Below are 72,089 nucleotides of genomic sequence, written 5' to 3' on the forward strand. Positions count from 1 at the left end.
AAGTGTAATTTTAAATCGAACTACATCTTTATCCGGTTCAATTTATAATAATTTTATTGCAACAAATAAGTTTGAATATTTATTATCAACCAGACTGTTTTTGCTGATAGCTATTGCGATTTTTGTTTTATTAAAAAATGTTAATTCCATCTTTTGCTATTTTATATTGGAATGGAGAAATTATTATAGATAACGAAGGCTATGAATATTTTGAATAGCATTTTTGTTCCGACTCACCCCTTCTCCATAATTACTCTACATTCCAACCCATTTCAATATTTTTGTTGTCACCGTACCTTTGTATGGTCATTTCCCCATTTATTTTCATGTTTTCCCGCGTTTTTTTTTGTCAAATATAGAGCAAAGGAGAGTTTTCTCTTCTGCCCAGCCGCAATAATTGGGTTGTAAAACGTTTATGCTGGTTCTCATTTCTTGCATGTACTGCATTCCTTTGCAACTATGGGCATCAACAAAACTTCATGGTGGTTCACAATTTTTGTTCTCTTTATGTGTTTCTCTCTTAGGTCTCATCGCTCCCTTGGAGCTGATAGAATCTCTGCAAATCATTCTCTCTGTGGTAACCAAACCATTGTCTCTGCTGGAGGGGCTTATGAATTGGGTTTCTTCAAGCAAGGTAAAACTCCAGATTACTATGTTGGCATATGGTACAATAAAGTGTCTACACAGACCATAGTCTGGGTGGCAAACAGAGAGAAACCAGTAACTGATAAATATTCTTCAGAATTGAGAATATCATTCGGTAATCTAGTCCTCTTTGATGGGTCCAAAAGCGCTGTTTGGTCAACAAATTTGAGCTCTTCTAACTCAAGTTCTATAGAAGCAGTAATTCTAGATGAAGGAAATCTTGTCTTGAGAGATGGGTCTAGCTTGTCAGAGCCATTATGGCAGAGTTTTTATCATCCAACCGATACATGGCTCCCAGGAGCCAAGCTTGGATTGAACAAAGTTACTGGAGAGAACACACGTCTCATATCGTGGAAGAACAAATAAGATCCTGCACAAGGCCTCTTCTCTTATGAACTAGACCTAAATGAAATCAGTCAATATGTAGCCCTTTTCAATATGTCTAAAAAGTATTGGAAGAGTGGGCGCTGGAATGGACAAAATTTCGACCTAGTTCCTGAAATGAGAAGAGATTTTATATTTAACTACTCTTTTGTTGACAACAGCAAAGAGAGCTATTTCACCTATTCTTTATATAATTCTTCTCTCGTGTCTCGATTTGTGATGGATGTTCGAGGGCAAATTCAGCAATATTCATGGTTAGAGTCTGCCCAGGAATGGTATTTGTTTTGGTCTCATCCAATATTGCAATGTGACGTGTATGCTGTGTGTGGGACGTTTGGTAGCTGCACAATGAAATCCCAGCCTTTCTGTCATTGTTTGGTAGGTTTTGTTCCCAAGTTTGTAGATGACTGGAATTCAGGGGTTTATTCTGGCGGGTGCGTTAGGAAAACAAGTCTACAGTGTGGAAATTCTAGTCTTATAATTGGGGAAAGTGATAAATTTTTGGCAAGTTACAACATGGTACTGCCTGAAAATCCTGAAACAGTGGCTGTTGTAAGCTCGCAAGAATGTGAATCAAACTGCTTGAGTAACTGCGCCTGTACTGCTTATGCTTATGACAACAATCAATGTTCAATTTGGATTGGAGATCTCTTGAATCTGCGATTTGCAGATGATGTAACTGGTGGAATTACTCTACATGTCAGGCTTGCGGCTTCCGAGCTTTCAAAATCTAAAAATAACAAAGGAATAGTTTTTGGTGGTGTTGCCGGCTCAGGAGTGACAGTGTTGGCTCTCATTGGTGTTGTTATGTTTGTTTTTTCAGGAGAAACAGAGCCATCAAAGCAGGGAATGAAGCAAGGGGCTTATTGAAGGCTTTTGGGTACAGATATTTACAAAATGCAACAAAGAATTTCTCAGAGAAACTTGGGGAAGGAGGTTTCGGTTCTGTTTTCAAAGGAATGTTGCCTGATTCCAGTATGGTAGCAGTGAAGAAGCTCGAAAGCATCAGCCAAGGAGACAAGCAATTCCGCATGGAAGTTAGTACAATTGGAACAATTCAACACATCAATCTTGTTCGCCTTCGTGGCTTTTGCTCTGAGGGTACCAGAAAGTTGTTGGTCTACGAGTACATGCCAAATGGTTCTCTCGACTCCTTTCTTTTCAGGAAAAAGGGTTCAAACATTTTAAACTGGAAAACAAGATATAATGTAGCATTGGGAACAGCCAGTGGTTTGGCTTATCTCCATGAGAAATGCAGAGATTGCATTGTACACTGTGATGTAAAGCCAGAAAACATCCTTTTAGACATTGAATTTTTTCCAAAATTGGCAGATTTTGGCATGGCAAAGCTTTTTGGACGAGATTTTAGCAAGGTTCTAACAAGCCTTAGAGGGACAATAGGTTATCTTGCCCCAGAGTGGATTTCAGGGGAAGCCATAACAGCCAAGGTAGACGTTTATAGCTATGGGATGATGCTTATGGAGCTTGTATCAGGAAGGAGAAACTCTGAGCAATCTAAAGATGGGAAAATGGAATACTTCCCAATTCGAGTGGCTAGGTTAGTGAACAAAGATGGCGATGTGCTTAGCCTATTAGACCCATTTTTAGAGGGAAATGCTAATGTGGAGGAGCTGACAAGAATTTGTAAAGTTGCTTGTTGGTGTATCCAAGATGATAAAACATTACGGCCATCAATGAGTGATGTAGTTTATATTCTTGAAGGTTCCTTGGGCGTCAACCTGCCCCCAATTCCAAAGTTGCTTGAGAAGTTTAGCTGGAAGCCTGGAGAGCTAAGCCCATGATTACTCTTTACAATGCATAGTTCAAATAGAATAACCTCACTTTACATCTCCGGCTAGTTATGTTTTGAAAGATGATCAAATAAGGTTTTTGTACTACTTACCAGGCTATTATATTTTTGTCTCTTGCTTTAGAATGTTGGTATAATGCTTTTTCTTCTTCTTATCCTTCTTTTTGTATCATTTCTAAGCAATAATATGCCATAATTAGAACTCAAATACTATAACCTAACACTACATACCAAGCTTATATATAATGAAAATGTCTAATCGGGCATACAAACTTGATTAGTCTTTAACTATCTTTCAATAGACGTTCTTTGTTGCATTCATTAACTTCTCAATATATTCTTTTAAAAAAAATCTTGACATAAGAAGAATCTCTCTTACTCAAAAGTCTAAAATCAATAAACAAATTCTTAAAATATTGTTCTCAATAAAGTCACAGAACATAAGTATGAAACCAAATCAATCTAATGTTTACAACTTAATTACTTTGTTACTAATAAAATCTAAAATTTAGTACTCTTGAAGGGTAGTAATTCTAGAATGAAGGAAATCTTGTCTTGAGAGATGGGTCTAGTTCGTCGGAACCATTAAGGCAGAGTTTTGATCATCCAAATCCCCCGTGCCAAGATTGGAAACACATATCTCATATCGTGGAAAGACAATGAAAATCCTGCACGAATCCTCTTCTCTTTTGAACTAGACCTAAATGAAACCAGTCGATATGCACGCATTCCTTTTCAATATGTCTAAATGGGCAACTAAGAGAATCCATACAAGACATGCGAGTGACGCAATTGAGGCTGTTAGAATGCATAGTGTTAAAAAGTCAACTTAAAATGAGCAAGCAATCAAAATCAGTGAAATTTAGAAAGCCAACAAATTTTCACTCTAGAAATGAATAATTAAAAATATCATTGTTCACGTGAATAAGGAAAAATCAATAATAATAAAAAAAAAAATTTCTTTCCTCATCGTGTGAAAATGTGATTTTTTTTTCTTCTTTAAATTCTGCCTGCAGGGTGTCATGGTTGCGCACCTTTGATTTTAAATTGGAAAAATAAGTTTTTACTGTTTTTTTTCCTAGACTTTTTTATGCGAGTCTTTAGTGGGCATCCGGACAAAAATCAACTTTTGTTAGTAAATTGTGCATGAGATTTAGTGAAATCCATAGTTTAATCTTTATATATTTAAAACCATATATTAAGTCTCCAACATTTTATTAAACTTATCAACTAATTCTTGTCATTAAAATCACTATTTATTCCCATTAATTTTAATAAAATTGATCGAAATGCCTTTTACTATATTTCAATCTAAACAGTTAAATTCCTAAGGTTAGTGAAATATATAATTTAGTCCACCCTTACATTTTTACAAATTGATATTCAATTATTATAATTATTTATAAATAAACTCTTATATTTTCTAAATTGATCTTTAAATATTATAATTATTTATAGAGAACCCTCTATATTTTTATAAATTGATCCCTAAATATTATAATTATTTACAAATAAGTTCTTATATTTTTACAAATTGGTTCTTATATTTTTACAAATTGATCCCTAAAATATTTTAATTATTTACGAATAATCCCTATATTTTATAAATTGATATCTAAATATTATAATTATCTATGAATAATCCCCTATATTTTTACAAATTATCTCTAAATATCATTATTATTTACAAAAAAAAGACTTATATTTTACAAATTGATCCTAAATATTCATCCCATATCGAGTCTTTTAGTCCCTTGATTAAATGTGTACAAATTATAATTATTAAATATTTTATTTATCTGTATTCAAATAATAATTATTAAATATTTTATTTATCATATATAAATATAATATAATATTTAATGCAAGTGTCAGTTTCTCCTTCAATCCCCCCTTCCTTAAATTCTTTCGACTCTCAATCGACGATGCCACATCGACACCATAGCCACATCAACTCTTAGTTCCTTTTCTCGATTTCTCCTTCATCTTCGTATTCACCTTCCCTACAACTTACATCGATGCCATAGCTACAAAGCCCCACCGTCATCTTCATCCTCACTCTCACAATCTCTCGCTGCCTCTCTAGTCGCCATCTTGTTTCTCTTCTCATTTTGATGTTCTAATTTAGAACCAACCTTTTAAGAGAAGCTATCAAGTCTCAATCATCCCCGTCTTCCTCACATAGGTGAAACCACAATCTCATCTCTTGCTAGAACAAGAGCAATTAGTGCATGTTCATGTAATGTTCAGAGCTTTTCATCTTTGGCATACTCCGTGGGATCTATTCGATGTAAAAGCTATTTGTTTGATTATTGATTCTGCTTGTATTGTGCATGCATGAGAAAATTTGTTATTAATTCTAAGAAATTTGTTGAAAATTTGTACAACCTATGATTGATTTTATTGATTATTGATTGGGTTTATTTGATTTTTTTATTATTGTTTCTTTGAGGACGCATTTTATTGATTGGGTATGAATGTTTTCATGAATGCTTTCTAAAAAAACATAACAAACTCATCTGCAGCCGAAACTAAGGAGTGAATCTCAACTGAATTCTGGACGAGGAGAATAAAACCTAAACTGAACCCAAGCACAGAAAAAACCACACACACACACACACATAAAAAATAAAAAATAATAAAAAAAAAGCCTTGATGAAGTTGTGAACAAGAGGCAAAAGCAGCAAAAGCTAATAAATAAAAAGTAGGCACTGGCTAGAGATTCACAATAAAACGCGGCAGACTTCCTCGGGGAAAGATTTGCAAGACAGGAGTGGGCTCAAGCATGAAGCTAAATCGATACTCAGTTCGAAGGACAACACTAAAACCCATAGTAGAAACCACCAAACCCATCTCAAATAGCTAAGGCAAAAACCTGGCAAGACAAGGATGATGTCGCTTAATTACTTTGTTACTAATAAAATCTAAAATTTAGTACTCTTGAAGGGTAGTAATTCTAGAATGAAGGAAATCTTGTCTTGAGAGATGGGTCTAGTTCATCGGAGCCATTATGGCAGAGTTTTGATCATCCAACTCCCTCGTGCCAAGATTGGAAACGCATATCTCATACCGTGGAAAGACAATGAAAATCCTGCACGAATCCTCTTCTGACAAATTTTCACTCTAGAAATGAAAAATTAAAAAAAAAAATTATTATTTAGTCCCTGTATTTTAATGAAAGTATTTACTCAGTTTTTTTTTTTGAAATATACTATTTAATCTCTATAAAAATTTCTTTAAAACTATTTAGTCATTTTATCAAATTTTCTGTTACCCATACTATTCATACTACTATTTAATCTTTATATTTTAAGAAAACTAATTAGTTAATCCCTGTATTTTGAAAAATGTTACTATTTAATTTTTTTATATATTTTAGTGAAATTAATTAGTTAGTTTATATATTTTGAAAAATATATTTTAGATAAAAATAGAAATTTTACTATATCGAGATTAAATCTTAATTTACATTTTTTATAAATTTTCAATTCTTTGGATATTACTTTTATGTTTTCTCTACTTAGAAATAATTTCTTTAATTATTTAAAAATTTAAAGAAACTTATTAACTTTTTTCGTGTAGACAGCTTATAACATTTTTATTGACAAATGAAAACAAAAAGAGAATAAGGAGGAAAAAAGTATGGGTGTAGAGGAAAAAAAAGCATGGAGAGAGAAATATAAAAGGATAAGAAAGAAATAAGGGAAAGAGAATTAGGATAGTTTAAGTATAAAAAATAATTATAAAACTAAATAGTTAATAGAGTCAAATTATAAGAATTAATTAATTTTTTTTTTCAAAATATACAGACTAACTAAATAATTTCACTAAAATAGAGGGATTAAATAATAGATTGATCAATATTGACTAATAGAAAATTTAACGGTAGAACTAAATAGTTTAATAAAAATTTTAAAATATAAGAATTAAATAATTAATTTCATTAAAATATATGAACTAAATAATAATCTTCCCTTAAAAATATCATTGTTGAGTGAATAAGAAAAAATCAATAATAAAAAAAAATTTCTTTCATCATGTGTGACAATGCCAATTTTTTTTCTTTAAATCCTCCCTGCAGGGTGTCATTATTGCGCCACTTTGACTTTAAATTGGAAAAATAAGTTTTTATTATTTTTTTCCTAGATTTTTTTATGTGAGTCCATAGTAAGCATTCAGACAAAAATCTACTGTTTTTTAGCCCTAAAATTTATTAAAATCTATAGTTTATCCTATATATTTTTAAAACACACATATTGATTTGATTCTATGACACTTTAATAAATTCATAAATTAATTTATGTCATCAAATTTACCATTTATTTCCGTTAATTTTAACAAAAGACCAAAATGTTACTATATTTTCAATTTGAACAACTAAGTCCCAAAGATTTAGTGAAATCTATAATTTAGTCCAACTTTATATTTTTACAAATTGATCTTCAATTATTATTATTATTTATAAATAAACTCTTATATTTTTCAAATTGATCTCTAAAATTATAATTATTTACAAAGAAGTACCTATAGTTTTATAAATTGATCCCCAAATATTATAATTATTTAAAAATAAGTCCTTATATTTTTTAAAAATTGATCTCTAAATATTATTATCATTTACAAAAAAAACTCTTATATTTTACAAATTGATCCCTATATATTCATCCCATATCGAGTCTTTAAGTCCCTTGATTAAATATATTCAAATTATAATTATTAAATATTTATTTATCATGTATAATATAATATAATATAATATTTAATGCAAGTTCCGGTTTCTACTTCAAATCCCCCCTTCCTTAATTCCTTTCGGCTCTCAATCGATGATGCCATATCGACACCATAGCCACATAACTCTCAGTTCCTCTTCTCGATTTCTCCTTCATCTTCATATTCACCTTCCCTACAACTCACATCGATGCCATAGCCACAAAGCCCCACCTTCATCTTCATCCTCTTACTCTCAATCTCTCATTGCCTCTCTAGTCACCATCTCGCTTCTCTTCTCATTTTGATGTTCTAATTTATAACCAAGCTTTTCATGAGAGGCTCTCAAATCTCAATCATCCTTGTCTTCCTCACATAGGTGAAACCACAGCCTCATCTCTCGCCACAACAAGAGTAATTAACATATATTCAAGTAATGTTTAGAGCATTTCATCTTTGGTGAACTCTGTGGGATCTATTCGGTGTAAAGGCTATTTGTTTGATTATTGATTTTTATTGGAAAGGCAGCTGTTAGCTGCCACTTATTTTGCATTTATTTAGGGCATTTGTTTAGGAATTTTTGTGTACATATCTGTTCTTACCTTTTGTTGTATGATTCTGATACAATTTTGGTAGTTTAGCTTAATTAGAAACCTATTTGTTAGCTGTAATTTTTTTATATATATCTTTGATTTCTGGGGCAATAAAGATCAGAATTCTTATTCCAAAATTCCTTAGTTCTTTTACATGGTATCAGAGCCATGGCTGATGAAAAGAAAAATGAGAGTTCTGGATTAGGGAAGAAAACTTCTAGTTCTTACACACTGAATTCGAATAACAACCCAGGTAACTTGATTACCCAAGTTCAGTTGAAGGGCGAGAATTACAAAGAATGGGCGTGAGCTATGCGGACTACATTGTGGGCCAAAAAGAAATATGATTTTATTGATGGATCTATCAAGCAACCAGCAGATGACTCACTAGAACTCAAAGATTGGTGGACGGTTAACTCTATGCTGGTTTCTTGGGTGTTTAACACCATTGAACCGACGCTTTGCTCGACCATCTCTCACATGGAGAACATAAAGGATCTGTGGGAGGATATTAAATAGAGGTTCTCGATTGGGAATGGTCCACAAATGCAGCAACTAAGATCGGATCTGGCGAATTATAGATAGGAAGGTCAACCGATTGTGTCCTATTTTGGAAGACTCAACACGTTATGGGATGAAATAAACAACTATGATAAGATACCAATGTGTATCTGTGCAGGCTGCAGATGCAATCTTACCGTTGAATTGGAAAGAAAGCGTGAAGAAGAGAGAGTTCATCAGTTTTTGATGGGCTTGGATGAAGAAGGATACGGAACAGTGCGCTCTAATATTTTGAGCATTGAACCCTTGCCCAATTTGAATCGTGCCTATGCTATGGTTGTTCAGCAAGAGCGGGTGCAAACTATGACACAAACCAAGGAAGAAAGAGGCAATCCTATGAGTTTTGCAATTCGAGCAGGTAGTCGAAATTCAGGGGGGGATAAAGACAAATCCTCAATTTGTTCTAATTGCAACCGAGAGGGACATGATGTTGAAAGTTGTTTCCAGCTGATAGGTTATCCAGAATGGTGGGGTAATAGTCAAAAGCGTGGCAATGGAGCAGGACGTAGTAAGGGAGGAGTTGCTCATGCCAATGCCACACAAGCAACTGGAGTTGATGGTGGGCGTGGAATTGTGACAGATTCAGATCGAAAGGGTCTTAGTGGATTAAATGAAGAGCAGTGGGCTGCTTTGCTGGGCATGTTGAATTCTTGTCAGAATGGTGGCAATGAGAGGCTGATAGGTACGCAGAGAATATTTCCTTGGATTATTGACACAGGAGCTTCCCATCATATGACAGGAATGTTGGCATTTTTGAGTGAATTGCGTGATATTGTGCCATGCTCAGTCAGGTTACCTAATGGAGAAAAGACCTTGGCGGTGAAAGAAGGAACTGTGTTGCTTGGAGGAGACTTGAAATTGCAACGAGTCCTTTATGTGCCAAATTTGAATTGCAATCTGATCTCTGTATCATAACTACTTAATGATTCAAATTTGGTTATTCAACTCACTAACAAAATTTGAGCTATACAGTACCTAAATTCGAGGAACCTGATTGGAGCAGGTGAGCAAAGCGAGGGGCTGTACTTTCTCAAGGGAGTGACATCGGTACATGCTTACAAGGTAACTGATGTGGGGTCTTTTGAGCTTTGGCATAAGAGAATGGGTCATCCTTCTTATAAGGTGGTAGAGTTAATTCCAGAAGCTGGTAGCATTGGTAGGAAAACTAATAAAACTTGTGAAGTTTGTTTTAGAGCAAAGCAAACAAGAGAGATTTTCTTTTCTAGTGACAATAAAGCTGATGGTTGTTTTGAATTGATACATTGTGATTTGTGGGGACCTTATAGAGTCCTAACTTCTTGTGGAGCAATTTACTTCTTAATAATTGTTGATGATTACTCTCGTGCTATTTGGATATATTTGCTGAATGGAAAACCAGAAGTAACTTGTGTTCTTAAGAAATTTGTTGTGATGGTTAAACGCCAATTTGAAAAAAATGTGAAAATTGTCAGAAGTGATAACGGAAGTGAATTTATGTGCTTGAAAGAATATTTTGATGAATAAGGGATGTTGCATCAGACTTCCTGTGTAGGAACACCTCAACAAAATGGCCGAGTGGAAAGAAAATACCGCTATATTCTTAATGTGGCAAGAGCTTTGCGTTTCCAAGCAAATTTACCCATAGAATTTTGGGGAGAATGTGTACTTGCAGCCGAGTATTTGATTAATAGGACTCCATCTATGTTATTAAATGGTAAAACCCCATATGAGATGCTCTTTGGGAAAGTACCTTCTTACAAACACATTCGGGTTTTCGATTGTTTGTGCTATGTGCATAATCTGAATTGGGATAAAGATAAATTTGGTAATAGAAGTCGTAGGTGTGTTTTTGTTGGGTATCCATTTGAAAAGAAGGGATGGAGATTGTATGATTTGGAAACTAAAGAATACTTTGTATCAAGAGACATGGTATTCGCTGAAACAGAATTTCCATATGCAAATGAGAAAACAATGGGTGATGAACTCATTAAAAATGGAGTTGAGGAGTTGGGTGATGAAGTTGATGGTTTAGAGAACAACTTGGGAAAGGAGCACGATGAAAGTGTGGGTAGAGAAAGTGAGGTGAATCCTGAAATGGAAGAATTGATCCATGAAAACAGTGAGGGAGTGGATAGAGGTGAAGTTATTGAAGAGCAACTAGGTAGGGAACAAAGGGCCAAGCAACCTAGTGTTCGTTTGAAGGATTATGTGACAAACGCTATCAAAACAAGGCCCTCGGTATGCTCACCTTCCCAATCTGATTCCTCAGGTACGCCTTACTCTATAGCACATTATGTGGGTTATGATAAATTCTCTACACAACACCGATGTTTTTTGGCAGCCATTACTACAGGACATGAACCAAGCTCTTATGCAGAAGCAGTTAAGGATGAACGGTGGAGAGCGACTATGAGAAAAGAAACATAGGCTTTGGAGGATAATGGTACATGGGCAGTTGAAAATCTGCCATTTGGGAAGAAAGTAATAGGAAGCAAGTGGGTATACAAAATTAAATACAATTCTGATGGAAGTGTTGAACGATACAAGGCGCGGTTAGTGATATTGGGAAATAATCAAGTTGAAGGCATAGATTATCAGGAGACTTTTGCTCCTCTGACAAAAATGGTTCTTGTCGCACCTTTACGGCCGTTCTTCTTTGCAAAGAATTGGGAACTCCATCAGATGGATGTCCAAAATACTTTCTTACATGGTGATATGGAGGAAGAGGTTTACATGAAGATGCCACCTGGATTTGCTTCTCAATCACCAGGGAAGGTTTGTAAACTCCAGAAATCTCTATACAGTTTGCGGTAAGCACCTAGATGTTGGTTTGCAAAATTGGCTGCATCTCTGAAAGCTTATGGATTTTAGCAATCATATTCAAATTACTTTTTGTTCACTTTTCAAGCTGGGACTGCTCAATTGAATGTGCTTATTTATGTGGATGACCTTATTATCTCCAGAAATGATGTTTCCGCTGTACAAAAATTCAAGAACTATTTGAGTCATTGCTTTCATATGAAAGACTTGGGGAAGCTGAAATTTTTCTTAAAGATTGAAGTAGCCAGAAACTCGAATGGTATTTTCTTGTGTCAACGTAAGTATGCGTTGGATGTAATTTCAGAAGTTGGATTACTGGGTTGCAAGCTGGCTAAAACTCCTATTGAACAAAATCACAAGCTGGCCCTTACGGAGAGTGATGATGTGGATGACCCTGCTTAGTATAGGTGTCTGGTGGGACGGCTTATTTATCTAACAATAACTTGGCCCGAGTTGTCTTATTGTGTGCATATTCTTGCTCAGTTCATGCAACAACCGAAGAAAGCTCATTGGGAGGCAGCTGTTAGAGTTGTGCATTATTTGAAAGGAAATCCAGGTCAGGGTATACTACTGCATGCCAATTGTGATCTCAAATTGTCTACTTATTGTGATTCTGATTGGGCTAGCTGTCCTTTGACGAGACGGTCTTTGACCGGTTATTTTGTTCTTTTGGGTGAATCCCCTATCTCATGGAAGACTAAAAAGCAACAAACAGTGTCTCACTCATCCGCTGAAGTTGAATATCGGTTTATGAGTACTATAACTTGTGAACTTAAATGGTTGAAAGGATTATTGAATTCTCTTGGTGTGGCAAATACTGAACCTATGAATTTGTATTGTGATAGTCAGGTAGCTCTGCATATAGCTACTAATCCTGTCTATCATGAACGTACCAAGCATATTGAAGTGGACTGTCATTTTATCTGTGATGAGATATTGAATGGTAATATTCGAATAGATTACGTACGTAGTTCAATGCAACCTGCAGATATCTTCACAAAGGCGTTGGGAAAGGATCAATTTAACTTTCTTCTTCGCAAGTTGGGCATTCGAGATCTCCATGCTCCAACTTAAGGGGGGGTATTGGAAAGGCAGCTATTAGCTGCCACTTATTTTGGATTTATTTAGGGCATTTGTTTAGGAATTTTTGTGTGCATATCTGTTCTTACCTTTTGTTGTATGATTCTAATACAATTTTGGTAGTTTAGTTTGATTACGAACCTATTTGTTAGCTGTAATTTTTTTATATATATCTTTGATTTCTGGGGCAATAAAGATCAAAATTCTTATTCCAAAATTCCTTAGTTCGTTTACAATTTTGCTTGTATTATGTATGCATGAGAAAATTTGTTATTAATTCTAAGAAAGTTGTTGAAAATTTGTACAACCTATGATTGATTTTATTTATTATTAACTGGGTTTATTTGATTTTTATTATTGTTTCTTTGAGGACACATATTTTATTGATTGGGTATGAATGTTTTCTTGAATACTCTCTAAGATCACTTATCATAAACTGAGATTTGAGAACACGGATTACTGTAACTTGAAACAACTAATTGACTTAACTGCAACTTTAATTTTGAGGATTCGAGTTGATTTATCCAGATTTTATGAGTATTGTGAGGTTTTATCAATTTCTTGTGTGCCTAATAACATGCTTAGTGTAGAATCCCATTAAGTATTATTCTTAATCCTTGGTTGAAGCACCCAAAGGAGAAATCCCAGTGATAGATAATAAAAAAATTAGACTTAATTAACTTAGATCTAGAAATAAACTAAGGATTAAGAAGATTAATAGATTGATTAAGGAACCTAATGGGTCTTAATTAATTTTAACCCCACAAAAGTAGGATTAAGTTAATTAAGGCACTCTTTGTCTCACTCGAAAGAGTATTCAAAGGATTTAAGAATTAATCTCCTTAAAACCCTTGATTTCCATGTGATTGGATAATCAATTTAAAATCTCAAAATAGCTTGAACATGAAACCCAAAACTCCTGAATTACCCCTTTTATCATTGTTAATTGTTAATTTTTATTGATCATTACTTTAATTTTCGCCCTATTTCATTTGTTGAATCTATTTCCTATAATTTTAGTTAAAATTTTCCATATAGATCATTTCTTAGTTGAATTTGCAAATATACCCTTTAGTTCCTAATCTCTTCATTTAATTACTTTTTAGTTTAGATTTAGTTAAAACTAGTTTATTTCTATATCGAAAATTCAATCATTAACACAACTTTTTGAGGAAACGATATCTTATCTATACTACTTGTGCGACCCATGCACTTGCGGTTGGACCACATCAAGTTTTTGGTGCCATTGTCAGGGAATTGTTTGTTTAAGATTAAATTCTTGATTATTTTAGTTGTTTATAGCTTTTATCTTCATTATCTTTTTATTTTGGGTTTGTTTGTTCTTTTTAAGTATCTTTTTTATCTTTTATGAGAAGAGCCAAAACCACAAGTGACACATCTCTATTATTTAATCCTAAAATTGAGAAGTTTTGTAAAGCCAATAAGAAAGAAACTAGAAGAAGAAAAGAAGCTTTGAGAGCAGCTGAAATTGAACCATAAATGGTTGAAGAAAGAGTTAGAATTGGTGGTGGTAATGGCGAAAATAATCGAAACAATGAGAATGAAGCTCGTGGGGAAGAAGTTATCAATGCTAATGTGCCTAGGGGAAGTATGATGGATTATGCATTCCCTGTTTTGATGACTTGAGAGAGAGCATTGCAAGACCAAGGATTGATGCAAACAGCCACAAGATGGATTTTGGGGTACTACAGATGATTTAGAATTCTCAATTTGGAGGTCATCCTTCAGAAAATCCTCATACTCATCTTAAGAAGTTTGCTATGATTTGTGATATGCAAAAGCAACCTAGAGTATCTGATGATGCAGTAAGGTTGAAGTTATTTACATTCTCTTTGAAGGATAGGGCGCTGGATTGGCTTGATTCTCTATCGCACAATTCAATTACAAATTGGGAGTAGTTCACTGATGCATTTCTTGCATAATACTTTCCATTTGGAAAAACACAAGAATTAAGGAATCAAATGATAACTTTTAGACTAAGAGAAGATGAAACTCTCTATGAATCATGGATGAGATGGAAAGAGTTGGAGAGACAATGTCTACATCATACCATTCCTAAATGGATGATAAATTAGAATTTTTATACAAATGTCACTTATGCTATCAGAGGAATCATTGATGCTCAAACTAGAGGAGAGTTCATTTTGAAGCATGAAGATAAAGCTTATGAGTTATTAGAGAAAATTGTAAAGAACACTCATCTTTAGATTAGTCTAAGAGTGCTAGCTCCAACATAAAAGAGACAAGCTACTGGGATGTATGATATTGATCCATTCAATATGATCAATGCCAAATTTGATGCACTTACAAATGTCTTGGCAAAGAAAATGGAAGATTTAAGTATGCTGGTTACTTCATTATCCTTGAGAAATTCTCAACAAGTTACTTATGCAGAAGGAAATACCAGTTGTGGAGCAAATTTCAGTGAACAAGCTACCTATGTGGGGAATTATAGAAACAAGCAGATGGGCAATCCCTATTCTCAAACATACAATTTAACTTAGAGGAATCATCCCAATTTTTCATGGGAAAATCAGCAAAATCAAGCACCAAATCAGAATTTTCAACCACAGCAGCAAGGAAATCCCTATCAACAGAATATGCAACCATTAACTAATTTTCAGCAAAGGAATACACATCTTGCACCTCCACCCAAACAGCAAAAGCAAGGTTCTACCACAGAAGCTTTGTTACAATAAATTCTTACCAATCAAACTAAGCAAGATGAAGATATGAGAGAAATGAAAGTGAGATTAGAGCAGCTGTAGACACATGACAGAATGTTAAAAAACCAGATTGCACAGCAAGCATCCTTTTCAGGTACCAAGTCTATGGGAAAGCTTCCAAGTCAGCCAGAAAACCCAAGAGAACAATGTCAAGCCATTACATTAAGGAGTGGGAAGGTAGTAAACAAATGGGAAGAATGAAAAGAGAGAAAAAGATAAAGATATTGAGGGAGATGGAAAACAAGATAGTGAATAAAAAGAAAGTTCAAGGAAGAGAAATGAGGAAGTTAAAGAGAAAGAAGAGAAGTATATACCTCTAGAGCCTTACAAACCACAACTTCCTTTTCCACAAAGATTTCAAAAAGCCAAACTTGACAAGCAATTTGGGAAGTTTTTAGAGGTCTTAAAGAAACTATACATAAATGTGCTTTTCATTTATGCTCTTTCAAAAATACCCTCTTATGTAAAATTTTTGAAGGAAATACTCGCAAATAAGAGAATACTTGAAGATCATGAGACTATAGCTTTGATAAAAGAGTTTAGTGCCATACTTCAAAGGAAGCTCCCTCCTAAGCTTAAAGATTCAGGAAGTTTTTCAATTCCATGCCACATTGGGGAATCATGTTCTACAAAAGCTCTATGTGATTTAGGGGCTAGTGTTAGCCTTATGCCCCTCTCTATTTATGAAAAGCTCAACATGGGAGATCTTAAACCAACCCACATTTGTCTTTAGCTAGCTAACTGATCAATTAAATATCTGGAAGAGATTTTAGAAAATGTGCCTTTGAAGGTTGGAAAGTTCTACATACCAGTTGATTTTGTTATCTTGGACATGGAAGAAGATGCTAATATTCCAAATATTCTAGGGAGGCCCTTCTTAGCTACAGCAGGAGCATTAATTGATGTCAAAGGTGAGAAATTAACTCTTAAAGTTAGGGATGATCAACTAGTGTTCAACATTAATAACATGATAAAGAAACATCATTCCAAAGCTGATTCTTGTTTGAGAATTGATATCATTGATGAGCTTGTTAAGGAGCATTTCAGAAAGAGATATCCGATAGATCCACTTGAAAATTGCTTAGTTCATGGAGGAAACATAGATCATGATAATCTTCATGTGGCTGCATTTGCTCAACACTTGGAGAGCAATCCACCATTTATCTCAGCTTCAGTTTTAAAGCCTACATAAAAGGAAAAAGTTGAGATTAAGCAACCATCATTCCAGGAGGAAGATGCACTTATGGTAGAACTTAAACAACTTCCTTCTCAACTCAGGTATGCATTTCTTGGCCCCAATGAAACTTATCCAGTAATTGTTAATGCAAATTTGAGCACTTTAGAGGTTGATAAGTTGTTAAGAGTTTTGAGGCAATATAGAAAGGTTTTAGGATACACAATAAATGACAATAAGGGAATAAGCCCTAAATTGCACATGCATAGAATTATTTTAGAGGACAATTGTGAACCATCTATTAAACATCAGAGAAGGTTGAACCCAAATATGAAAAAAGAGGTTAAAAAGGAAATTCTAAAATTGCTTGATGCAGGAATAATATATCCTATCTCAGACAGTATATGGGTGAGTCTAGTGCATGTGGTCCCTAGTTGGCGAATGTGCATAGATTACAGAAAATTGAATAATGCCACTAGAAAATATCATTTTCCACTTCCCTTCTTTAATCAAATGTTAGAAAGACTGGCTAGACATTCTCATTTTTGCTATTTAGATGGATATTCGGGTTTTTTCCAAATCCCTAACCATCCAAAAGATTAAGACAAAACTACTTTCACTTGCCCATATGGAACCTTTGCCTATAGAAGAATGCCATTTGTGCTATGTAATGCACCAACCACTTTTCAAAGGTGCATGATGGCAGTATTCTCAGATCTCATTGAAGATATAATGGAGGTTTTAATGGATGACTTTTCTGTTTATGGATCTTCATTTGATAATTGCTTGGCTAATCTTTCTATAGTTTTGCAGCATTATGCAGACATTAACTTAGTTTTAAACTAGGAAAAGTGTCATTTCATGGTTCAGGAAGGGATAGTGCTTGGACATTTGGTGTCTAGTAGGGGAATAGAGGTCAATAAAACTAAGGTTGAAGTCGTAGAAAAGATGCCCCCTCCAACCAATGTCAAGAGAGTTTGAAGCTTTTTAGGACATGCTGGGTTCTACATGTAACACCCCTCACCCGTCTACAATGTACCTGAGCAAGGTGTGCTACATTCGGTGCTGGAGCACCCTATTTTATCTTACTTTATTCCTTTAAAAATTTTAATTCATACTCAATTTATGTATCAAAATTCTCAAACTTCATAATTTACATGATTTACAAGCTAATTTCATAAATTCATAATTTACATGATGTACAAATTAATTACAATACCATAATTTACATTACAATTAATAACTAATTATAAATATATAAAATAACTTTTGTGAGCCCTATCTGTATGCATTGTTGAGGAGGTAACAACTTGAACACTTCTGACACTTCTATAGATCCGGACTCCAAAATCCCAGTCTAATATCCACTGGACTTTATCTTCAGTACCTTTGCGAAGGAAACAAATCCATCGCACTAAGTATTCCTGCTTAGTGGTGCAATAATATAATAAGAAAATAATATATAGAAATAAGAAAAACTGAAGTATAATTCTAAGGTATAATTTAGATCATCGGGTATCAATTAAATTTGGTATGATATTTCTAATGTCAACTATCTTATATTCTATTTTGTCCCTCTTTGGAAGTGCCGAGTTTATACAGTAATAATATTTGATATACAGATTAATTCTAGGAGTATTGTATTTTTTGTTCCTACAATTCTGAAAATTTCATTTGTACTACTTGATTCAGTTATGTTTTCATTGCTAATCTTTTTCCTCATTTCATTCAATACTTTCTAATGTTTTTAATTACTAATGTTTTTAAATAATTTCAATAATCTACACTACCCAAGTAACCTATGACAGGCTGACTAAACTAGATAACGGGTCATTAGCACTGGACACCGCGATGCCTCGGGCCGTCATACCATGGGACGTAGAACGTCCATCACGTATGTAGTCAGTATGGCTAAAAAGCCATGATAACATATAATCGGGCATAAAAGCCATGAGTGTGGGCATAAAGCCATGAGTGCGGGCATAAAGCCTTATGTTGTACTGCTAAAATAATACCTTATTGGCATGCCAATCTATCCAATCTAACACACGTGTCTAGGCAATACATGGGTACATAGTACAATTAAATGTTAATATATTATTTTTTTTATGACTTCATTATTTCATGACAAATTCTAATTATAATTTATAACATTTCAATTCTATTCCTAGCAGAAGTATAAATTTTTAAAATACATTTCTACATAAATTTTACCTTCATCATAATTCATATATTTATTCATTATATCATTTGTGTTGATCACATTTCACAACAATGGTTCTCATAGACTATTGTACTCAAAATATTTTTCCTTTCTACAATAATGAGAACTAATGTCTCATTCATACATTAACATAATTCATTTATTCATTACACTATTTATATATAAATTATCAAGTAATCCATGAATATTTCATGGATACTCTATATTTATCATTTAGCTAATTTATTACACAAATTTACAGGTGCCTAGGTTCAAGCATTTTTCATTTATATGTACCTAGATTCAAGTATTTTCATTTGTATTCATAAAAGAAACCTAAGTCTCAAATATTATTTGTACATCCTTTATACCTTTAATATTTCATTTATAGTCATTTATAAATCACATTTCAAATTAAATTAACAATATCCCCTAAGTTCTACTTGTGATGAAAATACAACCCTCATCTACACATTTACATAATTTAAATATTCATTAAATCATTCAAGTGGGGCACCTTTCATTCTATTAATTTTGGTTGTTACTATTCACTTGGCCATTCGTACACAAAAGGACTTTTTAATTCATAATAGATTTGTTAAGCCTAAGTTCACTAAGATATCACATTTAGCATTTTATTTTTGTTGGCATTGATTTCCAATACCATTTCAAAGTTTATTTTATATTATTCAAAATTTTCAGATTTCATACCTTAAGTTTACTATTCTATTAGTGGAAATTTGACAAAATTCTATTCATAAAAGTTGTTCCTTTATGTGTCTTCTTTAATTTACTTTTTTAATCACTCCATTTGGAGTTTTGTAGTTCAAGTTATGGTCAATTTACCATAATTGGCCGGATTGGTCCTTACCCAGATTTTCTGGGCAAATTTGGTTCTGCCAGATTTGGTGTCCTAACTTGGACTAGCAATTTGAATTGGTTAGGTTCAGAATTTGAGCTTCTGTTCTTCATGAAAGTTGTTCTAAATTGTCTTATCTTTCCATTGATATAAAATTCAGGTCATTTTGGATATTTCTACACTGAGTTATTGCTAAATGAACAAACACTATTTATTTGGTCAATTTCTAGGACCAGCAGGTTGGTTACCCAGATTTGGTCAATTTTTAGGATATTCTAAGTTTGTTTTCTGGGCAGGGTTTCTTCATCAAAGTTGTACTATTATGTGTCTAGTTTCATGTTAAATTGGCCTTGTACCAATTGCACCTACAACACTCAAGTTAAAGCTGCCCAAACTTGCTAGACTCATATCCAGCCCTGCAGGTCCTATGAGGCAGCATACCCAACCTCAAATTCAAAGCCATAATTCACTTCAATTCCTCATCAAACACAGCCAAATGGTCACTAATTGACCATTAGGACTTCTATTCACCAACACATGAGCAAAACCCTAACTTCATGCCTCAAACCCTAATTCTTAAATATCCATTCATGCACATACATCAATTCAACATACTTAATGATGTTATAAGTCTCATATTCATATTCAAAGCCACCCATAAACAATTTTAACTCATTCAAAACTCATCAAACACTTTAATCATCAAGGCTGCCAAAAATTGAAGTTGGTCCATACATGATTATTTTCTTTCAATTCCTTAAATTTCCAACTCAATTCATGCTCCCAACATGAAATCTAAAGAGAAAGTAAAGAGAAATAGCACTAACCTCTTTGAAAGCTAACCCCAAGCTTGATAAACTTCTTGGCTTCCCTTCCTTTTTACTGCCTAGGGGTTGTTCAAGGTGCTAGGATTAATTTTTATGAAGACAAATAGTAGGTTTGGGGTGAGATAAGGAAGGAAATAAAGCTCAAAAATTCATCAATGGTGCAAGGCTCATGGAAGTGTCTCGGCAAGCTGAAGAAGAAGAAGAAGGAAAATCTGATTTTTCTTCTTTGATTTTTATCTCTTTTAATTCTTTTAAGAAAGCTTATTGCAATGTGATTGGTGGAGGCATGTTAAATGACATCATCTTATGTCATAATTCTAATTTTTATTCATTTTCTTTTCTTTTCTTTCCTACTCATTTTCAATTTAATTTTTAGCAATATTTATTTATATTTTATGTCATATAATTCACTTACTTAAATGGACAAGTTGGTCAAAAATCGTGTCTGAAGGCTAAATGACCAAAATGCCCTTCGTTTGACTTAAGGAGCCAAAATTGCCTGTACAGATTAATAAAATTCTCCTAACCTTTTCTTGGCATTCTAATGCTACCTAGGGCTCCATAAATCTTCTCTGGTATCCCAAAAATTATTTCACGGGATTCCCCTCGAGTTTAGGGTTACTAGCTGTCTTCATCGCTACTTTCCATTGGGGTCACCCATCACCGGGGCACCGGCTCATTTAACTTTGTTGTATTTTATTTCTAAAATTTTTTCTTAATTTTTCTTACACTTATTTGAATTATTTATGACTCCTTACTCTAGTATAAATATAGTTCCAAACATTCTAGCTCTCCGGACTGACACTGATCACCGGAATAGTAAAATGTACGGACTTGCTAAAGTGAGGGTGTTACACTACAGGTGCTTTATTAAAGATTTTTGAAAAATAGCTAAACCTTTGTCTAATTTGTTAAGTCATGATACACCATTTGTATTTGACCAAGAGTGTTTGAATGCCTTTTGCAGGTTAAAGGAAGCTTTTATTACTGTACCAATCATGTAATCACCTGATTGGAGCCTTCCTTTTGAAATTATGTGTGATACTAGAGCTTATGCAATTGGAGTTGTTCTTGGTCAAAGAAGAGACAAAAAGGTTTATGCTATTTATTATGCTAGCAAGACACTGGATGAGGCTCAGAACAATTATACAACTACTGAAAAGGAATTCCTAATAGTTGTTTTTGCATTGAAAAAATTCAGACCTTACATTATTGATTCAAAGGTGGTTGTATTTTCAGATCATGCAGCCATTAGGAATTTACTCCATAAGAAGGAGGCCAAACCTAGGCTCATGAGGTGGATTCTGCTACTACAAGAGTTTGATTTGAAAATTAGAGATAAGAAGGGAGCTAAAAAAGTAGTTGCAGACAATCTAAGCCAGTTGAAGGTGGATAATGAAGAAATGGATGCAATTCCTATTGATGAGTTTTTCTTAGATGAGCAACTTTTCTCTCTTATTATTAAATTACGATGGTATGCAGACTTGGTGAATTATCTATCTTACGGAGTGCTACCTCTAGAAATGAAATGGCAGCAGAAGAGGAGGTTCTATAGGAAGCAAAATTTTACACTTGGGATGAGCCCTTGTTGTTCTATAGATGTGGGGATGGATTGATCAGAAGATGTATTCCTGAGGAAGAAATTAATAATGTCATGCATAAGATTATGGAGGGCACTTTGGAGTTTCAAAAACTGCTAGTAAAATTTTATAAGCTAGTTTCTTTTGGCCAAATTTTTTCAAGGATGTTAAAGAATTTGTGTCAAAATGTGATAAGTGTCAAAGGAGTGGAAATCTATCGAAGAGAGATGAAATGCTCCTACATGGCATCTTGGAGATTGAGCTATTTGATGTATAGGGGATAGATTTTATGGGCCTATTTCCACCTTCTTATGGCAACAGATACATTCTAGTGGGAGTTAACTATATATCAAAATGGGTGGAAGCCATCGCAACTCCTACTAATGATGCTAAGGTGGTAATCAAGTTCCTAAAAAAGTTTATTCTAAATAGATTTGGAGCTCCAAGAGCAATTATTAGTAATGGTGGCACTCACTTTTGTAATAGGCAATTTGAAAGATTAATGAGGAAATATAGTGTAGTAGTACATAAGATTGCTACTCCATATCATCCCCAAACTTCTGGTCAAGTTGAAATTTCTAATAGAGAGCTCAAACACATCTTGGAGAAAATAGTAAATAGTTCTAGGAAAGATTGGTCCATCAAATTAGATGATGCTTTGTGGCCATACAGAATGACTTATAAGACCCCCATTGGCACTACTCCTTTTAGGTTAGTGTATGGCAAGTCTTATCATTTGCTCATAGAGCTAGAGCTTAAAGTATATTGGGCTATTCAGACCTTGAACTTTGATATTAAACAAGCTGGTGAGAGAAGATTATTGTAACTCAATGAGCTTAAGGAGTTAAGAAGAGATGCCTATGAAAATGCTTGCATATATAAGGAAAGAACCAAGGCTTAGCATGATAGGCATATTAGGAAGAAGGAGTTCAAAGAAGGTGACCTTGTTTTATTGTTCAATTCTAGATTGAAAATATTCCCAGGGAAACTCAAGTCTAGATGGACTGGCCCATACATAGTTGTTAGGATTTTTCTTCATGGAGCAGTTGAACTTTGGAGTGAGTGATCAAGGAATTTTAAGGTTAATGGTCATAGGTTAAAAAATTACATCACTGGAGAGCCACTTAAAAAAACAGGTTGTTGCAAGCTTTCTGATCCTAAAACCCCATTTTAGTAACAGTGAATCAAGGGTCAAGCTAAGGACCGTAAATTAGTTCTCTTGGGAGGCACCCCAAGTTCTTTTATTTTGTTTTTGTAGAGTTTATTTTAGTTGTATTGTTTTTATTTTGTTTTAGATCCCCCTCAAATTCAATTTTGATATTGTTTATTTTGTCTTTTGTGGATTCTTTTACTGAAGAAAAGAGATACTGTTATGATGAAAAGTGCTCTTTCCTTGACTTCTAAGTCCCTATTTGGTCTAAATTGATTCTTTAATTTTGTTTCTTATGTGTAGATTTCTGCTATTATTGCATAACCTATGCATTAGCTTTTCAGCTTTTGAACAAAAACTTATGGAGGACTTACTGTCACCACTTACATCATCTAAAAAATGGTCGAGGTTTGATGTTCCAACTCATAAATTGCTTTTTTGAAGTGAATTTTTGTGGTGATTGTTAATTTTTGAGGTTTGGGAGTTGATTTAGTTTGAAAATTTTAAATTTGTTGTGTTAAGGTTTGTTGAGATTTGATGACAGTAATTTGGTGTTCTTGGATGTGATTTGGTGTAATTTTGAGTTCTAGTATGTTTAATTTTTGGTAATGGTGCATAAGGGCAAGTTTTCTAACTTTGGAGTGTAGAAATGCAAAATTCTGCAGATTGCTTGCTGATTTCACTATTCACATGAGTTGCTTACATTGCCTATTATTTTTAATCTAGTGAATTTGTGTTGTGATGCATTTTCTTGCAATTTTGGTGTTAATTTGAATGTGTTTGGATCAGTTCAATTGATATTTTCAAAGAAAATATGTAATTTTGCAATTAAAAATTATTTTTGGACTGAGTTACAGGCATTGCAGCTTTGTTTTTTAGTGTTTCTTTGATTTTGAAAGGTGCATAATCTACTGCATAAGCCATGCAAGAATCTGTGTTGTTCATTTTTCTTTTATTCATATCTGCCAAAAATGCATGCCCTATTGCATAGCCTATGCACTTTCACGCTGGGAATTTCAGTTTTTCCAATATTTTTGTTGAAACATGCATGGCCTATTGCATAAGCTATGCAACTTCACGCTTGGCCTTCATCCGCTTCATTTTTCATTGCTAAAATTTGCATAACGTCCTGCATAAGCTATGTAGTTTCACGCCATACTTATGCATCTTCATGCATAACCTATGCACCTTTAAAAAACTGCCCTAACCCACTATGCTCTCCATTTTTCGCGCTATCACTTCCCCTCTCTTCCATCCTTCCTCATTTCTCGCCATTTTCTTTCCCTTCTTCTATATTTTTGCCAAAACTACATTCCAAAACCTCATTTTCCTCTATTTTTCCCTTCTCCACTCATTTTTTATTCTATTTCCATGGCTTCCTCTCCTCCACCTTCACCCCAAGGATCACCATTACACATTGAACCTCTTGCTGTTCAATTCTCTGACCCACAATCACCCCTACCACAAACTTTACCTCCCTCAACCTACAAAAGGAGGCGCTCTAAAAGCACAAAGCCTACCTCTGCCTCTCCACCACCTGAAAAGCACAGAGAGCAAACCCAGGAAACCCCAATTTCGACATCATCACCCACAAATATAAAAAAAGCCTCCACTGTAAAATCTAAGGCTATAAGTGTGCAACGAGCATAGCTCGCAGTTCAATCTCCACCCTCCAACAAGCAAAAAGCCTCTACTTCTCATTCTGCTCCTCCTCAGCTATCATCCATTTTACCTTGGCCCTTGGTTAGCAATGAGCATAAGGTAGCATTTAGGAGATTGAAAGATAGAGAAATCACTGCTACCAGGTATATTGCAGAGGATGTTTTACAGTCTATTGGGCTTTATGATGATGTATTTGCTTATTTGGAAGGGTTGGGGGGGGGGGGTAGATTTTGTAAGAAAGTAGGAAGCAGTTTATCCAGCTTTAGTTTTGGAATTTATATCTTCATTCTTTGCTGAACTTAAGTTTTATGAAAGGACATTTAAGCCTGTCATGAAATTCAGATGCTTAGGATAGAACATGGAGTTAACTCTTGATACATTTCATGAAATATTTGGGTTTGATATGAATGGGCTATTTAGGGTGCCTTACAAGAACACCACTGCATTAAATACTAGTATTTGGGATGACATTCAGTTTTGGAAAGAAATTTCTAATGATTATCACAGATTTTCCTCCGGTAGGTCCAAGGACTCTTAAATTAAGGACCTAGCCCTTAAGTATATTCATAAATTGATAGCACATACTATCCTAGGAAGAGGATCTAACACTGGTACTCTTAGTAAGTTAAATATTTTCATTTTGTGGTGTGCTAAAAATAAATTTAAGGTTGCTCCAGGATATTTCTTTTGTGAGCACATCCTGCATATAGCTAGTAAACCAACAGGTGCCATAGTTCTTGGTGGGCTAATTAGTACAATAGTGAAGCATTTTGGCTTTGACCCTGCAATTCATAACATTCCCTTTATCCAAGATACATTCTCTTTTGATGCTGCCTTTTTATATAAAAATGGCATTGGAGCACCTATGCCCCATCCTCTGTATCTCCTACTGCAGCACCAGTCTAGCAACAGCAGTCATTTGCTTAGCTAGCATAAACAGAAGCAACAGAACCTACATAGACAACCTCTACAGCTGGACCTTCTTCCACTAACCCTCCACCATTCAACAGCAAGGCCTTGTTCACTTACTTGGAAAGGCTTAGTGATGATATCTATGCTGTGGATATGAGACTAGATTCTAGAATTGATAACTTAAAGGATCATAATGAGTAGTTTTTTTTATCTGATCATGGAAACCAGAGAAAAATAGAACAAATTGGAACATATGATGTAGTAGCTTATGTCCTTCTTAGACATGCCTCCTCCACCTCCCTCACCTCCATCCCAGCATCACCAACTATGCTCAATTTCTGCAGTTGACCCTTCTGATAAGGGCAAGACTACATAATTAGATTGATTTCTATTTTTATCTGGCATAATTCATAGCAGTTCTTTCTTTCTTTTTATACACTGTTTTAAACTCTTGCAATTACTGGAACAATCTTAATTTCATTTGCTTAAATGTTTACTGTTTGGAAATACATTTCTATGGATATTGCTTCTATGTTTTTCAATGTTTACATATATGATTTCCATTCTAATTGTGCATACTTGTATCTATATCTCCTCGAAATGTAGTTATTTTTTTTTAGTTGTTCCTACATTCAATAGCATTGCTGTAGGTTCTGGATAATTGCATAAGTTATACAGTTGCTTATGCAACTGTTTATACCAACACACCATTTTTGCATAGCTTATGCAATTCACTTATGCAACATAAATTCTGAATTCTTAAGCATAATCTTAGTTGCTCCAGGCATATTTTCCTCATTTCTTTTCAACTCTTACCCGTCCACCACTATGTTTTTAACTTTTTGAGATTCATGGTGCACTACCTTAGACATTGAGGACAATGTCCAATTTTGAGTTTAGGGGTATGCATTAATACATTGCAAAAGGTTTTTCACATTTTAGTATAGGTACATTTCATTTTATTTCATTTGCATACTTACATTGTAAATATATTGCACATATGCACACATTACATTTCATTTAGAAATCATACCAGATAGATATTATATATATATATAGATACTAGACTATCATATTTAGTTAATGCATTGCTCATTTTTAAGAACCATGCATTCATGAAATAAATTTTTGCATAAAATTTTTGCCAAGTCCTTTGAGTAATGAAAGTTACTTAGCAGAGTAATTCAGTTTACCTTTAGTTGGGTTTGAGGATTGAAAGTTTCCTTGGGGATGCAAAGTTTTGAAGTGTTTGCCCTTTCCTATATCTTCTTAGCCAAAAAGCCACCCAACTAGTCATTTAGAGATGGGATTATTTAGAGAGAGCTATAGAATAAAAGGTAGTCAAGTGATGTCTCACCAATCTTAGAATAAATTTTCGAAACCTTTCGATGTGAAATACCAGCTTGTACTTGAAAAGAGAAATGATTAGACATTCTTTGATTTAAACCTTCTCATTTAAACCTTTGGCCTTTACTCCTAATTAAAATTAACCCTTTGTAAACCCCTTTGAGCTTACATTATTCCTAATTTTTCTTGGAACCCTTATTTCTACCTAGCCAATAGACTAAACACTACCTACCCTTTCATGAGAATAATTGTCGCAAGGTATTTTGCGGTCGCCCGGACGAAAGCTCTTCACTGAAGTAGGAAAAATGAGGAGTCGCCACTTTAATTTTGAGGGAAATTAAAGAAAATCATTTATGAAAATAAATTTAAATGAAACCACTTCAAAAACAAAGATTCTAGGTTCAGGGTCCATATACGGGCGAGGAAGGTGTTAAGCACCCCACCTCGTCCCTTAAATGAGGGTAAACAAATTTAATTTTATGCTCTTTCATGAATTAAAAAGGTAATTAGGGAATTGGGATAATAATGATGTTAATCCTTTCTGCAAAATAAAGGAATGCTTGATATTTCACTCATTTTGGGTTGCCCAGGAACACAAGTTCGTGAGATGGCCCTTTGGTGAGTAAGTGTTTGAGTGAATTTATCTTGTGTGTTATGGTCATGTCATTTAGTTTGAATTTTGTTAAGAGAGCTCGGGCAGGGAATTTCTCCCAATCTCTAAATATATTTATTAAGGGTTGGGGGATTTTGGATAAGAACTCTCCTCCGATCTCCCTGTTTTAATTTAAGCGAGAATCAGGTAAGAACTCTCCCTCGATCTCTTTTGGTTTAAAATTTGGCGAAGGATCTCGGATAAGAACTCTCCTCCGATCTCCGCATTTTATTTGAATGAGGATCGGGTAAGAGCTCTCCCCCGACCTCTTAAAGTTTTCGGTTTAAGATCTTAAAGAGGGATCTCGGATAAGAACTCTCCTCCGATCTCCACATATTTAATAAAGTTTTTGGTTGAGAATCGGATAAGAACTCTCCTCCAATCTCTTTAAGTATGTAATTTAGAGTATAGCGTGAGGAATCTTAGATAAGAACTCTCCTCTGATCTCCATATATTTATTAAAATTTTGGTTGAGAATCGGATAAGAACTCTCCTCCGATCTCTTTAAGTATGTAATTTAGATTTTTAATGAAGGAGCTCAGATAAGAACTCTCCTCCGATCTCCTATGTTTTTGTTTGAATGAGGATCGGGTAAGAACTCTCCCCCGACCTCTTAAAATATTTATTACGATCGTATATCGCAAGAACCTTAGATTAAGGGTTCTGGCGCCTGAAGACGCCAGGAACCCGAGTGAGGCTTCTCTTAACCCATTGGTGCCTTATAACTAGGGAGGGGATACCTGACTGAGTTTTTGCCGATCTCCTTTGCGATCACTTTACCAGTACTCTTTGGTAGGCAATGTCCGATCTCTTTCGTTTACTAGTCTGGGATCTGATCTTATCTCGATCCCCACTATACCAGGTTATCTCTTGAACTCGTTTAGCAGTTCGACTTGATAACTTTTCCTCCGCTTAATTATCCAAACTTTTATTATTTTTATTTGTTTCAAGAAACTCTCGGGTTAAGATATAGCTGCCAACATTTCATTAAACTACCTACACGTTACCCGTGACCTAGAAAACCTATATTTGAAGGTAATAAAGGCTAAGAACAAACAAATAACATGAAATGATGAATAAAAGATAAACTCAAGAGAATAACTATCTACATGGGGCTCTTTAGCATAACATGAACTTGGTAAAAATTACGAGCATGAAAACAAAGAAAATAAAAAGCGAGCACTTGATAAAGTAATGGTCTAGACACTTACCTGTGGGGGATTGTGTCTATTGAACTAACTGTGGAGCCACAAATATTGTAGAGCTTCCAGCTAATAGTCTGGGGACTAATGCCTGCTTTGAAATAACGAATACCAAGTTAGAATGCAGTTGAGCCGAAGTGACAGTAACCGGGTTGGAATGAGATTAAGCTTGGAAAATAAAAGGTTGATATTAAGATGATGAAGATGAAATTGGAACTGAGAGATGGTATCGCAGAGTAGTGAACAAACTGAAAATGAAGAGTTTCAGCGTTCAACACTCCTTCAATGGAGATACTTTAGAAAACTGGTTTCTGAAGTTTCTCTATTTTTGAAAGCTTAAAATAGCAAAGTAGCAAGACTGAATCAAGTTTCAGAGCCTTTCCACTATAATCACCACCTTTTTTTCTGTCCTCTCTACAGTATTGCATGCAGGTATTTATAGGGAATGGGTGCTCCTAATGAAGGGTCAGGATCTCCCTTAAGGGAGATGGAAGGTTTGGATTTTAAAGAAGATGATCTGATGCCTGAGAATTGAAGGGAATCAAAATGGATGGCTAAGATCCCATTCAGAATATTTTGTCCTTTCTCTTTTCCAATTCAACGGCTTAAGATCTTCTTGTCAAGGCAGATCCGAAGGCCGGGAATAAAAGGCACTGGTCCTATCATCTTCTTTTTTATCCAAGGGCTCCGAGTTTGTCCTTACAAGTAAGATCAACGGTGGAGATTGAGATGTATAGAATTGCCATGACATGTCCTGGTGCCTGTCAGCAATGTGGGCGATTCTGCAAATGAGGCATGCGGTGAAGATTTGATCTCGCCAGTAATGCCTTAACTACCTCAGCTCTGATTATGACGACAGTTATTGGAAGTCTTTTGTCCTCTTTTCCGATCTCTATTCCTTATGCTCTCTCAGTTATGACTCTTTTCCGATCTCTCTCACATCAGGTCCCTCATCACTTCCTGATGAAATTTGGTTCTCAATGGTCCTCTCAATGATGTAATCCGATCTCTTGGGATTGCCCAAATGATGAAATCTGGCCTTGTGAAAATGAAGTTAAATTTCCGATCTCTGATGCGCCTACCTGATATGGTTTCTAACTAAATCATTTTTAGTCGATATGTGACTCTAAACATTTGCCCGAACCCGATGACCCTAGCTAACCGATCTCATCTTATTTGATTTATGGTGTTTTTGGAACCTTCCCGCGACGTGTCAGTAAAATGGGCGGATTTCGCTAACCGATGTATTGCTTGGGGCACTGTTAGCATTGAATGCTCAAACGGGTATAAATAGGAGGAGGATTTCTCATTTGCTCCCCTATGTCATTTTCAGCTTTCTGCTTACAACTTCGACCTTCTCTCATTTCTTCAAGTCTTTCCGACACCAATCACACTCCGGTAAGGACTTTAATCCCTCTCTTAGTTAATTTCTTTTGTTTTTGTTTGAAAATAAGCGGCGCCGAAGGTCAAAGAGCGGCGAGCCCCCCTTCCGTCCATATCTCATGGACGCCGGACGAAGTTGAGGTGGCCAGACCAAGTGGCCAACCCGAGCCTCCTACAACTTCGGCTTTAGCTCACAGTCGAGCAGCTCAGTCAAGAGAAAATCTACCCGTGGACGAATTGCCGTCGATCCTTAAGGAAACCGATCTGCAAACCATTAGTCAAGAGTACAACCTTCGAACTGATTCGTACGAGCTCATCAGATGCCATGGTGATCTTCAAGCCGATCATTTCTTCAACGAAAATGATACGATTATGGTGTAAGAAGAGCATTTAAAAGCCGGGCTACAGTTTCCCCTTGATGACTTTTTCAAGGATGTTCTGAAGTTTCATCACATAAGTATAGCCCAAGTGCATCCGAACTCGTGGCGGATCCTGGTGGCTTTCAGAGGCTTGTGCCGGGCTAAGAAGCTCGATCCTACAGCGAAGGTGTTTGCCGAGCTGCATAGGCTTACTCGTCGAAAGGACGATGAGTACCGATTCTTTCAAGCGAAACCACACTGTGGGCTCTTTACCGATCTCCCCTCCTCACTGAAGAATTGGAAAAATCATTTCTTCATGTTGAGGAGCAAGATTCCGAATGGCTTTGAGGGGATCCCACGGAGTTGGCAATACCTGGTTGCTCCAACCCCGAAGAAGATCGCCCTGAGTAAGGACAAGGGTGCCATGGTAATGGAGCTAAAGGATCAGGCGGCCACTCAGAAGTTCTCCTGCTTAGAGGCAGTGATGGTCGAACTGCACCATTGGGTGATGCGGCTGGTTACTGGCGAAGAATACGACCTTCAGCTCTCTGACCTCGGCCCCGGTACTTTCTATATCTCTGATCTCTGGGCCTTAGCGAACTCACTGACTTTCCTTTGTGCAGGTATGGCGGGCAGCGAGGCTTCCAAAGAGAGCCGAAAGCATAAGAGGGAGGTCTCTAGGAAAGTGTGGGAAATAAAGCACGCCGAGGCCTCACAGACGCCAAGGCATGATTCAGGAGAGGTGCCGGGAGGCTTGTCCCGACCCTCGGGACAGTCGGTCCCTGAAATAGAAATAGCTCAGTCTCCTCCTCAACAAGAAGAGCCACTGCCTCCACCTGCTCCTTCGAGTGGGGAAGGTGGTCCTTCCCAACCCACTGTGAGGACCTTGTCTCATGGTACCCAGGTCCTCATTCATACTTTGGAGAAGAATCACTCTGTTCGGGAGAACCCAGGTTTGGCTAAGGTTCTGGGAGCTTCCATCTGCCTCCAGGAGGATCGACATACGCTGACCCCAGGCAGCATCGATGATCTCCTAGCCTAGACGATGAGCTTGAGCGTGGAGAGCTTGGTAAATCAACATATAATCAGGGAAAAGGCTCATCTTCTGAGGCAGGAGATCCTAAAAGCGGTCTAGGATGCAGCTTTTGCCCGAGCTCAACTTTCATCCGCCCAGGACTATATAGCTGAAATCGAGGGTCGAATGAAATCCTATGAGGATAAATTGGCTGAGCAGGCTCATGAACTCGAAGAAGCTTGGGCGCTCCGAACTGCTGACGTCACTCACCTCACTGAAGAACTTAGAGTGAAATAAGAAGAGGCAGTGATGAGGGAGGCCGGTGTTTACGTGAACGCCCACAGCGACCTTTTGGCCGAGCTTAGGAGGCATTATCCTGAGGAGGACTTCTCCTGGATGGTGGACCTGGCTCCTCGGGAAGAAGAGGAGAGCGAGGAGGAAACTGAGAGAGAGCGAGAGAATGAACCAAATGTATCGAGAGATCAGGCTGGGGGAGATCCTCTAGCCGAATGACTTGTAAACGCTTATTTTTGGAATGAAATGAAGTCTTTTGTTCAATTTCTTGTTGAGATCGAAAAATGTCCAAATTGTATGAGTACTTAATTATTTTGAAAGCACTGGACGGTAAACTTAAAAGTAATCATTAACTCAAGTATAAGAGGTTGGAAAAACATTTTTACATGAGATCGGTCTAAGCCGAAACCAAACACCGAGCAAAACTTTAGATCATTAAAATTAGAAACTTGATTTAACTTTTTAAGCTCGGAAACACCATTAAGTCGGAATGCAACCTTAACTTTATTAAATGATTTTCCATAATATTTATAATGGAGAGATCGGAAATAAGACCGGATGACACGGAGACCTAATGTTGGTTTGATTTCCTTTGACGAGAGATCGGAAATGTGATTGAATGGTGTGGGGGACTGGGTGTTAGTTTGATTCCCTTTATGGAGATTTGATATTGGTTTGAGAGATCGAAAATGAGATTGGATGGCGCGGGAGACCCACCATCGATTTGAGCCCCTCTTATAAGAGATCGAAAAATAATCAATTAAGCGCGGGATCGGTTTGTTTCATGATTGAGCAATCGTTGTGTTCGGAAGAGTCATGTGACAAAAGACATCGACTAAGAGTCAACCTTAAAGTCCCTTGACTTTGGTGATCGGCCAAAATATAGTGTCGACAGCTGCCCCTCTTTAAATAATTTCTATGGGAGGGAATGAAGTTTCCCGCATAGGAATTGTGTAAAGATCTAGACCCATATTTTGGGCGATCGGGATTAAGAAGCTGGAAATCAAAAATCAACTTGGATCAAAGAAACAGAGGTTGATGGTGTGAACATTTAAATACAAGAATTTAAAATCAACTTAAATCAAGGAACTAGAGGTTGATGACCAGAAATTTAAAATGCGAAAATTAAAATCAACTTAGATCAAGGAACCAGAGGTTAATGGTGTGAAAATTTAAAATCAACTTAGATCGAGGAAACGGAGGTTAACGACAGGAAATTAAAATACTAGAAATTAAAATCAACTTGGATCAAGGAACCAGAGGTTGATGGTGTGAAGATTTAAATACAAGAATTTAAAATCAACTTAGATCAAGGAACCAGAGGTTGATAACAGGAAATTTAAAATGCGAAAATTAAAATCAACTTAGATCAAGGAACCAGAGGTTGATAACAGGAAATTTAAAATGCGAAAATTAAAATCAACTTAGATGAAGGAATCAGAGGTTGATGACAGGAAATTTAAATGCGAAAAATTAAAATCAACTTGAATCAAGGAACCAGAGGTTGATAACAGGGAATTTAAAATGCGAAAAATTAAAATCAACTTGGATCAAGGAACCAGAGGTTGATAACAGGGAATTTAAAATGCGAAAATTAAAATCAACTTAGATCAAGGAACCAGAGGTTGATGATAGAAAATTTAAATGCGAAAAATTAAAATCAACTTGGATCAAGGAACCAGAGGTTGATAACAGGAAATTTAAAATGCGAAAATTAAAATCAACTTGGATCGACGAACCAGAGGTTGATGATAGGAAATTTAAATGCTAGAAATTAAAATCAACTTGGATCGAGGAACCAGAGGTTGATAACAGGAAATTTAAAATGTGAAAATTAAAATCAACTTGGATCAAGGAACCAGAGGTTGGTAACAGGAAATTTAAAATGCGAAAATTAAAATCAACTTAGATCGAGGAACCAGAGGTTGATAACAGGAAATTTAAGATGCGAAAATTAAAATCAACTTAAATCGAGGAACCAGAGGTTGATGACAGGAAATTTAAAATGCAAAAATTAAAATCAACTTAGATCAAGGAACTAGAGGTTGATAACAGGAAATTTAAATGCTAGAAAATTAAAATCAACTTACAAAGCAAGCCTAAACTGACACAAGAAGTTCTTCCGTGACGGAGTGTACTTAACAGGATCCCGAAGATAAATGATTAATGGAGGATGAGTTTCAAGATTCTAACCCATAACCTTCCCTTTTTACTCACTTCTCAGTAAGCCCTTTTCTGTTCACGACTTGCTTATTTTGCGAAAAGTGCCCTTGCGGGTTTTCACTTTCCCCTCTGCCCATCTAACTAGAAGCGCCCTTCTGGGTTTTCACCCCTAGTCCCCCTTTTTTTTTTTTTGAGTATTTCCTGCAAATCTCATAGCAAAGTACATGAGGTTATCAATATCCAAATCCCAATCTTATGACAAAATATTTTAACAAATTAATAGCACATAAAATAAAGATGGAGAAGAGAAATAACGTCAGAATGTGGGTATATATAGGATAGATGAATCTGAATGTAGGTATACAAAAATAAATTGAAGTGTAAATATGCAAAGAAGAATGATTTTATTATTGGCTTGAAAGAAAAATATACAGTTGCAAAGAGAAAGGGTACAAGAATAGATCTTACAAATTCCTTTTAGCTAACTTTGAAGTCCTTTAACTGCTAATACTTCAAGTACTCTGTTGACGAACATTTGTGCCATGGTGGGTTACTTCATTTTCTTGGTCCCGTATTCCCTTCCTTATTTCTCCATTTTCTGATTCTAAGGGCGCCGTTTCGGGTTTTCATCCCTAGATTTTTTTTTGTTTTTTTTTTGGCTCGCTCTTTCAGGGTGCCTCTTCGGATTTTCACCCTTCACTCATTTTACAGAAAGCACCCTTTCGGGTTTTTGCCTTCTCTTGCACATTTTGCTAGGACCGCCCTTTCGGGTTTTCACCCCAACCCCCCCCCCCTCCCCCTTTTTTTTAAGGCATAATATCTTTTGACGGTGTCAGCATTTACGGGTCTTGGAAATTCTTCGCCATCCATATGGGTTAATATCAGGGCCCCGCCAGAAAATGCCTTTTTAACCATGTAGGGTCCCTCATAAGTTGGTGACCATTTACCCCAGGCATCATTTTGATTCAGAAGCACCTTTTTCAGGACCAGATCCCCTGGTTGAAATTCGCGTGGGCGAACACCTTTGTTAAATGCCCTGACCATTCTTTTCTGGTATAACTGCCATGACACGCCGCTGCTAGCCTTTTCTCGTCTAGCAAATTCAATTGGTCCAACCTCGACTAGATCCATTCCGACTCATCAATTCCTGATTCTTTCAGAATTCTTAGGGAAGGAATTTCTACTTCAATAGGCAAAATAGCTTCCATCCCGTAAAGCAATGAGTATGGAGTTGCCCCAGTTGACGTTCTTACAGAGGTCCGGTATGCATGAAGAGCGTAGGGAAGCATATCATGCCAATCTCTATAGGTGACTGTCATTTTCCGGATGATTCTCTTCAGATTTTTGTTTGCGGCTTCCACCGCTCCATTCATCTGGGGATAGTATGGTGAAGAATTAAGATGTCGGATCTTATATTGGTCACATAAACTCTGGACTTTCAGACCATTCAAATTCTTGGCATTATCAGTGACGATCTCACTGGGGAGGCCGTGTCGGCAGATGATATTATTTGGGAGGAATTTGAGAAATGTGTTCTGCGTGATATGAACATATGATGTCGCTTCGACCCATTTGGAAAAATAGTCAATAGCTACTAAAATGAACCTATGCCCATTGGATGCATTGGGATTAATGGGACGAATTACATCGATGCCCCACATTGCAAAGGGCCAAGGGGAGACGAGGTTGAACAGTTGATGAGGCAGGACATTTATTGGATCTGCATAGATTTGACATTTATGACACTTCCGAAAGTACTTGATGCAATCCTTCTCCATAGTAGTCCAGAAGTATCCCCGTCTCAAGATTTGCTTAGCCATTATATGTCCATTAGCATGGGTTGCACAATTCCCCTCATGAGTCTCGAAAAGGATCTTCCTTGCTTCTTTTGCATTTACGCATCTCAACAATTCACCGTTAGAGCTCCTTTTGTATAGAACTTCACCACTGGGGAAGTATCCCAAAGCTAATCTTCTGATCAATCTCCTTTCATTTCTGTTTGCCCTGGGAGGGTATTCTCTGGTCTTGATGTAGACCTGGATGTCATGATACCATGGTTTACCATCTATTTCTTCCTCAATCATGAAGCAGTACGCCGGCTCACTCCTCGCCTTGATTTGTAATACTTGGGTCGTCTGCCCCTCCTCTATTTGAGCCATGACAGCCAGAGTGGCTAAGGCATTCACGAATTGATTCTTGTCTCGGCTGAGGTGAGTGAAAGAAATTTCTTCAATAAGTACTTTTGATATGGAATTAACTTCAAGTCCTTGGTTTGCCATTCTCCCTTGACTTGATAAATGATCAAGGCCGAATCACCATACGCCTCTAACTTCCTGATTTTCATTTTGATGGCAGCCTGTAAACCCATCACACAGGCTTCGTATTCTGCCACATTGTTGGTGCAGTCGAATCTTAACTTGATGGAGATAGGGAAGTGCCTTCCGTCAGGGGATACCAACACAGCTCCAATTCCATTACCCGTCAAATTGACAGCCCCGTCAAAATACATTTCCCATACATCATCCGGTTCTTTTTCCTGGCCGTCGACTTCATTAACATGCTCATCAGGGAATTCAAAATCTAGAGCTTCATAATCTTGGATAGGGTTTTCTGCTAGGAGATCCGCAATTACGCTACCCTTTACTGCTTTTCGGGTCATATAAACAATGTCATATTAAGAGAGTATGACTTGCCATTTCGCTATCCTCCCTGGCACAAAAGGGGTTTCAAATACATACTTGACGAGATCCATCCAGGAGATGAGCCATGTCTTATGATTCAACATGTAATGTTTGAGTCGATTCGCCGTCCAGGACAACTCGCACCAAGTTTTTTTTAGGGAAGAGTACCTAGTCTCGCAGTCATTGAATTTCTTGCTCAGGTAGTAAATGGCCCTCTCTTTTCGGCCTGTGTCATTATGCTGCTCTAAAACACATCCCATTGAATTTTGTTGGACTGCCATGTATAGGATCAGCGGCCTCCCTGCCACTGGAGAAACCAATATTGGCGGGTTTGACAGGTACTGCTTAATTTTCTCGAAAGCCTCTTAACAAACTGAATCCCATTGAGAGGTGTTGTTCTTTCTGAGTAGCCTAAAGATGGGCTCAGCTTTAGCAGTGAGGTTGGAGATAAATCTCAAAATGTAGTTCAGCTTCCCCAGGAAACTGTGCACCTCCCTTTCTGTTTTTGGGGATGGCATTTCTTGAATGGCTCGAACTTTGTCTGGATCTACTTCTATTCCCTTCTCACTCACTATGAATCCCAACAGCTTTCCAAATCTAGCTCCAAACACACATTTGGCTGGGTTCAACTTTTGCTGATACTTTCTGAGTCTTTCGGATACCTTCCTCAGCACCTCTGGATTTAATGATCATATCATCCACATATACCTCTACTTCTTTATGCATCATATCGTGGAATAATGTGACCATAGCGCGTTGGTAGGTAGCCCCAGCATTCTTCAAGCCAAATGACATGACCCGATAATAGAACACTCCCCACTGAGTGATAAAAGTGGTTTTTTTCTTGTCTTCTTCATCCATGGGGATTTGGTTGTACCCAGATGCCCAATCAATACACGAACACCTGCCCAATCCTGCGGCATTGTCCACTAGCACATCTATATATGGGAGAGGGAAATCGTCCTTCAAGCTCGCCTTATTGAGATCCCTGTAATCAACGCATACCCTGACTCTCCTGTCTTTCTTCATTACTGGGACGACATTAGCTATCCATTGAGGGTATTTAACTACTTCCAAAAACCCGGCATCATACTGCTTTTTGACTTCATCCCTAACTTTAAGTAACGTGTCAGGGTTCATTCTTCTTAGCTTTTGCTTTACTGGAATTGTCTCGAGAATTAAGGGAATCTTGTGCGTTACTATTTGAGGGTCTAAACCAACCATATCGTCATAGCTCCATAAAAATACATCCAAGAATTCTTTGAGCAGACTGATCAAATCCTCTAGTTCCTCACTCCCCATAATCTTAAGTTCCCTTTTTATTTCTTCTGTGCCTAGATTGATGGTGTGCGTTTCATCCCCGCAAGGCGCCTGGGAAGGTACATCTCTCTCACCTCTTTTTTCAGCAAGTTCTTCTTCAGAGTCACTTGAAGTAATGGAAGTTATGGGAGTTTCAAATTTAACGTAAGGAATTTCTGAGTCTATTGATTTATTAGGCATTAATTGATGAATGGTCCTGAAGAAACGAAAGTGGAGTTTATTATAAGAATGGATTTCAAGAGAAAAAGGAAAAGAGAATTGGATGCAAAAATGCGCTATTAATTCATTAACATTCAAATCATAAGAAAATGGTCCATTTACAACATTACACTTGCCATCATGGACAAAATGATCAAGTGTAGATAACAAAATGCACTTTACTCGAGATTAAGCACAGAAAGGTCCTCTGCTTCCCAATTGTCCAATTCCTGTCCCTCAGTAATCGGCAAGATTAAAACTTTATACAGGGAATCGAGATGGATGACATTAATGGATGGCTCTTCGAGAGATTCTTCAGCTTCTTCTGGGTTTTCAATGACCGATTTGGTGAAGATTTCTGTGATCTTTGGGAAAATTTTCATTTTTCCGGCTCTCCGGTCAAACCTTTAATCCCGGAACACGTTTCTCATCCAGAATCGCCCATCCATTAAGGCGTCTTCCTTATAACCCAAGCCAGAGCGACCGATCTTCTGAATGGCTAATATGGGTTCGACGATTCCTTGTAATGTGGTGCCCAATCCCTTGCCCTTCTCATAACCGTTCTTCAGCATTACCTTCGCCACCATAGCCGTGGCCCCTTCACTTCTCAAGGTAGTTTCTTGCAATTCAAGTGCCTGGAAAGAGCTTTCCAATGACTTCTCGGTCGTTTCCACATAAGGAATTGACTGCGACTTCATGACCAATATGGCTTCCTCCCCCCTTACTGTTATTATCTTGCCACCCATGATGTATTTGATCCTCTGGTGCGAGGTGGAAGGGACAGCATTCGCCGAATGGATCCAAGGTCTTCCTAACAGCATAGTGTATGCTGGTTCAATGTCCATTACTTGGAATGTGACGTTGAAAGTGCATGCTCTGATTTGGAGTGGCAAATCAATGTCTCCGAGCACATCCCTTCTCGTGCCATCAAAAGCTCTTACCACCATGGCGCTCTGGCGTATATTTGATCGGTCTACAGGCAGTCTGGCCAGGGTGGTATTGGGTAAAACGTTGAGAGCCGATCTGTTGTCAATCAAGACTTTGGCGACTATACATCCCTTACACTTTACTGTCACATGCAGAGCTTTAGTGTGCTACAAGCGAGCCGGGTCTATCTCCTCTTCTGAGAAAGTGTGGCCCGGATGCACATGTCGACCAACTACCTTCTCGAACTGCCCCGGTGTGATGTCGGGGTTAACAAAGGCTTGACCCAGAATCTTCTGCAGGGCTTGGTGATGCACTTCTGAGCTCAGAATTAGTGACAGCAGTGAAATCTGAGCAGGTGTCTTCCTTAGCTACTCAACAACATCGTACTCGCTTTGCTTCATTATCTGAAGCAACAGTTCCTCCTCTTCTTTTGGCTCCATAGGTTCTTTTTCAATTTTCTCGGCCCCTCCCTCCGTGTTTTCCAACTGCTCTCCCATTTTTTCTTTCCCTTTCTTCTTTTCACTCTCTTCATTCCCGTAACATCTCCCGCTTCGGGTTATAAATTCCACCTCTTGCTCAGGTGGGAAGGTGTTGCTGGTTGTGACAGGTTTGAGACCTGGTTGGGGAGTAGCATTGCGGAAGGTCTAGTGTAAGTCATTCTAAAATGCTCGTGGGGAGCAAAGCAGGGTTTAGGAGGTGTTGAGGGTGAGGTAAGGTCAAGGCTAGGAGCTGATGTACTGCTTGATGCTCCTTAGGTGAAGACTTGGAACTGGGAGCTGGGGTGGGGTTCTGATGACTGTTACTGGTGGTGATGGTGCTGGGGCAGAGAAGGTCATTCTGGGATTAGAGGTGGAGGCATTCTGGCCGAATCTGGCTGTATTTACTCTGCCCTCCATTTTCGACCTTGCTTGGCATCTCAAAATTTTGAGGGACAACAAGTTTTAGACCTCTTGTTTGAACTCCCCACAATTTCGCAGCTCGTGGTTAGCCGCTCCTCCGTGATAGGGGCATCCTGCATTATCTTCAGACCCCGGTGTTTGAGGGTAGAGGTAACATTCCCTCACTGCCATTGTAAAAATTTCCTCAAAGTGAGGAATCAATTGATCTACCTCCAAGGTTGACCTTTCTTCTTCAGAGTCTATCATATTCACGCCATTGCCCGTACCATGATTGGGCAATGGGTTTGAAGTGACATTGGGGAGAGAGCCATTTCCTTCTATCTTCAACCACCCGTTTCTGATTAGGGCTTGCACTCTTCCCCTGAGTGCCCTGTAGTTATCGGTCGAGTGTCCAAGTGCCCCTCCATGATACTCGCACTGGGCACTGGCATCATACCACCTGGGGTATGGTGGCTGAATTGGGTCAAGGGGGATTGGCACTATTTGGTTTATACCGAGGAGGTATCGGTATATTTCACTGAGGGGAGGGGAAGCGGTGGATCAGGATTTCTCTGTGGTCTTGGATTATTTTGGGGTGGTCTTAGTAGAATAGGTTGAGGAGGTGGTCTGGGTTGGTAAGTTGTTGGTGGTGGATACTGTGGGTGCGGATGAGGATAATTTGGGAAAGGGGGTGGAATGTTTGCAATTGTTGAGCCATGAGAAGGTGGATATGGCCAAAAATTATTCTGTGGGAATGAAGAGTGGATGTTCTGTCGGGTGATGGAGTGCACATCACCTTCTTTCTTTTTGCTAAAACTGGCAGTTTTCTTTGCAGGATTCTCAGTCACCTTCTGTAATCGTCCTAACCTAAGGTTAGCTTCGATTCTCTCGCCAGCTTGAATGATGTCTGAGAATTTGTTGGAGGTGTTTTCAATCATCAGATTGAAATAGGGAGCTTTTAACGTCTCAATGAATAGGGAGCAGAGTTCATTATCAGTAATCGGAGGATACACCTCCGCTGCTTTCTCCCTCCATATCTGGGCATACTCCTTGAAGCTCTCCCTTTCTCTCTGCACTAGATTTTGGAGGTCTCTCCTTGTGGGGGCGACGTCACAGTTGAATTTATACTGTTTTAGGAAAGCGTCTACCAGATCTTTCCAGGAGCGCAGCTTGCTCCTATCTAACTGAATGCACCATCTCAGGGCTGTCCCAGAAAAGTGGACCAGGAGTCTATCATCTTCCGTCAGGGCAGACATCTTGGTAATGTAAGTAGCTAGGTAAATGCGAGGGTCTAACTTCCTGGTGTATTTGTCGAAGTCCGAGATTTTGAATTTGGGTGGCACCACCACGTCTGGCACCAATCTTAATGATGCCACATCTACTGAACCGTATATGTTCAGGCCCTCTATTGCCCTTAATCTTTCTTCGAGGGCGGACAGCTTCTCATTTTCTCTGGCTCTGCTCTCTCCTCCTGGATGAGCTATTCCCCCAGTTGGGAAATAAGGGGTAGGGTGAATCAGAGGGATTGAAGTGTGTGGCTCGGCATTCAGGATAACAGGGTAGTAGGGGAAGGGTAGGTCATTATTTAAGGGGGCCAGGTTGACGGTGATCGTCAGATCCGGGATAGGCGACTGGAAAGTGAAAGAGGTTGAAGCATGATGAGAATTAACCGTTGTAGGAAGTGGGGGAGGTAGTGGTAAGTTTGGCTCTGATGCAGGCTTATTTTGGGACATCTCCCTCATTAGTCTCATGAGTTCTGAGACTTGGTCTTTCAACTCGGAAACTTGTCCTTGTAGGTTCTAGACTTGCTCTTGATCTTCCATTAGCCTTTTTATTCATGACCTCGTTAAGTACACTCGTCTTGGTTGAACTGCTTGTTTGGTCAGGCTTGCTTTGCTTGAAGCAATGTTGTTTTTTTTTTGTGGGAGAAAAAAAAAGGTCGTTAAATAAATTTCAAATTTCGTTAAAAATTAAAGGTCCCGATTTGGACAAAGGATACGGTGGCATCTGATCTGAAAGCCAGGAAGGGGATTTGTAGAAGGATAATTGCATCAATTTTATCATAGCATCGCTCAATAGTCTGACGGTGAATGACTAGATCGACTGCATGTCTATGATACTTGTTCATATGGCGCATTCGTTTTTTCACATAACCCTAGCGAGGATAGTTCCTACGGGAGTCATACTATTCATTCACAGCTTTGCTAAACAATGGTCCAAAGTGATTTTATTAACTGAACAGTTCATACATAGCATTTTTTACATTGGCCTAGGCTCAGGGAGACTTTTTATAATGCAATGACATTTCTTGAGATACTCGTAGAGTCTTTCTTCTTGTCTGGCGGGGTTAAATGTCTCCAAGGCATATTTAGATTTTGGCAAGAGCTCTTGTTTCCCTAGTGCCATCATTCTCTCCAGCTGGTCAACATTTCCCCTTAGCTCTTGATGGAGAGTGGCTTGTTTATCTTTTTCCTTTCTCTCTTTAGCACATTCTTTCAAAATATCATTGATAAGCTGTGCTTGCTCTTTCAGTTCAAGCTTCTTCTTTTTGCTCTCTTGTTTATACTCTTCCATGAGTATCTCCTGGTATTCCATTTTCTCTTGGAGCTTGCCATTCCGAGCTTCTGCCTCTTTTATTGTAGCTTGGAGGGAGATCTTTTCCCTTTCCCACCGCGTTTCTTGCTCCTCACACTCTGCCTTTTCGATCATTGCTTCTTCCCTCAGCCTTTTCACCTCTCTTCTGAGGATGTGCTATTGATTCTCCAACTGCCTTATTCGTTCCTGTAATTGCTGGTTCTTGGCATTCGCCTTTTGTAGAGAGTCGACCAAACGAACACTAGCCTCCTCTGAAGGGACGTTCCGATGGGGGATGCTACCTTCGAGTTTGGTTGGATCAGCAGTTAAGTGTCCTTGATCTCTGCTGGCTCTCCATTTAAGATAATCTCCAGTGGCGCTCGGACCTTTAGGTGATCTCTCCATCATAGTGATGCTCTCCCAGGATTTGTGGGCTATTTTAAATTCTTTCTCACTACCGGGCTCGTGATAGAAGTGACCTTGATGGTATTCTTCAATACTGAATATGGACTGGGTCGAACCGAACTGCTTCATTACCAATGTTGGGATGTAACTAGTGTGTCCGGTCACTTCGATTAGAGATACTGAACAATTACCCCCTGTGCTGAACAAAATGGGTTGACCCGACGTCCATAATTTCTTCCAGCCATAATAGTGGCTGTCGAAGCTCAAAATCCGCTCTTGCCACTGCAGCTCGTTCCTTGGGCTGATTACCAATCTGGTCATTTTCTCAATAAGGGGCTGGTTTGGGTACCAAGTTGACCCCTTTGTCTCTATAGGGCACATGTGGCTGATGATCCAGAGGTGCAACAGTTGAGAACATCACTTAATGGATCCCCTGCCTTGTTGCCTACAGTAAGTAAGAGTCAGTAGAGTCTCTGCAAGGATTGCCGATATTGGGTTGATCTTCTGCTTTTCTACTGCCCAGAATATCTCCGTGATACTGCAGGTTATAATTCCCAAAGGCCCAAGGAATAAGATCAGGCCATAGATCCCCAAAGCTAGTGCTAATAAAGCTCGCTCCTATTGTTCGTCTCGGATGTACAGGTCCAGCTGCTTCTTGAGGTAGGTCCAGTACCACCCGTGTGTGTTCCCTTTGGTAGTTTCTCTTGCCTTTGCTTCTTCCGGGGGAATCCCCAACATATGTGCGAACCGCTTCCAGGTCTGCCTATGCTCGAGGTGTAGGTAGATTCGATTTTGTGCCACATAAGGGATTTCTAGCAATGCTTGATACTCCTCCATGGTAGGGGTCGTATCGATGTCGTTGAATGAGAAAACCCCATACTTTGGATTCCAAACTGACAGCATGGCCTTTAATGCTGGAACTTGAACTTTGACCCGTATCAAGGCCGCAATCCTTTCATATTTTCCCTCGAACTGTGCCTTGACATGATCGGGAAGTGACCTCTAACTACTAGATAGTCCCTCGAGACCGGTCATTCTGACTTCGACTTTGTTTAGGTCTAATGGGGTTAATAGGCTAATACCTGCCCTGGTGTCATCATTTTGCGGGAGCACTGAACTATGAGGTGACCCGGACCACTATTTAGCATTCTGTTCTGGTCTAGGAACCCCTTTTGTCGACTGACTCGAGGATGCCATGTTAAAATTGATGTTTATTCTTTTGCAGACCCTAATTCAGTGATGCCTGCAAAGAAAACTTATTACCAAGATAAATTCAGGTAATTTTGAATTATACTGTTGGCGAGGTGGTACCTACACATTTATCAAAGTAGGAAAATATATAGGTCCTCCTAACGGTATAATTCAAAATTGCCCTTAAAAATAAAACATGAGAAAACACAGACCGAGTAGGGTGAGAGCAAGTATGTCCCTTTTGTCCTAAGATAGGGAAAAACCCTAGTATCGAGTAAGTGCTATCTGATTGGATAGTTCTATCTTAGGAGATAGTTTGCTACGGCTTCTGGCTACTATGATAGTTTAGCTCAAGGTCTAATTTTCTAAAAGCCACAGGTTCCCAAATTGCCCCTACTGTCACTAGTAGAGCCCCATTCCATCACCACGATACTAACGGGAGAATTCCACGTGTATCACAGTAAATAGAACGAGTTTCAATCTAAGCAGAAGCCTTCACGGATACTAACGGGGTAAAACCCACAGGTACCACTACATGACTCCCTCCTACTTTCCTAGAGGGTAAGAAAGCTTGGGTATAGGGTTGAAGTGTGTGAGGACATTGTGTGAGTATTCAGTGTGTGAAGGGACATATTTACCTCTTCCCTTCATGGGGGAGTTTTTTTTTTTTTTTTGCATATTTTGTTCTAACAAAAATTGCTGTGTGAATAAAACAAGCAAAAATGGTTAGAATAATAACAAATTGATATATCAAGACCTTCGAATTTTGCAAATAAAAACCCCTCTAATTACGATTTCAATTGATAAGAGCATAAAACTAGATCTATTCTTGGACCTTTAAATGATGAGTTAAAAAAAAAAATCCCTAGTGGAGTCGCCAAGCTATCGCAAGGTATTTTGCAGTCGCCCGGATGAAAGCTCTTCACTGAAGTGGGAAAAATGAGGATTCACCACTTTAATTTTGAGGGAAATTAAAAAAAAACCATTCATGAAAATAAATTTAAATGAAACCTCTTCGAAAACAGAGATTCTAGGTTCGGGGTCCATATACGGGCAGGGAAGGTGTTAGGCACCCTGCCTCGTCCCTTAAATGAGAGTAAACAAATTTAATTTTATGCTCTTTCGTGAATTAAAAGGGTAATTAGGGAATTGGGATAATAATGATGTTAATCCTTTGTGTAAAATAAAGGAATGTTTGATATTTCGCTCATTTTGGGTTGCCCAGGAACACAAGTTCGTGAGATGGCCCTTTGGTGAGTAAGTATTTAAGTGAATTTATCTTGTGTGTTATGGTCATGTCATTTAGTTTGAATTTTGTTAAGAGAGCTCGGGCAGGGAATTTCTCCCGATCTCTAAATATATTTATTAAGGGTTGGGGGATTTCGGATAAGAACTCTCCTTTGATCTCCCTGTTTTAATTTAAGCGAGAATCAGGTAAGAACTCTCCCTCGATCTCTTTTGGTTTAAAATTTGGTGAAGGATCTCGGATAAGAACTCTCCTCCGATCTCCGCGTTTTATTTGAATGAGGATCGGGTAAGAGCTCTCCCCCGACCTTTTAAAGTTTTTGGTTTAAGATCTTAAAGAGGGATCTCGAATAAGAACTCTTCTCCGATCTCCACATATTTAATAAAGTTTTTGGTTGAGAATCGGATAAGAACTCTCCTCTGATCTCTTTAAGTATGTAATTCAGAGTATAGGGTGAGGAATCTCAGATAAGAACTCTCCTCCGATCTCCATGTATTTATTAAAATTTTGGTTGAGAATCGGATAAGAACTCTCCTCCGATCTCTTTAAGTATGTAATTTAGATTTTTAATGAAGGAGCTCGGATAAGAACTCTCCTCTGATCTCCTGTGTTTTTGTTTGAATGAGGATCGGGTAAGAACTCTCTCCTGACCTCTTAAAATATTTATTACGATCGTATATCGCAAGAACCTTAGATTAAGGGTTCTGGCACCTGAAGACGCCAGGAACCCGAGCGAGGCTTCTCTTAACCCATTGGTGCCTTATAACTAGGGAGGGGATACTCGACTGAGTTTTTGCCAATCTCCTTTGTGATCGCCTTACCAGTACTCTTTGGTAGGCAATGTCCAATCTCTTTCGTTTACTAGTCTGGGATTCGATCTTATCTCGATCCCCACTATACCAGATTATCTCCTGAACTTGTTTAGTAGTTCGACTTCATAACTTTTCCTCTGCTTAATCATTCAAACTTTTATTATTTTTATTTGTTTCAAGAAACTCTCGGGTTAAGATACAGCTGCCAACATTTCATTAAACTACCTACACGTTACCCGTGACCTAGAAAACCTATATTTAAAGGTAATAAAGGCTAAGAACAAACAAATAACATGAACTAATGAATAAAAGATAAACTCAAGAGAATAACTATCTACATGGGGCTCTTTAGCAGAACATGAACTTGGTGAAAATTACGAGCATGAAAATAAAGAAAATAAAAAGCGAGCACTTGATAAAGCAATGGTCTAGACACTTACCTGTGGGGGATTGAGTCTATTGAACTAACTGTGGAGCCACAAATATTGTAGAGGTGTAAGCTAATAGTCTGGGGACTAATGCTTACTTTGAAATGACGAATACCAAATTAGAATGCAGTTGAGCCGAAGTGACAGTAACCGGGTTGGAATGAGATTAAGCTTGGAAAATAAAAGGTTGATATTAAGATGATGAAGACGAAACTGGAACTGAGAGATGGTATCGCAGAGTAGTGAACAAACTGGAAATGAAGAGTTTCAGCGTCCAACACTCCTTTAATGGAGATACTTTAGAAGACTGGTTTCTGAAGTTTCTCTATTTTTGAAAGCTTAAAATAGCAAAGTAGCAAGACTGAATCAAGTTTTAGAGCATTTCCACTATAATCACCACCTTTTTTTTCCGTCCTCTCTATAGTATTGCATGCAGGTATTTATAGGGAATGGGTGCTCCTAATGAAGGGTCAGGATCTCCCCTGAGGGAGATGGAAGGTTTGGATTTTAAAGGAGATGATATGATGCCTGAGAATTGAAGGGAATCAAAATGGACGGCTGAGATCCCATTCAGAATATTTTGTCCTTTCTCTTTTCCAATTCAACGGCTCAAGATCTTCTTGTCAAGGCAGATCCGAAGGCCGGGAATAAAAGGCGCCGGTCCTGTCGTCTTCCTTTTGATCTAAGGGCTCTGGGTTTGTCCTTACAAGTAAGATCAACGGTGGAGATTGAGATGTACAGAATTACCATGACATGTCCTGGTGCCTGTTAGCAATGTGGGCGATTCTGCAAATGAGGCTTATGGTGAAGATTTGATCTCGCCTGCAATGCCTTAACTACCTCGGCTCTAATTATGACGACAGTTATTGGAAGTCTTTTGTCCTCTTTTCCGATCTCTATTCCTTCTGCTCTCTCAGCTATGACTCTTTTCCGATCTCTCTCACATCAGGTCCCTCATCACTTCCTAATGAAATTTGGTTCTCAATGGTTCTCTCAATGATGTAATCTGATCTCTTGGGATCGCCCAAATGATGAAATCTGACCTTGTGAAAGTGAAGTTAAATTTCCGATCTCTGATGCTCCTACCTGATCTGGTTTCTAACTAAATCATTTTTAGCCGATCTGTGACTCTGAACATTTGCCCAAACCCGATGACCCTAGCTAACCGATCTCATCTTATTTCATTTATGGTGTTTCTGGAACCTTCCCGCGACGTGTCAGTAAAACGGGCGGATTTCTGCTAACCGATGCGTTGCTTGGGGCACTGTGAGCATTGAATGCTCAAACGGGTATAAATAGGGGGAGGATTTCTCATTTGCTCCCCTATGTCATTTTCAGCTTTCTGCTTACAACTTCAACCTTCTCTCATTTCTTCAAGTCTTTCCGACACCGATCACACTCTGATAAGGACTTTAATCCCACTCTTAGTTAATTTCTTTTGTTTTTTCTTGAAAATGAGCGGCGCCGAAGGTCAGAGAGCGGCGAGCGCCCCTTCGATCCATATATCGTGGACGTCGAAAGAAGTTGAGGTGGCCAGGCCAAGTGGCTGACCTGAGCCTCCCACAACTTCCGCTTCAACTCACGGTCGAGCAGCTCAGTCAAGAGAAAATTTACCTGTGGACAAATTGTCATCGGTCCTTAAGGAAACAGATCTGCAAACCATTAGTCAAGAGTACCACCTTCGGACCAATTCGTATGAGCTCATCAGATGCCATGGCGATCTCTGAGCTGATCATTTCTTCGACAAAAATGATATGATTATGGTGTACGAAGAGCAATTAAAAGCCGGGCTACAGTTTCCCCTTGATGACTTCTTCAAGGATGTTCTGAAGTTTCACCACATAAGTATAGCCCAAGTGCATCCGAACTCGTGGCAGATCCTGGTGGCTTTCAGAGGCTTGTGCCGGGCTAAGAAGCTCGATCCTACAGCTAAGGTGTTTGCCGAGCTGCATAGGCTTACTCGTCGAAAGGACAATGAATACTGGTTCTTTCAAGCGAAACCGCACTGTGGGCTCTTTACCGATCTCCCCTCCTCACTGAAGAATTGGAAAAATCATTTCTTGATGTTGAGGAGTAAGATTCTGAATGGCTTTGAGGGGATCCCACGGAGTTGGCAATACCTGGTTGCTCCGACCCCGAAGAAGATCGCCCTGAGTAAGGACGAGGGCGCTATGGTAATGGAGCTGAAGGATCAGGCGGCCACTCATAAGTTCTCCTACTTAGAGGCAGTGATGGCCGAACTGCACCATTGGATGATGCGACTGGTTACTGGCGAAGAATACAACCTTCAGCTCTCTGACCTCAGCCCTAGTACTTTCTATATCTCTAATCTCTGGGCCTTAGCGAACTCACTAACTTTCCTTTGTTCAGGTATGGTGAGCAGCGAGGCTTCCAAAGAGAGCCGAAAGCGTAAGAGGGAGGTCTCTAGGAAAGTGCGGGAAATGAAGCGCGCCGAGGCCTCGCAAACGCCAAGGCATGATTTAGGAGAGGTGCCGGGAGGCTAGTCTCGACCCTCGGGACAGTCGATCCCTGAAATAGAAATAGCTCAGTCTCCTCCTCGACAAGAAGAGCCACCTCCTCCACCTGCTCCTTCGAGTGGGGAAGGTGGTCCTTCCCAACCCACTGTGAGGACCTTGTCTCGTGGTGCCCAGGTCCTTATTCATACTTTGGAGAAGAATCGCTCTGTTCGGGAGAACCCGGGTTTGGCTAAGGTTCTGGGAGCTTCCATCTGCCTCTAGGAGGATCGACATAGGCTAACCCTGGGCAGCATCGATGATCTCCTAGCCCAGACGATGAGCTTGAGCGTGGAGAGCTTGGTAAATCAACATATAATCAGGGAAAAGGCTCATCTTCTGAGGCAGGAGATCCTGAAGGCGGTCCAGGATGCAGCTTCCGCCCGAGCTCAACTTTCATCCGCCCAGGACTATATAGCTGAAATTGAGGGTCGGATGAAATCCTATGAGGATAAATTGGCCGAGCAGGCTCATGAACTCAAAGAAGCTCGGGCGCTCCGAACTGCTGACATCGCTCGCCTCACTGAAGAACTTAGAGTGAAAGAAGAAGAGGCAGTGACGAGGGAGGCCGGTGCTTACGTGAACTCCCACAGTGACCTTTTGGCCAAGCTCAGGAGGCATTATCCTAAGGAGGACTTCTCCTGGATGGTGGACCTGGCTCCTCGAGAAGAAGAGGAGAGCGAGGAGGAAATTGAGAGAGAGCAAGAGAATGAACGAAATGTATCGAGAGATCAGGCTGGGGGAGATCCTCCAGCCGAATGACTTGTAAACGCTTATTTTTGGAATGAAATGAAGTCTTTTGTTCAATTTCTTGTTGAGATCAGAAAATGTCCAAATTGTATGAGTACTTAATTATTTTGAATGCACTGGACGGTAAACTTAAAAGCAATCATTAACTCAAGTATAAGAGGTCGGAAAAACATTTATGCATGAGATCGGTCTAAGCCAAAACCAGACACCGGGCAGAACTTTAGATCATTAAAATTGGAAACTTGATTTAACTTTTTAAGCTCTGAAACACTATTAAGTCGGAATGCAACCTTAACTTTATTAAATGATTTTCCACAATATTTATAAGGGAGAGATCGGAAATAAGACCGGATGACAGGGAGACCTGATGTTGGTTTGATTTCCTTTGACGAGAGATCGGAAATGTGATTGAATGGCGTGGGGGACCGGGTGTTAGTTTGATTCCCTTTATGGAGATTTGATATTGGTTTGAGAGATCGGAAATGAGATTGGATGGCGCGGGAGACCCACCATCTATTTGAACCCCTCTTATAAGAGATCGGAAAATAATCAATTAAGCGCGGGATCGGTTTGTTTCATGATCGAGCAATCGATGTGTTTGGAAGAGTCATGTGACAAAAGACGTCGGCTAAGAGTCAACCTTAAAGTCCCTTGACTTCGGTGATCGGCCAAAACATAGTGTCGACAATAATCATTCATAGTAATTCGTATATTCAAAAAGAAAAAAAGATAGAAGAAATATATATATGTGTGTGTGTATGTGTGTGTGTATGTATAAAAGGGAGAAGAAATGCTTATCATTTTATAAAAGTGCTAGTATATACATACTTGTCATTATTGTCATTCAAATTGAAAGAAACCCACCCAAAATAATTAAAAAAAAAAAGAGTTTGGGGGATGGTATTTTTAGAGACAATTATCAAGAGAAGATACAAGATACAAACTTAAAGTATCAAAGTATCCCTTCTTCTATGCATTTTGTAAAATATGCTAGCACTTAAATTTTTTCCTTGTATATTTCTCTCCTTTATAAAAAATAATAATAAAAAGAAAAAAAATAAAAAAAATAATAAATAAAAAATGTACCTTATATTTATATTTTCAAGATTGAACATATTCTCATGCTTTGAATCCTTTTACCCCTTTTCTTGTTAGCCTCATTTTGAGCCCTATAGCCCCATTACATCCCTAAAAGTCCTTTGATCTCTTAATTGTACTTGCTACATTAGTGGAGATAGGGATAATAAGTTTGCTTATGGGATTAGGAATTTATTCATTCATTCATCCACTTCTATCATTCTTTAGAGGCACTTTGGCTATTGATTGTTTTAAAGTTCTTTTTAAGCATGAATTTCCCTTATGATTGGTTTGTTTGTGAACTTTTGAATGATTAATTGACTTGAGACTAAGCGGTGAAAACTTGGGCAAGCATTTGATTCTTTGCATCTTAAAGGATGGGTATATGGATTGTTGGTGTGGCTAAAGGTGAGATAGATTGCTTTAGTAAGTGATTTTCATAACTCCATGGACACGCGCCTCAAAATTTGCATTAAATTTTAAAGTTTGCGTGAGGATAAGCAAAGATTCGAGTTTGGGGATATTTGATATATGCATTTCATATAGTCATTTAGGTTAAGTTTCATAGTCATTTTATCCATTTATTGGTCATTTTTAGTCAATTTTATTAGTAATTTACTTAATTTTACATAATTGTCAAATTTTGGATTAACTGGTAATTTTGTTTTTGTTTTGTAGACAAAATTGTGTTTTGAGGGACCAAAAAAGGGTAATTTTGCAAATGAGAGTGAAATCCAGATCTAAAAGTGCAAAAATTAAAGCCTAAAATTGAATATTTTTTAAGACTGCCGAAAGTTGCATAAGGAGCTACATAGCTTATGGAGGTTGTGCTCAGAAAATCAAAGAAATTCTCAAGTTGCCGAAAGTTACATAGCCTAGTGCATAGGCTATGCACCATCTTATGCAAGAGACCGGAGAAGCACTGCAGCTCTGTCGAAATGTGCATGGCTTCCTGCATAGCTTATGCACCTTCACAGAGGATGAACTTAAGCTTACCGAAATCTGCATGGCCTCACACATAGCTTATGCAACTGACCGAAAAACCTCCTAAACTTGCTGAAGTGTGCATGACCTTTCACATAGCTTATGCAAATGCATATGCACCTTCATGAAAACTCTCTAAAGCTTACCAAAACATGCATAGGGATGTGCATGGCCACACAAACCTGTCTTCACCCATGCTTTCCAGTTCTGACCCTGCATAAGATGCTGCATCGGTACAATTTCAGCCATGCAATTCCTCATTAATTGACTGAAGAGATAAGATTTTATCACACGTGTGTGACCTCACCAAACTCCATTTTAGTCCCTTTTTAGGGTTGATGTCAGAGCATATAAAAAAGTATTATTACCTCATTTTGAAGGGCGAGCAGAGAGAGAAAAAGGAAAGAAAGATTGAGAGAGCAGGAGACAAAGGAGCCACCAACTTTGTTAATTTCCAGCTGAAGCTCTAATTCTTCTTCTTCTCCACCATTTTCTACACTTTTTTCATCGAGTTTCTTCAATTTTAATTCTCTTTTCATCTTTTATATCCTTATTTTGCTAAAATCATTGTATCAAACATGAGTAGTGAGTAGTTCTTCTTAGATTCTAGAGTTGGGTATGTAATATTTGAGATATTTTGAGGATTCGAGTTGATTTATCCAGATTTTATGAGATTTGTGAAGTTTTATCCATTTTTTGTGTGCCTAATAACATGCTTAGTGTAGAATCCCATTAAGTATTATTCTTAATCCTTGGTTGAAGCACCGAAAGTAGAAAAGCCAGTGATAGATAATCAAGAAATTGGACTTAATTAACTTAGATTTAGAAATAAACTAAGGATTAAGAGGATTAAGGAACCTAATAGCTCTTAATTAATTTTAACTCTACGAAAGTAGGATTAAGTTAATTAAGACACTCTTTGTCTCACTCGAAAGAGTATTCAAAAGATTTAAGAATTAATCTCATTGAAACCCATGATTTCCATGTGTTTGGATAATCAATTTAAAATCCCAAAATAGCTTAAATATGAAACCCAAAATTCTGGAATCACCCCTTTTATCATTGTTAATCGTTAATTTTTATTGCTCATTACTTTAATTCTCGCCCTATTTCATTTTGCTAAATCTATTTCCTACAATTTTAGTTAAAATTTTCCATATAGATAATTTCTTAGTTGAATTTGCAAATATACCCTTCAATTCCTAATCTCTTCATTTAATTACTTTTTAGTTTAGATTTAGTTAAAACTAGTTTATTTCTATATCAAGGCCTTGATGAATCTGTGAACAAGAGGCAAAAACAGCAAAAGCTAATAAACAAAAAGCAAGCAGTAGTTGGAGATTCACAAGAAAATGCAGCCCCTACAAATAGAAGAGACATCCTCGGGGAAAGATCTACAAGAGAGGAGTGGGCTCAAGCATGAAGCTAAACCGATATCAAAGAACAACACTATAACCCATAGAAGATACCACCAAAACCCTTCTCGAATAGCTAAGGCAAAAACTGGCAAGACAAGGATGAAGTCCCTTGAAATAATAACTATCTAATAGTGGATCCCATAAAACATTATAAGTACAAAAAAAAATGATTATAATTTTTCAACAGGTCTATTATTGAGGAGCTTGTGTTTAAAAAATCAGTGTTGAAAATCATTTCTCCTATAGTTTCACAAGTATCTCTTAATGCGACCCCAAATTTCGATGAACTCTTCAAGTCCAATATTCTAGCAAATTAGATTTGAAATTAGGTTGGAGTATGTTTTAAATTACGGTTTGTTTCCTCTATTTGCATTTTCTATTTTCTCCATCATGTGCATGCCTTTTTCTTAGGGTTACATATTGAGACGTTTAAAAAACAAACTAATTATTATTGAAAAAAAAAAAATCTTTTTTAAAACTGCATTATTTATGAACAATATCCCGGCATTGCATTGCATGGTGGTCACTTATTTTGTACCCCTCAAGATTATTAAATTTTAGATTTTATTATTAACAAAATAATTAAGTTGTAAACATTTGATTGATTTGGTTGCGTACTTATGTTCTGTGACTATATTTACGACAATATTTTAGGAATTTGTTTATTGACTTTGGACTTTTGAGTGATGAAGAGGGATTCTTCTTACGTCAAGATTTTTTTTTTTTAAAGAATATGTTGAGAAGTTAATGAATGCAAAAAAAGATCAACATATATTAACAGACGGTGATTAATTGAAGTTTTAAAGATGAATCAAGTTTGTATGCACGATTAGAGATTTTCATTGTATATAAGCTTGGTATCTAGTGTTAGGTGATAGTATTTGAGTTCTGATTATAGCATTGTATTGCTTAGAAACGATATGAAAAGAAGAATAATAAGAAGAAAACTAACATTCTAAAGAAAGAGGCAAAACTATAATAGCTTTGTAACTGGTACAAAGACCTTTTTCGATCGTCTTTCAAAACAAAACTATCCGGAGATTTAAAGTGAGTTCTTTTATTTGAACTCTGCAATGTAAGAAGTAATCATGGACTTAGCTCTCCAAGCCTCCAGCTAAACTTCTCGTGCAACCTTGGAATTGGGGGCGAGTTCATATCTAAAGACCCTTCAAGAATATAAACTACACTACCCATTGATGGTCTTAGTGTTTTATCATCTTGGATACACCAACAAGCAACTTTACAAATTCTTGTAAACTCCTCCACATTAGCATTTCCCTCCGAAAATGGGTCTAATAGGCTAAGCACATTGCCATCTTTGTTCACTAATCAAGTCACTCGAATAGCGAAGTATTCAGTTTCCCTATCTTTAGATTGCTCAGAGTTTCTCCTTCCCACGCCTTTGATAAGGTGCCACATGGACTAGAACAAAAGACAGGATTGGACAATCTCTAAGTGGTGCTAAATGACAACCAAGAAGGAATGGATAATAACTATAAACGGTTGTTTGAGAATTAGAGGTGTCTGGTTCTGTTGTTGGATATAACTGATAGTTTATAAATGTCTAAAAAGCTGAGTTAACATATTTAATAAAACACTAAAAACAGTAACTGATTGATAGACTATTTATCAGCTATAGTTTGGATCAGTTTTGAATAAGGAGTTATTTCATATTAGCAGTATATTTATTTATTTTTTTGACAAAAATAAACCCTCAGTTGAGTTCCAGTACCAAAGCAAGATGCATTTCAATGTGTGCAAGTAGGCCGTTTTGGCTACTGTTCTATTTCATTCAACAATGTTTCTGTTGGTACCCAATAAAAAGAAGTAATGAAGAAAGTTAAAAAAAGAAAATGATTAACTTTTGTTTGACGTAGAATTACACATTTATTGAAAATTATTTCAAAAAATACACTTTCAAGTAACTGATTTTAAAAATTATAATAAAATTGTTTTGTTAAAGTTAAAATTTTATTTTAAATGCATTGTATTTAGTTAGTTTATAACGATAAAATTTTTTTAAATTATCATACTATTTTTAATATATAAATCCATTTTATTTACCAATTGACACAACAACCTAAAGTAGTACTTATGGGTGGGTACCGAGTAACCAACCAATAGGAGGATGCTCGAATAGGGTTCGAGGTACCATATGTAGCTTGGATATTCGCCCTAGCTGCTTGGACATTCAACCTAGTTACTCGGGTCCTAGAAGATAAGGATCCAAAGATTCTAGCCACATTTACAGTCTTAACTCTTATAAGGCTTTCAATAAAGCTGGACTCCTAGTCCTATATTGGTACTGACTCCTAATCTTAGCAGGAGACTAAGTCAAAGCCTATATAAAGGATATCAGGCATGCATATTTCACTTAAGTATCAAAGTAGTGATCAACTAACCCACTCGGTGTTCTGTCTTTTGTCTTGTAGGTCCATACCCATAGGAAAAATCTACGAACAGTATCAATGGTGCCATCCTTGAGAAACGATACAAAAAACTGCCTCTTCCTTATATTATGAATTTAAAATAAGTGGAAGGTTTGTGGTTTTCAACAACCTAACTAGAAAAATGTAAAACAATGACTCAAGGGTAATATGAGGTTTTTTCATCACTCTTTTTGTCTATTTGATACATGTGAGACTAAAATAAAAAATGAGGAGATTACCAAAAAGTACAATATGATTTCACTTATTTTTTATTTTAGGATTTGTGGTTCACTTTGTGACAAAGTAGTACCCTGAAGTTTTACGCGTTAACAAAAAAATGACTTTCCGTCTCTCTTCTGTCAATGTTGATAATGTGGCATTAAATATTTAATTAAAAATTATTTTTATTATAATTATGAGTCCCGCTTTCCTTCTTTTCCTTCCATACATTCTCCCTACCCTTCTTCTTCTTCTTTTTCCTCTTCTTTTCAACCATTTTCTCACATGCATAAGCATTGTTGACGAGCAAATTACCAAAAGGGTGACAATGAAAAATTAAATTACCAAAAGGGGGTGGGTTGTTGATTATTTACCAAAAGGGGGTGAAAGTTGATGAGTTGATAGAGAGAGAAAAGGAGACTCAATTATAACCAGCGTTTATGGGCTGAAATCAAATTACCTTAATTTATGTAGACTGAAATGAAAAAAAAATAATTCAAAACTCAAGACGCTACTATAAGTAGCAACCTACGCTGTTGCTTTGACCAACACCAAAAATAATCATGAAAACAGAAAAAAAAAATGATAAAAAAGTCTATTGCAGGCAGGTGCTACCTTAGGTAGCGACTAAAGGGCTTGCCAGATTCCCTCGCTCAGCGATAAAAAATTGCTGAAGTGAAGAGAAAAAAATTCCCAGCTAGGTGCTACTGTAAGCAGCGCCCAAGTGACCTCTACAGTAGCACCCAAGTGACCTCGTCTGGTGTGAACTAAGTACACTTCGTCTGGCTTGAACAAGTACACCTCATTTAGCATGACATGCAAAACCAAGTACACCTCATCTAGCGTGACATGTAGAACTAAGTAGAGGCATGAAATGCAAAAGAGAAATAGAAAAAAAAAAAAAAGAAAAACCTAGCATAAAAAAAGAGTCTGGTGAGAAAAAGAAATGAAAGAAATGGGCAGCTGGGCGTTACCCATGGTATCACCTAGCTAGCTCGTCCATCCCATCTGTCCGTGAGCAGAGTGGATTCTAGATAGACTCTACTTATAGTAGCGTCTCCCATACTCTATATATACTTCTCCTTCTCCCTTTTATTTTATGCACCGTTTCTCTCTTATTTTTAAAGGTACGTGCAGTGTGTATATATATATATATATATATATAATTTTTGAATTAGTTAGATGTTTTTTAAAATTTAATAATAAAATAAAATATTAAGTAATAATTATAATAATGTAGTTAATAATTTATATTAGTCAAAATAAAAAAAAAACATTTGTTATGAAATTTAAATATTATGTTGTAAGATTTAAGTTAGAAAAAATTATTAGGTTTATGGTGTAAATTTATGTGTAAAGAAGGTAAAAAAAAAATAGTTGAAAATAGGGAAAAATAAATTATCAATAATTTGAATATATATTTTGAACTTTTAGAGGGAAAAAAAATGATGAAATTAATATGAAATGCAGTTTATTTATTTGTAAATAATGAAAAAAAAAATATTTGTTGAAGTGAACAGCAAAAAGAAAAAACTAAAGTCTTAAAAATGCTCTAACAGATTCCCTCATGTGAAAACCAAAAAAAATTAAAACAATCCCACGTGAAAGTTTCTGAGATGTTGACAAGAAAAGTAAAAAAATTGTGAAAAAATAGCTGTCAAAAAAAAAAAAAAAAAAAAAAAACTTCTTGCAGCTTGGTGCTACCTAGGCTAACTCCCATCTCTGCTTCCTCGTCTGGCATGTCCCTCGTCTGGCGTGAAGTATCAGAAGGTGTGCTATGTATTGTTAAAACTTGCTTTTTGATAGACGCAATTTTGGGTAGCGTCTGACTCCCATTTAAATTCCCTTTGCTCCACCCCATCTCTCATTTTAGTCTTCAAACCTTCAAAAAATTTTTACAACAATTGTGTGAATTCTCTCATCCTCTGCTGTAGAAAAAATTTTTAATTATTCTTCCTTGATTATAGATAAAAAAAGGTAAATTTTTATATTTAGTGTTTTTTATTATTTATATTTTATAAATAATTTATGATATAAAATGTTAAAGTTAAAATTTTTTATACATAGTAATAACATTTCTCTCCTTATGTCTATAAATAAAATAAGGTGCATTGTGAATTTTAACTATCTTCTTTGATTATAGACAAAAAAAAAAAGTTACATTTAGTGCTATTTAATATTTATAAATATTTTATGATATAAAATGTTGTACTTAAAATTGTTTGTAGACAGTAATAACACTTCTCTCTCTATATCTATAGACAAAATAAGGTGCATTGGGATTTTGAGTATTTTTTTTTTTTTGAGAAATTTTTTTTTATTATTGATGTTAAATAAAAATGTTGTGCAAATCAATTTTTTTAACACTCTAACAACTCTCTTTCTCTCTCTCTCTCTCTCTCTCTCTCTCTCTCTCTCTCTCTACCTGTACAGAAATTAAGGTGCACTGCATTTTAAGGTAATTTTTAATTTGAGATAATTTTTATTATTACTCATATTAAATAAAAATTTTATAAAAAAATGTTGTATTATAATTTTTTAACAATCTAACAATCTCTCTCTCCCTCTCTCTCTCTCTCTCTCTCTCTCTATTGAGAAAGTAAGGTGCAGTGTATTTTGAGATAATTTTTTTGAGATTTTTTTTTCTTATTTATGTGACATAAAATTATTATAAAAAAAAATTGTTGTATCATTTATTTTTTTTCAACACTCTAACAATCTCTCTCTCTCTCTGCTTGTAGAAAAAGTAAGGTACATAGCATTTTGAAGTAATATTTATTTTGACATAATTATTTATTTATTTTATTATTATTATTATTATTATTGTTATTATTATTATTATTATTATATGAAAATTTAAACAGAAATTGATGTATTAGATTTAAATACAAAATTTTATTTTTAGGGTTGTACATATGTGGTGTTAGGTTACTGGATGGTGGTTAGTAATTTTTTCTAAAAAATAAATATAATGGATATCATTAGTAATAATTATAATGAATGTTTATTCATTTTTGTGGTAATATAAGAGTAATAATATAGTGCAGTGAGAGATTAATAAGTTTATTATTAACCTTGATAGAAATGGAAGGAGAACAAATGCACAGTATAAATTACCTCCGGCCAAGTCCATCAGATCCATCAATACTCAGACACTAGAGACTTCATTGGTCAGAATCCATATGGGAAGGTACAATGCTGGAAGAGTTGTTAACCTACAGAAGACATGTAGATGTTCTTCACTTAGATGCCCCTCCAGAATTGATTATTCCTCATTTGAGGGACGGTGGTTTTATTGGAGTATCCCGAATGAGATTTTTTGCTTTAGATTGGCATCTCATATCAGCTCTAGTTGAAAGGTAGAGGCCTGAGACGCACACATTCATATTGCTGATAGGAGAGTGCACCATCACTCTAGAAGATATTAGCATAATTACTGGATTACCCATAGATGGTCATGCAGTAACTGGAAATTCTAGGTTGGATTGGCTATCTGTTTGTAAAGAATATCTAAGCATAAGGCCACCTTCACACGTATTTAAAGGATGTGGAGTATATTTGTCATGGCTTATAGGACAATTTGAAGCCATTCCTGAAGGAGCAGACGATGCCACTTTGCTTATACATGCACGAGCATATATTCTGTGTCTAATTGGAGGTTCGCTTTTCAATGATAAGTCAAATGCCCGTGTTAACTTGATGTTCCTCCCACTGCCTATGAATATCAGAGAGGCTGGGCAATATAGTTGGGGTTCTGCATGCCTTGCATATCTATACAGAGAACTTTACCGCGGAGTAGATTCTCAAACTAAAGAGATCTCTGGTGCCCTTTTCATGTTATAGATTTGGGCATGAGAGAGAATTAAGACAGTTGCTCCATTATTACCAAATCCAGCATCGCATGATGATGCTCCATTGGATAGTAGGTGCGTATGTTAATAATATTTTTTTATATGTAATGCAAATTTCAAACATACGTGAATGAAAAAATAAATTAATGAATTACTTTATAGGTGGAGTAGCATGTGACAGGTTACACAGGTCACCACACATGTAGTAATCCAAATGAGAGACAATATTGATAGAATGGTGGATAATGATGTAAGTTATATGAACACATGTTTTTATTAAATTATTTATTAATATATTATTATTTTGATGATTTGCAGCTAACAATTATTTTTCCCTTGGTTTATATATATAGTTTATATAGGAACCATACACTCAAGATATACTAAATGTTATGCCTGAGTATTGCATGCAAGGGGAAGGTGTGTGGCAGGCGATGGTGCCACTAATATGCTTTCACATAATTGAGTGACACCAACCTGATAGGATATTAAGGCAATTTGGGTTGCAACAGCCGATCCCTCGGCCCCCTTGTCAAACAGATGATCTGTATCAAACTTTGCTACGACAAGGTGATGGTGATTGGGTAACATTTCATGCCCAATGTATCAATAGATGGAATAGACACCACCAATTTACTGTGCCAGGTGAAGCTACTGCGAGGCCACTCCACCATCATTCATAGTACATGGAGTGGTATTGTCACATGTCTAGACGATGGATCTCAATAACAAGAGCTGCTATAGGTTCTGTGGTAAAGTCTAATTTCTACAATTTTTTTTTCTTAAATATTTAGTTGCATATTATGTGTGTAATATTGTTATATCCAATATTGTGTTTTATAGAAGGATGGGTTGGAAGAATTACTGATTGCATTGGAAGATCCATCACCCCAGAATGCTACATATAGCAAAAGATTGGTCCTAAACATGCTACGGGCCTTGAGGAGGAGAAACGTCTTATTAACCGACGACTGCCATATCCAGATCCAACCCCACCAGTGCATGTTTTTGGTGAGCTATTAAAAGATCCACCGATTGCACAACCGATTCAACAACAGAGAAGGCGTAGAGGTGGTTAAGGAAGATAAAGGGAGGCATTGCAGCCATCAACAACACCAATCAGTGAAGCAGTGCCACACCCTGTCTTTTACCATCCCTTTGAGAGTTATGATGATTTAAGGGCTCAACCTCCTACCCACTTCCTTGAAGCTGGTCCATCAACATCCATTTTGACATTCATTGAATTCTTACAGAGCTAGTATACAAATTAGACCCCTGGTCCATCCATGCCAGGCCCTTCTGGACAGTGGATGCCATCATCCTCACATCATGCGATGTAACAAGGAAGGATATCATTCGACTTCATTAAGACTCAGCATGAAAGGACACCATTGATGCAATATTTGCCCCTTTCTCTCAATGGTACACAGATGTACCTTTAACATCACGATATGGGTTTGGTAGCGTAGAAGGTTCAGAGATGTATTTTGCACCTTATGATTCTGGATTGGAAACTTCTGCATCAAGGGTGGGATTATTTAGGCATTATAAACCTAGTTCCATGCAAAATGAGGTAGGTCCATCTTTAAGCATGCAACAAAAGGGACCAAAACTTGAACTGATGTCCACACAAGATGTTGATGAACCTGAACATTAAGGAGAACATCATAGACATGGGAGGTGGGCTGGTGTGTTGTGTAATGCAAGACAGATGAGGCGTCTGGGATGTGGCACGTAACCTTTTTTATTTTTATCTCTTTGTAATTTATTTATTACATGTATAAAATACATGTCCTAAATGACATTGCCTAAAAAAAATTTACATATATTATATTATCTAAATTTATTTTTATTCATGTCATTAATTTTTCAAACATAAACAAATTTTGTATAACAAAGTATTTATAGATAAAATAATCATGAGTCTCCAAATTTAACTAAAGCATCAACTATGTATATAAAAATTTGACTAAACATAAATCCACACAAGAGTAACAGTATTAAAAATTAAAATGCTCTAGCAAGTACCTAGTACATAGTTTTAAAAAACATACATTCATAAAATATTTCATATAGTGCATACTTATGAATATCATTACTAGGCAATTTTCTTGCAATGCCTGTATTTTTCACCTTCAATTGTGTGCTTGGCAACTTTGAAACTGCGGTGACTTTTCATTTGTCTCATATATTCATATAATTAGAAATAGTTATTCCCAAATTCTTCCTTTGCATTGACTGCATTCAAATATTCAAATATAATATAAATGTGATAATATAAATTAAGTTACAAGCTATTTTAACTAATAGTATAATTATAAACATACCTGATCTTTTGGTGTTTTTCCTATGACAATATACCTCTTGTGGAACAGGTAGAGTTTCCATCCATGTTAACAAACTCTTTGGATTACGAATGACTTTCTCCAAGAAAAATATTAAAACTAGTTCATCATAGTTGTCAACACTTTTTCTCCCTAAATTCGGGATAACAAATGGAAATATCATAGGGGAACAATTTCAAGCAAGATATTGACTTTTTCAATTTCTGGTATCTGGTAGCCAATATTAATAATTTTTTGTAAAAAATTATTAACCTCAACAACATGTTCCCTTATATATCTTCTTGGCTTACATTTTAGTTCATCAATGTTCAGCAACCTAAACCTAACTTTTTCTATTGTAGTTTGCCCTCTTAAAACGCAGGGAATGAATGACCATCTAAAAAAAATAAATTTGATATGATTATTAAAGATGCACAATATTAGCAACAGCTAATAATGAATGTAGCACAATAACTGAAAACATATAGTCAAATCCAATGCTACGAGATTGTGACAATACATAATAATTATAATTTTCGATGATTGACGACACATAATATTAACTGCCACATAACATAGACAACACATAATAAAAAAATAAAAAAATGAGAAAAAGAATAAATGTCCTAGGGAAAAAATTGTTACAAATTTATTACAAAAATATTGTATTATTAACAACATGGTGGTAAACAAGATGGAAGAAATTTTACAAAATCACTATCATCACTATAACTAAAATCAGACATTCATCATATTCAACAACTAATTGTGAAGTAGTTAGACTTTGTTTTTCACCCAAATTTTTGTATAGACTAGTCTGATTATGAAAATGTTCAAAACGATTATTCATTTTATCTATCTCAAGTTGTAATTATGCTTTAACTTTGCATATTTCTTCATCACTATTCCGTTTTAATTCAGCTGAGTGCACTTTTGGGATTGGTAAATCGTGTAATCTACAATATGCTTCCATCTCACAATGTATCTCCCATAATCTCTCCCATTCATGTTGAGGAGATATTGTAGCTCTACCAAAATCAACAATATTCTTTGAATGCTTCCCAATAAATATATGGTTTGCATAGCCTTTCTGAATACAGCTATAATTAGGCAAGTTAACAAAAAGTCTCTTATAACCATACCATGTGCATCCATTGGGATCAGTATATTTGTCTACAACATTAGCATCTATGTTAAAACATGATCATGCAATTTGTTTCTTATTCGATGTTACACCAATGTTTATCCCACTCATATTACTTGTTACATGAATGAGAAAATTGCAATAAATTTATATCTGTAACATCCTCACTTTTGGCAGTTTCGCACATTCTACACTTCCAATGACTAAAGTCCGTTTAGACAGCTAGAATGTCTAGAACCACACTTAAACTAGAGTGAGAAGTTATAATTAAATTAAATAAAGATCAATTAAGGTTGAAAAAAAAAATAAAAGAAGTATAATACACATTGGTTAAATACGCACAAAACATAATGATCGGTAACCCCACTGGGAAGCGATTGTGGATTTAGTTGCTACTCCAAATTCATGTGGAACCTTATGAGAATTTTGTTTAAGACTTAATTGAGGAATTTATATGAATTAATAAGTCAAGAAAATGAAAAGAAATTAGCATAAATAAGCAAATTAAAAGCTAAGGTGAAAAATGAAATTGAGGACTTATCGGGTATTATGAAAAAAATAAACATAAACCTGGTAAGAGAAAAATTAGGTTAATTAAATTTAAAGGTCTAATATTGACGTAAAGTGAGAGTAATTAAGTTAATAAAGTAGGATTAATTTAATTAATTAGGATTCTAAAAATTAAACGTAATTATTTACTTAGTCAAAATCCAATGATGATGGATGTCCAAATATTTACAAGATTGCCATTTCACCTAATTATAATTTTGCTATTATCAATTAAATTAATATAAATATTAATTAAATGGATAAATATCACTTAAAAGTCATCTTCTTCCTATTCATATGAGCCGGCCACTCTCTCTCCATTTCTCTCTCACTTTGTTTCTCCATTAAAACTTACAACCAAGCTTGAAACCCAAATTTTCTTCCACTAATCATATAAGAAATTGAGAGAAAAAGTGATATTGAGCTCCAATTTGAAGAAAGCACATAAGAAATTCAAGGAATTTGGAAGTTTTGATAAAGAGGAAGTGTGATCAAATCAAGGTAAGCCATGTTCTGAACTTAGTTAATGGTGATTTCATGGTATTTAAGTTTGATTGTGAAGTTTTTCTTTGAATTGATTGAAATCTTGGTCGTAATTGAAGAGGGGAATTTCAGTTGGGTGAACTCAAGTTGGAAGAGCAAACTTTTGGTTGATTGGAAGGTTGATTGAAGCTTATGCACAAGGTTAGTGCTATAGAACTTTATGATTTTAAGTTTATGGTAAATTAAATTAAGGTTTCAATTGAATTTGGGTTTCATTGCTTGTGACCTATTTTATGCAATTGTGTGTATATTATGACTATTGGATATGTAAGTGTTGGGATATGATAATGAGATGGCAAAATAATTGAAAGAATGTGATATTGTGTATTGGGACTGGTTTTGGACAGCTTGAGTCCAGTGACTTCAGATACTTATAACTTAAGTTACATAACTCTAATTGATGTGAAACCAAAGCCAAATTAAAGTTGAAAACCATACCTACAATTTTTTTGTTTTGACCCAAACCAAATTCCTAGGGCAACTTGGTTAAATTGATAGAGAAAATTAGAGTTGCTGAATCTGGAATTTCCTGCAATTCCAGCAAATTGCCTTGTGACCCCCATGTAGTAAACAGGGAATAACATTCATTGTATAAATCTAATTAAGGTGATTCAAAATGATTTGGAAACCTAAGATATAGTTCTACAACTTTGTTCTAGAGACTCTATCCAAATTCTGGGTGTAAGACGCTTGAATGTTGAGTGCAAAACTAAGGTGAAAACCTGAAAACCTAGAAATCACAGGATAATGCATCCGTGAACTAGGATTGGAAATTTAGCCATAACTCACTCTACAAAACCCCAAATTAAGTGATTCTTGAACCTGTGTAATCCTAAGACATAGGGTAACAATTCATATGAAGAACATGAAGTCAAATTATGACTATAACCTATTCAAAATGTATTGACAAAGTAGTTTCAGAATCTGCCTGAATTCTAGAATGGCCTGAATCTGGAAATTGGTCACTTGACCAGTTTTGGTAAAATAACTATAACTTGAGCTACACATATGCAAATTGAGTGATTCTAAAGCCAAAATAAACCTAAAACATAGATCTACAAATCTCATGAAGAAGGTATGGCCAAATTTCTACTATACCTTGGACAACATTGTTAAAGAGGTTAAGACAATAAATCTGAAAATGGTGAAATGTCAACATAATGACTCAAAATATGAATGGTAATGAAGGCCAATGGCATGAAAAACACGAATGACATGTGAGATTGTTTTTTGGGACTTATGGTCCCATGATGAATAAATGATGAAATAATGAGAATGTTGACTTGCTAATAATGATAATTAGCCCGAGTATGCCTAGACAGTAGTGTAAGGGTTGGATAGATTAGCATGCCAAGAAGAGATGAGGTTAGTAGTACTGCATTTGGCTTTTATGCCTAGATACCATTGGCAGGCACTGAGTGTCTGATATGGTTATCCCATGTTCATGATCATTTTGAATAATCATTGGCAGACACTGAGTGTCCAATATGATTATTCCTTTGGCTTTTATGCCTAATTATATAGCATACCCAGTAGGCACTGATGGGTCCGACAGTATGACGACCCGAGGCACTGAGTGTCCAGCACCAGTAAAACCCGCATATCCAGTCCAAACAGTTTGATTTAAGGTTACTTGGGCACTGTAATAAATTAAGAAAGTTGAATATCAAAATGAAGACAAGGAAAGATCCCAAGAAAATAAATATTTCTAAAGGTTGTAAAAATATATAAAAATAAGGGAAAGAAATAAAAATATTGTGGAGGGTAAGGAAAATCATTTTGTGATTAAACAATGAAATAACTATAAAAGTTTGAGATTACAAACCCTAGTTTCTTTTAAATGATGCAAAATTAAATTAAATGTGCATTCTCCTTATATTACTTCAAGCATGAAATTATTATTTGTATTTATATCTTGTACCTTTGTTATATTATTGCACCACTAAGTAGAAATGCTTAGCGCGATGGGTTTTTCCTCGCACAGGTCAAAGTGATAAGACCCAATAGGCTTTAGGCATGGATTTTGCAAAGATCTGCAGTAGTGGTCCATGTCACCTCCACACTACATTTTGGTATAGATTTTGGCCCACAGCAATGGCATGGTTTTGTATAATGTAATTCAACAAATATGTAATTAATTTTGGATTGTAGGACCAATATGTATATTTGTAAATATAAGACATATATATATATATATATATATATATATAAATGAATGAAATGAAAGAAGAATATGATTGGAAATGAAAGTGAATGGAAATATAAATTATGATAAAGAAATTGAATGTAGTTGAGATTCTGATTATGTATTATTAAATAGGTCAAATATTTAATAGGTCAAATATTAAAAATATGGGGAAAATCTTGCAATTTTTCCATTTAAGAATTTCTTTAAATTCAATTATAATGGAGTACAAGCAAATTAATTAAAAGATAAGACGAGATTAGGTGCTTAGGCACAGGATGTGGCATTTCTTTGCTCAACTACACTTGGGTGTTATATTTATTAGTATCAGAGCTGAACTCCCTCTAGTAAGTGTGTGCCGTTAGGGGCGACGAGCTGAAAGCACAAGGGAACCTGCCTTCTCAACGTTTGGAGAGAAGCCACAGAGTGGCTGAATGCAATCCCACATCAAAACGGGAGAAGAAGGTAATGACATATAAAAATGGGAGAACTAATCACTACAGATGCTTTTTGGTGGAATGGCTTGGAGAGTTAGAAGAACTTCATGATTAAGCGTGCTCACTTGAGAGAAATTTTAGGATGGGTGACCTACTAGGAAGTTCTCCATTCCACCTATGGGACAAAACCGTGAGGCTTATGGCGAAAGCGGACAATTCCTCTAGTGGTTGGAGCCTGACCGTTACAATATCAATGCATTATGGGAATTGATTCAATTGAAAAAAATTCAATTTCATTAATGACTTAGAAATATATTGTGAAACAAAGAAATATATATAAACAACAATATTAATAATCTATAATCTTCGTTGGACAACTTTTTTATTATATCCTGCTTCACGACAAATTAAACAGTGGATTGTTGATCTCTTCCCCAATTTACCCTTAAACATCCAGTCCATTTCGTTCTTCCTTCTAGTGGACTTTGGCCTGCCTTTCTACCTAATCCTTGTTGAGTCAAGAATAAGAGGATCGCAATATGATTCTGGCCAATAAGCTGGATCTCCAACAGCATGGAACATTAACTCATAACATTTCAACATTCGTTCCAACTTATAATAATCAGACACATATTACTCATAATCTATTATTATGCATTGGCATGTAGCAATAACATGAGAGCAGGGAATGCGCATCTCTTGGAATTTTCCACAACTGCAAGTTTGTTCATTCAGCTTCACCACTTGCTTATGACCTTGTCTACTAGTCCTCACTTCAAATTCACTAGAATTGGTATTGAACACATGCACATGATGTCCATTTGCTTTTTGTATATTCATTTGTAAAATTTTGCTACACATTTGTGTGAACTTAAAACCCATTTGTTCTTCTTCCCGAAACATCGTGCATCGTACATCAAAATACTCCACGCATTGATAAAATTTTTTTTCTACCATTGCAGTTATTGGTAATGCATGTAGTCCTTTAAGCATACCATTCACTGACTCCACAGTGTTTGTCATCATTGAACCATACCTTTTGCCTCCATCGTGAGACCAGGTCCACTTTTGCAAATCTATCTTCACTGCCCAATCATATGTTTCTTGATGTATATCTCAAATTTGTTCATTAATTCGTAAAACTTCTTCTTTTGGTTTTGATGCGTTGTAATCATAAAGAATTACCATATTTTGTTTTCAATTACAGGCTAATATTTATACTATCTAAAAATAACAAAATACATAATAGTTTTTATATTAACCTATTTTACATAGCGCTTCTTTCATTACTAGATTCTTGAACTTAGTATTATAATTGCTTAAGATATGTCGAATGCAGAACCAGCGATAAGCTACTGGAGGTTGCTACCAATCATCCTGCATTGCCTTTATAATCCCTTTGTGTCTGTCTGATATGACACGTAAATCTTCCCTATCAGTGACAAACACTCTTAAGTGTTTCATAAACTAGTCCCAATTCCGTTCATCTTCACAGTCAACTATTGCAATGGGAAATATATGGTTTCCATCCAAGGCTGTTGCACAAAATAAACAGCCTTTATACTTCCCGTACAGAAATGTGGAGCCAATACATATAACAGGACGACAATGCTTAAATCCCTCAGTCAATTGTTTGAATGATCAAAACATTCTTTCAAAAACCTTATACCCTAAAACTAAACGATTATTGATAAATAATTCCTGATCTTCAATTAGGATAAGAGATTCAGGGTTTTGCTTACACCATGTTGTCATGAATTGTCACAACCGACCATAAGATTCTTTCCAACCCCCATAAATCTTCACAATTGCCATATGCCTTGCCTTCCAAGTTTTCCTATAACTCGGTTCATAACTGATTTTTTCTTTAAATTCAACTTGTAAAGTTAAAATCTTTACACTCGATTGTTCATGAACTATAGGCATAATGAAATCACAAATGAATTTTGAATCTAAATTGCAATGATCCTTTGAGATGGTTGGATTTGAGCACGTATGGGGTCTATTGTAACGAGTAATTTTCCAACTATCTGAACCTTACTGTCGAGATGCGCGCATTCTCCACTTACAATTATTATTCTTATCACTGCATCGACTAGCATATGTTCTACTTTTAGTCTCTTCCTTGCAAAAGTCATGATGTCTTAACATGTGATATTTTTTAGCAGCATTTTTAACAGCCTTTCTTAACAGGAATAACATATCAACTTCAAACTTGCTCGGCTCATCCCAAAGTGGAAAAGACGACGGTTTTGTGAATGTATCAATAGTTAATAATGAAAAATCTATTTCCAAGTAAGGTGGAGGAGGCACAATTGGGATAATTGGGTTTGACACAGTAGTGTTGTAGTAATTAACCAAACTGAAATCAGTACCACAATCATTATTATCTGTGTCATCATCGTAACACAAAAATTCATCTTCGTCTTCTGAATCTTCATCATTTTCATTATCGATGCAATAATCACTATCATTCGATTCATGATCGATATCCACTTCTCTTGAACCAATATCATGACGTTGAATTTGAACATCACTTGCAATGTTGTTATCATCATCCACAACCTCAGGAATTTTTAATGTACCAGCATTTGATGGGCGGGCTTTATCTATGATATTTACATTACCATCAGGTTGGTAAATGTCAACATACAATTCTATTGATTCCATACCCCCTATTTGCTCAATGAAATTAAACATTCTTGCCACATCATAATCATTTCTCAAATTCATGCAAGCCCAATTCAAAACACTTTTGCTTAGTTTTGGTTTTCTAAAAATGATACACTCAATGAATTCACATCCCTCGACCAGGGAAATTGTACGTACTATTTTCATTGCCAGATTTGCATATTTTACTCTACTATCAATAGTAAATACAATTGATCTACCTCCACAATAATCATATCCACCATCACCAAAAATAATATCTCTATCCCAGTACACAGTAGTAAAACGTGGACTTGACATCTTCACATATAAAAAATAACATTTCTTATAATTTATAATATACCTTTTAAAATATTACATAAATACAACATAAATATTATAAATGAAAATTTTAACATCATTTCAGACAATCGGACCAGTTAAAGTATAAGGGCAAACACAATCATAATATATTTTTGCTTTTCGATAAAACCAATTGGATCAATATGCTCAATAATATATAATTTTAAAATAATTATTTGCAATAAATTTTTTAAGGTTCACATATATATACATTAACTATTAACTATGCAATAAATATAAATAAATTATAAAATTTAACTGATTACTCACCTTCTTTTTTTTTTTCCCCAAAAATGAAGATCAATTGCAATCTCTTCAAATTCAAAAGTCTTTTAAATTCACCAACTTGACTTCTTCCAAACTTTATTTACATGTACACATAAAAAAATTATATTATTTTCTTCATATTCATATCTTCAATTGCATATTAATAATTAAATTTAAATTAAGAAAAATGTACAATTAAATACAAAATTATTTACAATTGCTAACAACAATGTAGAAAACATAAAATAAAATTTTCATATATACATTTTATCCTATTTTTCTAAATCAAATAACATATTCACAAATAAAGTTCACAACAATAATTTTTTACAATAATATAAATTTAAAAATTTTAAATATAAGACATATTACAAAAAAAATATTTCAATCTATTATTTTTTAAGTTATTATAATTTTAATTATGTTTTTCCTAATTTCAATTTCACAGCATAATATATAATTTTCACTAATAATAACTTTTTTAACCACACTATTAAATTTATTACACATAATAAATAATACACATATATATTTTATCCTATTTTCCTAAATCTAATAATATATTGACAATTATGCTACATAATTTGATTTTTTTTATAATATTAATTTATCTCATTTTATTTTAAATACTGTAAAAAATATTATATTACTTTTCTAAAAAAAATATCTATTACTTTATCCACATTTCACCTAATTACTTTTACCAAATAATATAATATGCAGCACAAAAAAAAAATCCTAAACATTTTTTTGAACTTATTCTACTCCCAATATTTTTTTCATTATTTATAACTAAAAAAAACTGCATTTCACATTAATTTCATCCTATTTTTTCCCTCTAAAAATTCAAAATATATATTCAAATTATCAATGATTTATTTTTTCCCTATTTTCAACTATTTTTTTTACCTTCTTTACACATAAATTTACACCCTAAACCTAATAATTTTTTCTGACTTAAATTTTACAGCATAATATTTAAATTTCACAACTAATATTTTTTTTATTTTTACTAATACAAATTATTAACTAAATTATTATAATTATTACTTAATATTTTATTTTATTATTAAATTTTAAAAAATATCTAACTAATTCAAAAATTATCACTATATATATATATATATATATATATATATATATATATATATATATATATACACACACACACACTGTACATACCTTTGAAAATGAGAGAATCGGTGCATAAAATGAAAGGGAGAAGGAAAATTATATATAGAGTGGGGGAGACGCTACTATAAGTAGAGTCTATCTACAATTTACTCTGCTGACGGACAGAATGAGATGCGAGATGTGATTGCGTGTGCTGCCAACTGGACTCTACCATGCATAGTGCCCAATTGCCCATTTCTTTCGATTTTTTTTTCTCACCAGACTCTTTTTTTACGCCACGTTTTTCTTTTTTTTTTTTTTCTATTTCTCTCTTACATTTCTTGCTTGTACTTAGTTATGCATGTCACCTAGATGAGGTGTACTTGGTTTTATATGTCACACTAGACGAGGTGTACTTAGTTCATACCAAACGAAGTGTGCTTGGTTCACGCCAGACGAGGTCACTTGGTCACTAATAGCACCTAGTTGGAAATTTTTTTCTGTTC

At 36.2% G+C, this 72,089-nt stretch overlaps 1 protein-coding gene, 1 non-coding gene and 1 pseudogene across 2 annotated transcripts; 2 read left to right on the forward strand and 1 right to left on the reverse strand.

Annotated features, from left to right (window-relative positions):
- The first annotated feature begins 376 nt into the window (after window positions 1-376).
- On the forward strand, window positions 377-2,925 carry LOC110638517 (G-type lectin S-receptor-like serine/threonine-protein kinase At2g19130; annotated as a pseudogene).
- A 5,526-nt stretch (window positions 2,926-8,451) lies between these two features.
- On the forward strand, window positions 8,452-11,106 carry LOC131172918 (uncharacterized). The gene is made up of 4 exons (XM_058134466.1): window positions 8,452-8,639; window positions 8,826-9,486; window positions 9,673-9,882; window positions 10,219-11,106. The coding sequence occupies exons 1-4, from the start codon at window positions 8,452-8,454 to the stop codon at window positions 11,104-11,106; spliced, it is 1,947 nt and encodes a 648-aa protein (XP_057990449.1).
- A 3,439-nt stretch (window positions 11,107-14,545) lies between these two features.
- LOC131173699 (small nucleolar RNA R71) lies at window positions 14,546-14,653 on the reverse strand. The gene has a single exon (XR_009144012.1). It is a non-coding gene; the product is annotated as a small nucleolar RNA R71 (small nucleolar RNA).
- Window positions 14,654-72,089: the final 57,436 nt, after the last annotated feature.

This window comes from Hevea brasiliensis, chromosome 14 (assembly GCF_030052815.1).
Source record: "Hevea brasiliensis isolate MT/VB/25A 57/8 chromosome 14, ASM3005281v1, whole genome shotgun sequence".
Classification (NCBI taxonomy): domain Eukaryota; kingdom Viridiplantae; phylum Streptophyta; class Magnoliopsida; order Malpighiales; family Euphorbiaceae; genus Hevea; species Hevea brasiliensis.

Excerpts from the sequence above, each read along its gene's own strand:
- LOC131172918 (XM_058134466.1), top strand. The coding sequence starts at position 8,452 with ATGCGGACTACATTGTGGGCCAAAAAGAAATATGATTTTATTGATGGA. Across the intron at positions 8,640-8,825 it reads ATGGAGAACATAAAGGATCT|ATGCAATCTTACCGTTGAAT; the intron begins GTGGGAGGATAT and ends TGCAGGCTGCAG. Across the intron at positions 9,883-10,218 it reads AAACTAATAAAACTTGTGAA|ACTTCCTGTGTAGGAACACC; the intron begins GTTTGTTTTAGA and ends ATGTTGCATCAG.